Source organism: Zonotrichia leucophrys, chromosome 1A (assembly GCF_028769735.1).
Source record: "Zonotrichia leucophrys gambelii isolate GWCS_2022_RI chromosome 1A, RI_Zleu_2.0, whole genome shotgun sequence".
NCBI lineage: Eukaryota > Metazoa > Chordata > Aves > Passeriformes > Passerellidae > Zonotrichia > Zonotrichia leucophrys.
This window is the reverse complement of record NC_088170.1, coordinates 58,450,413-58,511,360: the sequence shown is the minus strand read 5'-3', so window position 1 is coordinate 58,511,360 and position 60,948 is coordinate 58,450,413. Positions and strand designations below refer to the sequence as shown.

At 41.7% G+C, this 60,948-nt stretch overlaps 1 protein-coding gene across 2 annotated transcripts; it reads right to left on the bottom strand.

Annotated features, from left to right (window-relative positions):
* Positions 1 to 426: 426 nt before the first annotated feature.
* NAMPT (nicotinamide phosphoribosyltransferase) lies at positions 427 to 31,245 on the bottom strand. 2 transcript variants are annotated; one of them, XM_064702859.1, is made up of 12 exons: positions 30,974 to 31,245; positions 17,663 to 17,819; positions 16,289 to 16,392; positions 13,372 to 13,500; positions 12,758 to 12,916; positions 12,291 to 12,427; positions 10,262 to 10,487; positions 8,970 to 9,089; positions 6,427 to 6,444; positions 3,598 to 3,738; positions 3,317 to 3,451; positions 1,380 to 1,629 (listed from the first exon to the last, which is right to left on the bottom strand). In XM_064702859.1, the coding sequence occupies exons 1-12, from the start codon at positions 31,031 to 31,033 to the stop codon at positions 1,516 to 1,518; spliced, it is 1,500 nt and encodes a 499-aa protein (XP_064558929.1). In that variant the 5' UTR covers positions 31,034 to 31,245; the 3' UTR covers positions 1,380 to 1,515. The 2 variants fall into 2 exon arrangements, with proteins under 2 accessions (XP_064558928.1, XP_064558929.1); XM_064702858.1 differs by lacking the exon at positions 6,427 to 6,444 and having other exon boundaries at positions 427 to 1,629; positions 30,974 to 31,148.
* Positions 31,246 to 60,948: the final 29,703 nt, after the last annotated feature.

Genomic DNA, 60,948 nt, shown 5'->3' with positions numbered 1-60,948 from the left:
TTTATAAAATTTTGTAGGCTTAAATTATCTTAGGCCTTAACATTTTCCAGTAACATCTACTAATTAGAAGCATTAATTACATCAGTATATTAAGCAATTGGCTGATAGCTGATCACCAGCAGAACAGGAACTGTTTGCTTTTGCTGTTGTATTTTTGTCTTTAAGGGAGGTACTTTTCTAGTGAGAGCCATCCTACAGTACTATCAAATATTTCAGAGGTTACTACATAGCTTCTCAAATAAAATCCTCAACAGTTTCATTTTCCAGCAGATACTTATATCAAGCATATGCAGAGAGCAAATACAATCAAGTGCAGACAGTTCAAAAGGATCTCTCAAACACATTGTTTTACAGTTACCCTCTGCAAAATAAAAGCCCCTCCTCACCCCAAACAGATGGGTGAGAAGGGGAAACAGGTCTGCCATTCATGTAGGAGTTTGGCTAGCATAGTTTTATTAAAGTTGTTAACAAAAATAGTTAAACATTTTTACAATTTAACATCCAGTCTGACAAAAGGCAAATCAATGAAAAAAATACAAAAAAGTAAAAAAGTGCACTACCCAGTCCAGTATTTTGCTTTAAATTCATGTCACTTACAGTATATGAAAAATAAACCCAGAAGTGTAATTACTTTAAAATACACCGCTTCCGTATCTCAGTATTTTACACATATATTCTATAATGGAAGAGGAGATCTCTTAAAAACTTTACTCTTAAAATATTGAGGTGCATATACCAAGTGGGATAGACTTGGCAAGTTAAGTTGCAGTAGAGAATCCTTTCAAATTTGGCATTTCACTTACACACCTTACTGTGCCAGCAAGGTCAGTAATACCTAAACCTTCTAGAAAGAACAGTAATTTTGTTTAATGCAGATTTACTAATACAGACAACTACAAGAAATGGTGAGGTCAGCAACTCTATGGGATCTTAAGGAGATACGAGTCCTGATTTAGTTGTCAAATGGAACAATGTCACAACAAACTTTTAAGGCCATGTTTTATTTGCTGATTAATGGACAAAAGGCAATGGATTCCCCCCCCACTGAATATTTTCTTGAAAGTCTGTGCTCATAAAAATTATGAAAAGTTGGAAAGACTTAATTATTGAAACTTTAAATATATTTTACACAATCTTGTTTGTACAAAAATACAAGTTAAATATAAACATAAAGCAATCATGATAATTTTATGTAAATCCATTTTGTGATATTCTGTTATATATAAAAAAGTTTCGCAGCTCTGTCTCATTTGTGAAAAGATCAATACCAGATTGAATCACTACTGGCAAAGGGCCCTAAAAAGCACACTTCAGCATTAAATATGTTTTACAAGGTAAGTACCATTTCCTGATTTCATCTTCTAAAGACTGGCAAAAGATAGGGCAGTATGTCCATAAACCAACAAATAATTTGGCTACAATGTCATAAAACACAAACACACAAATCTGTACAATAAACCAGTAGCTATGCAGTACGAACTAGTTACACACACATACACAGACATGGAATGGAACTCAGTGAGATGCTGATTGTAATTCACTGTTCTTCAGCCTGGCATTCTGTCTGACTTCATCAAATGAATATGACTTCGTTACCTTTCCATTCTTAAATACAGTGTGAAGCAGGTCCTGCAAGAAACACCGCTGTTTTAGCAAGAGGGATTTGGCAAACACAGGTTACACAAACTCCAAAGCAAGCACACAAACCCAGCCTGATAAGGCTGGAACTTTAGACTGTCAAGGTACTAAATCTTTACAGCTTTTTCTGACACCTTTCACTAATGGTTACACAGAAGAAAGGGCAAGGGCTGTTCACAGACAGCAGCTTTGTGCTCCTTGGTCCCTTGAGTGTGGTATCTGTACCTGGCCAAAGCAAAATACACCTTGCTAGGGCAGTTTGTAAGAAAGGTGACACACAACCAAATACAAGCCAATTATAGAGGTTTAAATGCAGTATTTTTTAACTCTAGGAAAAAATTAAATCTTTCTTCACGGTGCCTTTTATTCCTATATTTTGTAAAACAGCATATCAGGACAGGCTGGCACACAGCACACACTGGAAGGGCAACAAGCACAGCTGGCAACAAAAGTCAGCACAGCAGCAACACTGAGCAGTCCCTGCATTGGGTGACCTGTGCAAGGACCTGTGGCTTCAGAGAAATGGGCCCACAGAAGGGGACATTTCCCTGTCATTTCCAGGGAGCCCCAGAGCTGGCACCACACCAATGACCCTCTCTAATTTCCTGGGACCAAAACATTTTAATGAATCATTTCACCTGACAAAAATGAAGGGACAACATATTGCCTAATTTCAGAGACCAAGTCTTGCAGTTTGTGTTGAAGAGATTTCTCACCATTAGGTCCTTCCCTCTCTACATATACATCAATGTTCATAATTAACATATGTAAAGGAATATGTGCATAGAAAAAAGTTACAAATTTATATAAGATCTTTGTGACCAGAGCATATCTTCAGTGTGTGTAAGTCAGGTTTTCTTCATCTTGAGATTTTTCAGAGATCCAAGTTTTAGGCTTACAGTTATGTAAAGCAGTGTGCCTGGTAAGTACCCTCTGCCTAGCAGTACAAAAACAGCTTCTGTATACCAGAAAACTTTCAACTTCTAAAAGCAGAAGTGCAATTTGACAACTTATTTTCAGTCCTCTTAACTTGGGAAGAGACTCAACATGCAATTTAGTGATTCACTGTTGGACACTGAAACACAAGACATATCAAACTGAAAGCCTGAGATTGGCATAAAGTTTGTACTTATTTCATGGAAACAGCATTCCATTTTACAATTGTAAAGAATTCACAGGGAAACTGAATTCCTGAATCTTTAAAAACTGTGGAATTACTCTGCGTACAGAGCATTAATTCTTGAAGGAACTATTTTAAAAAAATCTCAGTGGGGAAGTAGAAACACATTTTAATTACAGCTGTAACTAAAGTTACACTCTTGCTAAAGCAGTTACAGCCGTTCCACCTTCACCAAGGGTCACTACTCAAATTGTGCAATATTGGCCAAACAAAACTACCTGGCCAGTATATATTAGGCAACACAGACTTTAGTTTTGAGGAGAAGTGGTAATGTTCTCGTGTTTCTGAAGACAAAAAAAAGCCAAAGATCTGTAATTATAAAGCCTGCATTCTACTGTCATTCTAACATTCTGCTGTTACCAAATTTGGTACTGAGGTCATTTTAAGGTAATAAAATGGGAATTGAACAAAATGACAGATCAGAAATAAATTCTGAAATTAAGTTATAACCTGCTTTATCTCAGTGTATTTTTGCATGAAGATGTTGAAAATTCCTACCTGTCCATACTCTTCAAGATCCCCCTTGCCTTCCTCCAGTGTCACATACTCCCCAGCTGGTGTCCTATGCAACGACAGCCGTCCTTTCTTTGACCTTTTGTTGGGATCGGCTACAGGATCTTTGAAGACATTTATCTAAAATGAAGAGGATTTTTTTAGGAGGAAAGGGCTTTGTGGGACCGAATGCAGATGCTGGTAATGTAACAGGAAATGTCAAACAGGTTTTCAAATGGGGAGGCCTCTCCAGAAAGCAGAGGGGTAGGAGCTGTGCACAGACATACCCCAAGGCCGTTGGTCACCACGTAACTACATTTGAAGGAACAGTTTAAGAGGTCTCTGGTTAGTTTCTGCAACAAAGCTCCACCAGATCCAAAGGCAATATTCTCAATACTCCATTTATTCTTCTTCATTCCCTCCACAATCTAATAAAAAAAAAAGAAAATTATGATGTAGTATACTTTTAGGCCATGCCATTTTCCCATAAAAATATACTACTTAAGCAAGATGCTTTTACAGACAATTAAGCCAACTAACATTCAGTTTCCAGAAGATGTATGCAATAATTTGGTCAATACTTGGGACACTGTCTGCATTTTTATTTACAGCTCCAGTGTGGAACTGGAAAGCTTTTGCTGTAGCACAATTACCAGGCCAGCACATATTCTTCCCAAACTAAGGTGGCACAGTGATGCAATGCCCAGGAAAACAGAGCTCTAAAGAAAATAAACTTCATGAGAGTATTTCAGAGCCTTCCAATTTCTCAGAATTATGGAAAGACCTGGAAGCAGAGCCTGTATCCTGAGAGAATGCAGGCATCCTGCTCTACTCCATAAAGTTATTCCCCTCTCTGAGCGATGACTTAAACAGGGCAATTCTCTGAAAATCTCATTGCACTTGCTGATTTTACTCTAGACAAAGATGGGAAATGAAAATACATGAAACTGCCCACAAGAGTTTGCTTTGCCACCTTCTCCAGCAGGTACAGATCAATGTGATCTGCACTCTATCAACAGTGGGGGTAAAAGTCACTGTACATTCCCCTCCACCCTGAATCTACCCTGACAAATGTGACATCATCTAGCCTGGAGTAATGGGCGCTCATTTAGTCATGCTCATAAAGGGCCAAGATTTGTTTCCCTGACCTGTTACTCTTATGACAGCCTGAAATGATGTTTATAGCCCCAGAACAGGAGTTCAAACTCTCTTCTTCTAACATTTTACTATCAAAAGCAGGTGAGAAAACCAGAGTGGGTGAGACAGCAAAGTACCATTCATCTAGGAACACAGGAAGGAGAGAAGCAGAATGGAAGAACAATCTATGGGGAAAATGCAGAGTTTCAAAATTCAGCATAGTCAGAAATCTGGTAATATTTTGGGCAATCTTAGAGTCCTGCATCAAGAAGAAATGCCAGAGTAACACTGAACAGGACTGCTTCAGGAGCTACTGATGTCAAGCTGCTTTTTTAAAAGACAGCAAAAGGCTCATCAGAGGGGAGAAAAAATGGAAAACACAATTCCAATATCAGACTGTAACAAACTGGTATTGTAAACAAAAGAGCACACCAGTATTTTGTTTATGCACTTAGTCACATGCAGACTCTTCACAGACACTCTCAGTATGAATGCCAACAGGACACGTGGACAGCAGAGCCATCACCTTCCCAGGACATGCTGGGAACACCTTCCCACTACACTCCTGTCACAGATTTCCCCAGGAGAAATCTTATCAGCGAGTTTCCACCATTCCAATGGTACCAACTCACTCAGCCTCACTGGGCAAGTCAAGCAAAATTCATCTCAAGCTCTACCTCCATGACTTCTAAGAGAAGTTCTCTTCTTAAGAGAGCCCTTTGAAAGCTTTGCATCCTGAACAAATGCCCTCTTAAATACATGACAGTCCTGTGGATTTTAGTAGTAGACATCATACACTCTCAGTGACCAAGAGCAAAAGGAATCTTTATTTTCAGGTAATTAGACTCTCCTGGAAACAGTTAAAAGAGGCACTCAGGGAACATAAACAATTGCAATTAATTAAATTCTCCTTTAAGTACCTCAAAGTAACTAAAGCTGACACAGGAAGGGTAAGAAATGATATTTTGTATACCTTCTACTTGAGAACAATGCCCAGTGGTGCCATAAGAAATGAGATTTAACTGGGCCTGGATATGGACTCTACTTATCTGTGCTGCCTTTTAAAGAGTAAATACAGGTGAACTCCCCATGGTTCTGCCCAGACCCTGAGCAAGCCTGAAGCCACGTGAGCTGCTGGCCAAGCCTGAGCCAGTGTGCCCTGGCCACCTCACTGTGCAGTTCCAAAGGCAGGAATGACACTGAGCTCACCTGAACACACCTGCAAGATAACAACTACCTGTACAAACAACATCCTACACCAAGGCCCGTGGTGCTGAGGCTCCATGCTAATTGATACCTGCAGGTTAACAGATGTTAGTGCAACAACAGCAGAGCTGGGCCGTGGCTGCTTAACCCTCGTGCCTGGGTGAGAAGAAATGTGAATCCCCTTGCAGCTCCTGTTCCTGCTCTCATTTACAGATGGTTTGTTCATCTCATGCTACCGGCACAACTCCTCACTTACTCTGGGTGAAGAACTGGCTTCGAGCTTTCTACTCCCTCCAGGGACTTCCTTAGTCTGGACTTCCCTTCCCCTCCTCACCAGACAAAGACCAATCTAAGCTGAAAGCCAGCTCTGACTGTACCAGTGACCCACAGCCAAGGCCCAAATATTATTATTACTTCCTTAGTTATGGAGAAGAGATGGCAAACAGCAGTGGTAGTAGGGAAGAAGAAAAGGGACAGATCTGAAAGAACTGAAGCCTCCCCCAAAGGAAAACACAAAAGAATTTTTTGCTTCACACTTTCAAACCTACACAGGGAGAACAATTCACGTGTCAAGGTTTTCACCAGCTTCCTCTGACCATTATGAGCATGACTAATACATGAACTGTGACTCCAGATTAGAGGATTAATTTTGTATAAAAATTTAAAGACATCTGGAAATTGAATGTTCAAAGAAAATCCTTTGAAAGTGTGGAGTTAGATTTGAATGATTTTAAAAAGTGAAAATGCAAAGAAAGCCAAAAAAGTTTCCTTACCTGTTCTACCAGCATCCCCTATTAAAACAAAGAATTTTAAAATCCAGTTTATACTCTGAGTTGTTTTCTATATTGTTGTTTCAGCTACTTTGGATAGCTAAATCAGACTATTGGTCATTACCCATTTTAGACTTCCCTACTGTACCCATTACCTTTCATCTGATCTGTAACAATAAATCATGCCTAGAATTGAAAGCTGATACAGAATACTTGGAATAAAAATCTTGCACGGGCTACAGGAGGGGGGGAAAAAAGATGGCCACAGTGATACATTTGTATTTGCTCATGTAAACTCCTTTTGGAAAAGAATCAATTATACTTCAGTGTTGGTTTGGTTTTGGTGGGTTGTTTTATTTTGGGTTTTGGTTGTTGTTTTAGAGATGTTTTAAAATGTTATGCTATTATACAATCTTCTAAAAGTCAGCATGGTAAAACCTGGGGTTTGCTGACATAAAAGGATGAAGACATTCACAATATTCAAATAGAACCAAAATTAGGTTGCAATATCATGGTCATTTTGCTCCAACCTAATTTGCTACTGTCAAATGAAAAAATGTCACTTTCCTTCCTGCCCACTTCTCCCAGCTCAAAACAAGGTTGTTTTCTTCTGTATAGTGCTGGCAAGTATTAGCCCCTTTCTGGGGTACAATTTAATTCACTCAACCACAAAAGTGATCCCCTTTTGGCTGAGCTGGTTTGCTGCTACACGTGGGGTCTAAATTGCTTTAATGACTAGTGGTTCAATGACACGAGGCACAGCAAGATTTGAGTCAGGAAGAAATGAGAAAATGCCACTGGGCAGCAGTGACCTGTGTGCTCTGTATGTCTTGGGGAACTGGATCTTCTGCTCTCTTATTGCATGTTACAGGTAGGTGTTTCATAATCAATTATAGCTTCATAAAGAAAATATATCAACAGGCAGATCACCTGAACAAAGGATTTCTTATTCTCCTCCCATTCTCTCCCATTAGCTGTTGCAATTGTTTTATTGCTGTATTTAGAACTTGGAGAGCAGAGCATTTTTCACTCTAGTGCAAACATTTAAAAATACTTGCTTTAATATTTAATTAGAATTGATGCCGTATGACATCCTTGAATTTGGTCCAGTATAACTTAGAAAAAGCAACCAGGGTTCCTTACAAAAAAGAACAGTCCAGTTTCTTTCCTCTCTCAACTCATGAAAATCTCAGCCATAACATACTTGCCTAACACAGCCATGAGCCCTGTTAGTTTGTTGTTCAGAACAAGCAGAAATGTTTTTCTTCTGTGTGGGTTTTGCTCTCTTTGACAGAGTGTCTTCCCCTGCTATCTAATGATTACACTCTGTTTCCAGCTATTAACCCCTCATGATTGTGTTATGTCAAGCATATTAGCATAGTTGTACATTCTCAAAAAGCCACATGGGACAAGAAAATAGAATAGAATTTACTTTAAAGGCCATTGGAGGGGGAAGAAAACCTGCAGAGCATGACTGCACTCCAGTTGGTCTATCAGATTACAATCTCAGTATTAACTGCTCTCTAGGGATCCGAGTGACAAATCTCAGTTCTGTCGTTGAGGTTCACATTATGTGCCCACATTAGACATGCAGATGGCTTCAGACTAACTAAAACCCAAAACTGAACTCTTGCTCATAATTTTGAGAAGCAGCAAAAGTCAGCTTTGTTGAGAAGAACCTAAAGATGTGTCAGTCTAGAAAGCTAAGACAAATGTCAATAAATTCAAGTAAAATTAATCTTAATTCCACTTATTTCTGGTTTTGAACTCTAATACAGCTGAAGATGAAAGACTCATGACAAACCAGACAAAGTCAAATCCTCTTCATCTTACATGCCCTTTGTCATCTGTAGTTACTGCAGTCTACACCTTTATAGCCATATTGTATTGCCTGGTATCTACCTCTAGTCAATAGTGGTGAATTTATTACTTATTTCAAGCATGCAGAATTTACTAAGTAACTTCTGTCTCAGTAAAATTGCAATTTTGACTCAGACTATAGCCTAACCTTTTACACATATTTCCAGGCTTCTCAACTCATCCTTAGTCCACTAGTTGCTCAATCAAGGAACTTGCTTTCCTTACCCTAGGTTTTAAAAAGTTTCCTTCAAAACTACACCTTCAATATGTGAGGACAAGCAGACTTCAGATACATAACTAACAAGCCAAAGCAGTTAATTACTGCTGCAGCACAGTGATCATGCAGTGTGCCTTAGACATCAATGAAATGACCAAACACTGCCACATTCTGATCTCAATGAGACTTGACAAGCATGATGAAAGCAAACAAAAGGAGAGACAGCGGAAAGGGAAGGCTTACAACAGGGGGATTAGAAAACGCCTTTTAGGTTTTTTTAATGCATCTTAATAATTTCCTGTGGAGTATTAATAAATTTGTTTTATGCATTATATCACTGCCAGTGTCTGGATGAAGGGCAGGGGTGGGGTCAGCAGTCTCTGCTGCAACCTCTGACTAGTTGTAACAGAGTCCAGATTAAATATCAACCTTATCAGTGTCACCCTGACACATGAATAGGATCTCCTACCTCTTGCAATGTGTTGATATCCACACCATCTCCTTGAATAACTCTGAGATATGGTGGCAACAACTTATAGCCTTTTGAATTCTCTGTAATGGGAAACCTCTTCCCCAAGATCTCCAACACCTATTGAAAAGTGGAAAGAAGATAGTTCAAAATGAAAATAAAAATCTGCCATTCCGATAAAGAAAGAAATTTCCACACTTGAGTAATGCTTTTTCTAAAAAATTAATATAAGTCCATCAATATACCCACATAAACATGCTCTAAATCTATCCACACACACAAAAAAAGCATGCCAGCCATTGTGGTGGATGCCCTTAAAGCAGTCACAGACAATATGGTCTTTAAGAAGTGGCACCCAAGAGCTAATCAGAACCATGCTTCCACCCTTTCTCCCTTTGCTTGTCGTGACTTTTTGTTATTAAATGTGTCAGCTGAAGATCCTGCTCTTCTTTTGCCCTCCTTTGAGATGGTGGATGAGCGTTTCAGTTTTTTATGATTTTGTAAGCCACAAATGGTTAAAATGAAACACTTCAGCTAGGAGATTTTCTTATCAGCTCTGATAAAGATCATTCAGAGTTCCTATTTGTGATACGCCACTTACCCCAAAGGGAAAAAAAAAAAGTGTTAAATCTGCATAGATCTAATTTGATAGAGTAACATTGCCTCAACCTTCTTACTTGGACAGTGGTGACAGTTACTCAAATTCAGAGGTATCAACAGCTTTTATTATGAAACTGAAACAATCATTATGCTTTCTAAAGAGCAATAAGGCAAGAAACATTTTTCTGTGTGGACTCTGCCACTGACTTAAATGCACATATTATTAAAGAGAGAAGAGGGCTATACATGTATTTATAGCACAAAAATAGTGAATTACATTAACATGGGATGCCAAGATACCTAAACTTAGCAGTAAGAATTGTTATTGGCCTGGCATTTACTAGCACTGAAGTGGTTTCCCATTGCATTTCAGTGATAAAAGTTTCTCTTTATAAAAGCATTCCAACATCACTACATCAGCAAAACTGGTAACTTGCAAAAAGCTTCAAGAACCATATGCAAGAATGGGATTGATGAAAAACAGGAAACTATTTGGACTGCAAAAGAGTTTCCATATATATACACTGAGGTGAAGTAAACATTTACATATTTCATAGGTCCCAATCAGCCAGCATCAAATACATGCAATGAATACCAAGTTAGAGCCTTATACATTTGCTAGCCAGTCATTACAAAAACCCAAACAATTGCCCTCCCAATCTTGTACAGAAATGGCTTCAAGAAAGGATTACCTTTAGAACAGTGTCAAGGGGATTCCCAGAATCTGGTCTAATAATAAGTGGTGCCTCTGGACTTCGGGCTTCAATTATATGCCTTAGGTCATCACCCCATATTTTTTCACAAGCATTGTAAATGTCATAGCTGTCACTAACCACAGATACAGGCACTGAAGAAAACTGTGTTACTATGTGTTCAAAAGCATCTTTTTCATGATCTTTTCCCCAAGCTGTTATGGTACTGCAAAGGTAATTGAAAAACTCACATTAGAATTGCATTTACATGTCATTCTGTATTTCCTACCAGCAACAGCTCAGGGCAATGATAAGCAGTATGATTACATGACAGCAGAAACTATGTGCTTATCAGCTCTGTGTTGCATGGATTATAAATACACCATATACTAAATCAACAGACTTCATTCAGACAGTTAGGGAACTACAGAGGCAAGAACAGAACATCTGCTCTGACAACTTCATGCTACAAAATGGAAAGTCGAGAACGAAGCACCTCACCATGTGTTAGAAAAATCTAAAGAAGGAAACAGAATTTATTGTCTTTTTTAACAATGATATAAAACAAATATTCTCACTTATACAAACAGTCCTCCAGAGGAATCTGAGAGCATTACCCTTGGTACAAGGCCACAGGAGAGCACATAAACCAGAGCTGCTGAGAGGAGTAGTAAATTACTGAATGCAGTTGATCTGCAGTAGCTGCTCAGACCAGCTGACATAATTGACTTTAGTAACTTGTGCGCAAAGACCTAAAAATGCTCTCATGCACAACATAAGAGTCAGTGGGCATTGAATTTTTACCTTAAAATTCCAGCATTATCTGCTGTGTGGCCAAGTCTCAGATCATGACAGCAGGGAGACAAACAAACTTTATTTCACAGAGGTTGGTGCAGTCTCAGAAGAGCCCTATGACATGCCAGGGCAAGCACCATGCTCACAACACCACCCTGTATTGGAGGTTGTGGAACAGTAAAACAATTCTGTAAAAATTTGGGCCTCTTGCATGAGACCCTTTTTGTATTAACATGGAGAGGGTGACTGCAGTCACATTTGGTGGTGCAAACTTTAGGCAGGGCAGTTTAAGCTCTCTGCTCTAATGCCACCACTTTAATATCCTGGGCAAAAGACACTTGATCTTGACTCCACGTGTCTCTTGTTTCATTACACAAAATGTTATAGTAGTTCTGCTCTTCAGAAATTTTAGACAAAAACTGTCACATCAATTGGTCAGGCAGGAGTTCTAGAGCAGCACTACAACAACGGTATAAAAATTTCTATGTAGAAGTGCTGCTTTAAAGGTGATCACTACCCTACAAGGGCTATTCATGTAAGCCTTTCTTGCAACCCTAAGTGAATAACAACTATTTAAAAGCAACAGTAAATATTTAACTGGGTTTTGTGCTCACTGTGAAACACACTAACAACCTTGTTTTATATTCTCATTTCAGTGCGTAGACATGCAACTGAAATTCAAGGATTTGCATTCACTGCCAACCTTGTACAGGACATGGATTTGAAAAAAAGTAAGAGCTCTCTCTCTCAAATGTTTGAGATCAGTTTCCTTACACTTGAAAACTCATTCACCATTCTTAGTGATACAGCAAGGATTTACCATTACAGGTTACACTGATGGGAAGCTTGAGAGCAACTGCCTCTTCTGGAGGGAGAACATGGACAGTGAGAGTCCAGAACTGCAACTCAGAGTTTGTCAATTTATGATTTTATATTTACAATAAAATTTGAAGTTCATAACTTGAATCCTCAATATCTATAGACTATAAACCTTCAAGCTTATTCTAAAAAGACATTGATAAGAAAGAGTTAAAAACATTTAAAATATATTTATAGCTAAGAGCAACCATGCTACTTATGTGCCCCTAGAACATAGAGAGGCACCAGTACAGAACTGCAGCTTCAACAGCTGGATCAGTCATGGCTAATACTGTATGTCAGGATACACAGAGGGGTAAGAAAATAATTACATTTTGTTAAGCTATTCTTAGAAAGGCTTAGACTAGTATCTTACCTGTGTTCAGCAGCTGGAACAGAATATCCTGGAACTGGATCTTTTGTACCATAGTACTTTTTAATTAATGCAATTCCTGCTACAGTGTCTGTTCCTTTGAAGTTCACCAAGTGAGCTGAAGCTCCTATTCCTGCAGTCTGAAGAGGATGCAACTGTCAGTTTCCATGCCAGATACAGAAGCCTCCAGTCACCACCCAGCACTAGTTTGTAACAGCAAGACTGACTCAATTCCCACTTCACCAATATTCCCTTCATTCACTTACACTGGGAAGACAGAGAAAACCTCTCCCAGTCCAGTGCTCAGAGTTCAGACATTGTATCCAAGCCCTCCACACTTAGCCCAAACGCAGTGCTCTGTGCATTCACAACTTCAGGGCAGAACAGGGCCACAGAGGTTAACAGGCATCTACAACTCCTCATAGCTAGGAACAATCAGACTTTTCCAATTGTCAGACAAGCAGTTTTACCTCTTGTGAAGAAACTCCTCTGTAGCCAAAGTCATGCAGTTTATATTCCAGTCCTTCCAAGCTGCCTGAAGTCTCCAGCAAATATTTGGCCAAAATCTTTTTCTGCTCTCTAGAGTTTGTAGCCACTGTGATTGGGTACCATGACTGCACAAGAATTGTCTAAAACAAAATCCATCATATTAGTTGCATATTTGTTTAGAGCATGACGATGCCCAGCTGGCGTTTATTCAGACACAAAAAGGTCTATTTATTTTCATTCCCTGTTCAGAAAGTACTGATGCCTCTAACAGTTTGCTTTAGGGCTTAAGTAATTAGCCTTTATAAGGTAGGCAAGGCATTGACCTTCTCAGGAGTTATCACTAGCAAGCCACAGACACACAGTTCCCCCATCCTCCTTTTTTATGGATAAAAGTACTGCTGTGAACTTCCTGTACAATTATTATGATCCCTTGCCAGGTGGGGGAAAAAGGTCTATGTAAGATGACTACAGAAAAGAATTAAAATAGAAAATGAAAGTTGCCAGAGATTTCCCATAAAGCAATACAGGATTCAACATTGAATTTAAGTGCATTAATATTTACTTAGAAAAAAGGTGTTAAATTTCCAAAACTTACCTCAATCCAATTTGTGAGCCAGTAGCACTCTGGATCTGTGTTTTCTACTGTGAAAAGAACATTTCCTCTGGGAATTACAGAGCCTTCAGGAACAGCCTTTATTTCTATGGGAAGATGGCCATCATATTTCTGTGTAAGGAACAGTAATGTTGTTAGACAACAGGAAAGATTAGGGCTTACAGCTCTTTTATTTAACTGCAATGGGTAAAAGGCTATGAATGAATAAAAGCTTTCTTCTTAATTTCTTTCAACTCTAAAAATAAACCCACCACTCCAAATAAATTTAAAAATCTATATTTATGAAAAAAGGACAAAAATACTATAACTTAAAAACCAGTCTCTATCAAAACAAATGATGGTTATCAGTTGTATTCCTTGAGCAAATTGTGCCAGAAAAGCCTAAGCATTCTTTAAAAATACCTAAGTTCTACCCACAGATTGAGAAATAGTTACTACTCATTTTCTTCAATGCTTTGACATGTAGTAAGCTAAAAAGAGTTTAGCTACTATTAGTACTTTTTTAAAATTCACTAGTTTTGCTTAGTATGAATGTGTGCTTTGTTCATTTATTACAGCAGGATCCATTTAATAACTATTTTAGAGAATATTTTCATCTTAATTACTTAAACTTCTTAAACATGAAGTCTTACACTGGAGTGTCACTCCTTTGTCAGTCTTTTATCCCCAAAGGACTAAACATTGTGTAAAATATGTCTTTTGAAAAAGAGTAACCCGCAAATAGCAACTCTAGAAGACTAATTGTAACTTTCTGAAAGAGCTCTGCAAGCTGTACTGGCAATACTGAAAATGTTTTGGATGGTAATATATTTTGACAGAAAGCTTCCCATGAGATATCCTGTTAAAGGCAACAAAAATTGCACCAGTTCAGAGAAATTACAGATTCATAAGTAGCACCAAAACATATTCTCCAGTACTCAACAGACATCAGAAATCTCTTCTATCTTACAGTTAAAAAGTTTATTCAAAAATGTGATAACCTGAAGCAAACTGTGTTTATATACCACACAGGGTCTAGTACCCAGATTTGAAGATAATAGATTAATGAAAGATAACAAAGCCTTCAAAAAGGTTCAAAATAATTTATTCATGATTCAGTAAAGGCAAAAGTATAGTTTAACGAAAAAAAAGAATGAAAAGATTTCAAGGTTGCTGTAGCTGTTGATTTTGCCCATGGAAAAAAACTATATGATCATACCATAGCTCTGTATTATTGCTCTTTGCAAAAACTTCGGATTGACTTGACTTGTACAACTCAGGACTTCCATCTCTATCACTCATCACTGATTCCTGCCAACTTCCAGCCTTCACACCTGCCCATTATTCTCCAGGAAATCCTTTTCTTTCTTCCAGCCCTTCACCCTATCAGTATTTACCCATTCATTTACTCCCAAGTACAAACCGATAGGTGAACATTTCAAACCCATCCTGGCACTTCACTCCCACAGCCACTGCACCCTCCACTTTCCCCACCTCACCTGAGGCACTGAGCTAGGAAGGAACAGTGGCACTGTGTGAACAAACACTGGAGCTCAGGGAGCAGGAATTCTGTGCACAAAGGGCACACCACACAGACTCAAAGAGTACCTACACTTCCACTTTGAGAGCCACCAGCACATGAGATCCAGACAAGAAAATCATGTTTGGGTTTTTATATATATAAATACAAACACACACACTTTTAATAAGAAAACCTGACAAAGGAATAAACATACACAGAAGGTATGCAAGAATGTTTGTTTTGACTAGAACAAAAGTTGAATGGACTCAGTCAAGCCACATTACAACTCAGTGAGGACAGACATGCAAAATTAAAAGGGTATTAATTCTGTTTATCCAAAGAGGGATCAAGCTTACTTTAACACAGATGAAAGCAGTTCACAACGTACAATGTAGCTTAAACACGAATATGGATTGAATTGAAATTTGTAGTTATTTGAACTGGATGCAAGTCCTCTACAAACTTCTCCATAACCCTCTCTTAGAAAACTTAGGCTTATTTGCCTTGTTGCCATTTGCAACACTTAGTTGAAAGTCACTCTTCTCTTGCACACCTATGGTCCACCCCAGTGGCAGGATGACATCAGATACATTAACAAAGAGATGCCACCATAAAAGTACATACAATTAGGGTATCCAGGGAAATATAAATGCAGAAGACTAAAAAAGGGGCTTTCAAATGCCAAAAATATGCACTCACCAAAACCCACAATGAAACTAAGCATTTAATTACTCTGCAGAGATTAGTACAGCTCTGATGAATGCTATTAGTCTGAATTTGCTGCTTTTACAGAGAATAGATGTTTGCGATTACTCGAAGTCTAACACTTTTTAAACAAAAGGGGAAAAGGATAATTGTGAAAAGACTAAAGTTGAAAGGTTTTGTGTGTCAGAAATGCTCAAGCCTTGTATTTTATAATAAAATTCAATATTCATATCTCTGAAAAATTTACAAAACAACTGAACAAAACGTGTATTTTCTTGAACTATTTATACACCCAAGAAGTGGCAATGCTTTCTGCATTAGAGCAAACACTGTAATGACTAGTTAGAGAGAGAAATGTAAATGATGCAGGCAAGCACTGAGTGCTGTATCACTCATGGAGAGCTGCCAACAAGCCCCCACTCACTCACAGGAGCTGGCTGGCAGCAGCCACAAATCCTTATTACCTGCAAAGCTGTATTTGGCATCTGAAAGCATGGAAATTACTTTTCTCTAAGGAATTACAATTATATGATTATTCTTTGACAGCTGCTACTCCCTGTACACTAAACATGAAAAGCTAAATTTATCCAGTCTTCACTATTAAGATTAAAAGGAGAGACTGCCATATTTATTCTACTGTTGATTCAGAAATCCTTCACAATGATCTCCAACTATTTTTGCGATTTTTTTTACCTCTAGAATATAGTTCCATCCCTTTTCATTGAAGACATCATCTTGAAAATGCTCCCTATATACTTCTTTGGCTTCCTTGATTTTCTCTTTGGTCACCACTTTACCTGGAGTTTCAGAAAGAGATTAAAGCTTAGAAACTTGAAATATTCATCAACTGATAAAATAAATAACAAAAGGTTCAGGCACAGCAAAGTTACTTTGCCTTCAACAGAGATATGAAGGAAACGTCAAATGCAGAATGCTTACATCATATTTTAATTTATTATACAGATTAGAAAGCTCAAGAAACCATGAGGGTAAAATACACTTGTGGTTTGCAGCTGACTCAGGAAAATTTTGAGATTGTTACTCTTTTATGACGGTCAAAAACCAGTCAAGAAGTTGAACAGCAGTGCTTTTCACAGAGGAATGTGTTGATTGTGCAAGCTGGTACATGCAGCAAGGACATATCCAGCACAAGGGTTAAGCTGTGCCATTGCAGAGGGAATCCCCATGGAGGGACTTTGCAACCAACCTTTGACTGACCACTTGTGCTTGGAACCAGCAGAATAACCACATTACATGAATAAGCATGCTGCTGGTGTAGGGCCAGTCATCTACCTTAGAGAACAACCCTCAGATTGCTAAGGACAAAAGAAATAAAAATATCCAGTGTTTTGATTATAATGACATTTCAGTCTTTGGTGGAATTGGCAGAGATGTTTATTAGATCAAGACAAAACCACACGATGTATGACTAAAGTTTTCCTTTACAGCTTGGCAGAAGGCAACAAGCACTCAGGTCAGAACAGGTGATATTTGTACATAAGGCAAAAAAAATCTTGAACAGCACCAAGGAATTTTCAGCTGTTACTCCTAAAATTATCAGTATAAAAATCACTTTCATATGTCGCTGCCATACTCAACGATCTAAGCTGAGGGCCATTCAAAATTTAAGGAAAATTAAAATTTAAGGAATTTTGAAACCATTATTGGTTTACACAGTAAACAAACCAGCAAATACAAAACTGAAGTTAATGCTCAAAATGCAAAATGTATTTTCCATCAAATCTTCTCTCTGCTTGTGACTATGCACAGCTTTGGTCTCTCCATTCATTCCAATTTTGCCCACTGTTGCAAAATGAATACCTTCTCATTTTTAATACACCACTGGCATAAATAAAGGCAGTAGAGAGATGTCTGAATTAAGAAGTTAATACCAATTTATGAGGGTGGATAACTTTTTTCACAATCACGTAAATAAGGTATTATGCATGTCACTACTTATGGTGTATCAGGATAACCTGGAACTGTTTCAACTGTAAGGTTACAAGCTTGAGAAGAAGTTAGACATTTAATTAGAGAAAAAGTTTTACTGGAATTTAAGACAGTTACCTTTTAAATATTTATTCAGAATGTACTGTAAGCCATAAAAAACTGTTTCTTCATATTTCAGTTTCTTTAATTTGGAATTTTCAGTCTTCTTTTCACGACATTCAAAGTAGGAATATACCTTGCTTGTGTTAGGTGGATATTGCTTGTAGTGTGTAACCTACATCAAGAAAAAATTCAGTAAGAACTCAAAACATCACTACAAAGCACAAGAGAAATCATATTTGTACATTAAAGCTTAAAAGTAACTCGCAGCTCTTCTGAACTGTGGTTATTTATCCATTCACATTCTACACAAGTATTTACAGAATTTCCAGGTTTTTAAACACACTCAATTTTCAGTTCCAAGGACTGTCTTCCCTCTGTTATTCCTTGCTTCTTTATCAAGTCTTCTTTTCCTGAGGTTAACCTCCCCCTCCCCTGGTGACCTGGCTTTGATTGACTGGGAAAGGCACTGGCTGGGATTTTAGGAGCAGCACAGAACACCAATGTGCCAGGGCAGGTTTTGATCCACCACACCATGTCTAATAGCTACAGGAAGCACAAAATTCCATGCCACTACCAACACCTGCTTGAATCTGACTTCAGTTTTGCAGGCCACCGTCCCACAGCTCAGATAAACCCACCCAGAATGAAGAAGGCAGTGGCAATGGCCTTTACCCAAATGTGCCATTCCCCATGAGCAGAGTGGGTCTCTCAAACTCTGGTTACACCAAAGCCAGTTCACAAACCTGTTGCTGTCAGTAAAGCTGCTAAAATCTACCTGAGGTTTGTGCTTCCCTACAAAGTTTGCTAAATGGGCTTTTTTTCAAAATTTGAAAAAGTTCACATAAAGGAAGCATGAGAAGTTGCTGCCTGTGTGTATTACATGAAAACTGGCCACAAAACACACAATGTTATGCTGAATTCAACTATTACAGCTTTTCAGAGCTCCTGATAATAAATTTAGCCAGAAATTTACTTTGATTAATAACAGCATTTGAAACAAGTACGCTCTAAACACCTAAAACCTTAAGCCTGCAAAATTTCATCTCCTAATGTGTAAAAAGCAAAGTCCATGCAAAATCCTTAATTCCATACTGAACAAAAAGAATACACAATGACAGAAACTTGGCACTATCAATGTTTAAATTACAGAATACACAAATCAAGGTAAAGTACCCCCAAAGTTGAAGGTATCAAGAGTTTTCTTAAATTATGATGGGAAGTCTGTGAACAAGTCTATACATTCCATAAGGAAAAACCGTTCCTACAACTGAGAAAGCAGCACTGTACATCAGAACAAAATTCAAACGGTTGGGAAATCCTGTGTGAATTTTTTTCAAACTCCATATTTACAAGTTAGAGTGTCAATCCATGATATGTTTCCTGCTGTTACTTACTCAAAATGACCTTAAAAATTTGTTTCTAATACCACAAGGAATTGGAAAAGTGATAGTTTTACTGTTTCTTCCTTCTCGTCCTGATATTTTTTAAACATATCCCTGACATTCTCAAATAAAAATATTTGAAGGATGCTTTACCTGTATTCCTCAAACTGTACATTAAAGGATTTTAAAATTACAGTTTCCCTTCTCCTCTCAAATGTCATTTAAATTGAGTATTTGACTCAGATTGGACAATGAACTACTCAACTGAATTTCTGGTTCTCCTATACCAGCACAAGGCTGTTATCGTTGTGTTTCCAATGCTGCAAGGAAACATTCAAGGAAGGTCAATTTAAAGATCATTCCATTGTCTTTGCTTGTATGAGGTTTACAAGGCCAATCAAATAAAACCCAAGCTTGTCATTGCACGTTTTATGCCCGGCCTTCAAACAAAGCATGGCACCACAGGCATTTAATGGAGCACAAACCTCTTCTGTTACAATTCCACAGCCACTCAAAAGCAGAATGCCTAAGAGTAGCAATGCTAGACCCAAAGACAAAACCTGGCTTTTAGATTTAGTTCTAGCTATTAATAAATGTCTCGCTTCACAAATTATAACATGCCCTTTCTAGCTCTGTGCAGAACTTCCAAGAAGTAATCACACTGCCAGCTCAAAGAAAACTCTCTGCATATCATCACATTTAAAGGAAAATAAAATCCCTGCACAAAACAAAACACACACACCCACCATCCTTTCTTCTTTACTATGGAGCAGACAAAAATAGGCTCCATTTCACTCCATGTCTTTCTATTGAGTGGGTATATGAACACACACATATTGTGTATGAAATTGTATTGAATGCACTCTAAGAAAAAGATCCTGTAACAAATCCTTAGAATGTTCATGCACTGTAAAGACGCAGTGTGGAAACTCCTCCCCTCCCACTGGTGCCACCAAGATAAGTTACAGCAACCTCATGAAAAATTCTGCTCAATTTTACAACTGGTACTGGACTTTTGAGTTTGTGATTTCAGAGCAAAGGCTCAACACAGAGCTCAGCAGCTGCAAGTGTGCACAGCAAATGTCCCAGGACCAATTCTCCACATGAATATCTCAGTTCCTTGTGGCAAGCTCCAGAGCAAAGCAAAGCAATGCTGCTGTACTCATCATAACAGTTCGAACAATGAAAACTATACCTGCATGAGATGGGATACTCAGGTTTCCTTAAAAAGTTTATACAACTTACCAATATGGGGAAGTTACTGAAGCCAACACCTACATTGTAATGAAAATCTGAATAAAACTCACATCTTTAAAATATATTAGACTTTGACAGTGTCATGGTTTGAGCCTGGCACAGAGCCAGTGCCCCCCCATGAAAATGCCTCACCCTGGTGTCTGCTGTGAGATGTGACCAGGAATAAGCAAAACAGGCTCTAACTTAAACATAAAGAACACTTTATTACTTAAACTACAGGAAAATAGGGAAAGACTATAAGGAAAAGAAAAAAAAAGAAATTGAAAACCTTACAAAAAAAAACTTTCCTCCTCCCCACTCCCTGACTTTCCCAATCCGATACATTCTCCCAAATCAACTGCCCAGCCTTGGCCCCACACTTTAGTATACTCAAACTGCAGTTCATGAAGAGGAAAGGAGTCCTTCTTGTTCCATAGGCTTCTCCTGGAAACACACTGAAACCTCGTGTGCTTCCTTGTCACTTCGGCACCGCCCGGAAAAAAAGTCCTTTGCCGCTTGTGACATCTTCCTTCCATGCCCAGTGCTCTCACCACTGACGGCATGGACCAGAGCTGCTTTTAGGGTTGTCTTTCAAGGATGCCTTGTCTCACTCCAAAAAGGCACAGTCTCTGCTTTGGGACATCTGTCCCCCCCATATTTTTCCAACCCCCTGGGGCCGGGGGGTCCTCACGAATGAACCCTCCTGGTTTTGAGGCACTGCCTCCCCCTAAATGCAGTCTGTGTCACAGGAACAACTGAGTCCATGGCCACAAGAAAAGTCCAGCCAAAAGGCCACTCCAAATCATCTCTCCCCATCCAATCATCTCCACGTTCTTCGGGCCAGGTCCTTGTCTCATCTCATCTCTTATCTCCCTTCTTATTCAGCTTCGAGGAGGATTAGCATTTTTGCAAGGCCCCAATCATGAAAGAAAGGGTTAAAAGTTTTCAGTCTCTGTCTATCTCAGAATGCTGGTAGAATGCTGGTACTCCACAGGTGCTGCTGCTCCACCGGCCAGGCTGCCCTCTTCCCTCCCCTTTCTCCTCCTGGGCGGCTGCTATCACATTCAGACGCCGGCTCTCCTCTCTCTCCCTCCTGGGGGGGGGGAATGGCTGCCCGATGTCTCTTGGGGCTCCCCCACCCTTCCATCCTTGAGAGCTTTCTCACCCCCATCTCTGTCCAGGCCCCGGGCCTACCGCATGGCTGCCCTCCCCCGCCCAGCAGCAGCGGCTGGGCTGGACGGGGGAGAGATCTGACCTCTTCGCCGCGACGTCCCAAGAGACCGTGCCAAGGGCAGTGCCCTGCTTTTAACCCCTGTGTATTCTCGGAGGTGTGTCCAAACCCCACTGGCTACACCGGGTGCCAGTCTCAAACCCAAAACCTTCATTGGTTTGACCACAGCTTCCCAGAATTCCCACTCCTTCCTGGTCAAACCACCACAGACAGTTCAAAGGCATCTCCTCCTGCTATATGTTTCTCTCTGTCACAATGGTTACAGGCCCAAATTAACTTAGGGTGCACAGTGCACCCACTGAGCTGGTGCCACCTTTTCTCATTGCATTTAAGTACATTCTTTTAGGGACTTTATTCTAGCTCTGCTTTAAAGCATGATCACAAAACACTGTGCTCTGGCTGCAAAGCAGAACTTGAGAGCTGCAATCAGGATGAAATGCCAACAGATTTATCCTCTATATTGCATACCTGGGGACACAGCTCCTCCTGACTACCTTGCTGACAGCTTCAACCTAAAAAAAAACTCCACTCAAGTTTCTCAAGCATTGCATCACAGGTTTAGCTATCTTTTCTGACATAAGATTAGATCCTAACCTGAAAATACATACTAGCTAGTGTCCAGAAGATAGTTACTCCTAGGGATTAAAACATATATGAAAGTTTAGTGTTTGACAGAAATATAATTTTATTGATTAAGTTGCTGTAAGTACTTGAAGGAGATAAGGAACTAATTTTGCAAGTCACATGTGTAGTATTCAATTATATTCTTCACACATTAAAATCTATTTAAACAGTGAAAATACACATCCCTAGCAATTAAAATATTTACATCTGAGCAAACCTAACAGCTATAATTTTAAAGATGCTTCTTTTGACATTCCACAAAGTTGTTACTTTTACCCACAAATCTGAGACACCCTTTTAAATATTACTCAATATTTAAAGGCACAATCACAATCTTAAAAGTACCACACTTCCCAACCACTGGCTACTTGAAGGGGGCTTATAAAAAAGATGTGGACACACTTTTTAGCAAGGCCTGCAGCAACAGGGCAAGGACTGATGGTTTTAAACTAAAGGAGGGTAGATTCAGACTATATATAATAATTGTTTTGCGATGGAGTTAGTGAAACACTGGAGCAGGTTGCCCAGAGAGCTGACAGATGACCCATCCCTGGAAACACTCAAGGTCAGGCTGGATGAGGCTTTGAGCAAACTGGTCTAGTTGGAGATGTCCCTGCTCACTGCAAAGGGGCTCGACTAGATGCCTTTGAAGGTCCCTTTCAACCCAAAGCATTCTTTGATTTTGTTATATAGGTGTGTAAGAAGTTAAGCACAAGACCCACAACCCCTGCTGAGTTATCTGGCCATCTTTTTGCTCCCAAGCCCTCAGACAGGGCACCATACTGATCAGGAATATCTGCCCACAAGATGTCACAGCAGCTGACTGTATTAGCTGTCATTTCTAGGCTTCTACATGGGGGAATAATGCCCATCTGCCACAGTGGTGGCCAGGAGGCTTGGCATGTAGTGAAATGCCTGGTGGTGCAAAAAGAAGTGTGGAAAAAAGGTCAAGGTCCAGGAGTGGGAATAGTTCACAGAAGACACAAAGAATGCAATTGAAAACAAAACAAATCAACAAGAAAAAACCTGACACAACACTAAAAGGCACTTGGACAATGAAAACTATGCTTCAAAAAATGCCTGATCTTTGCTGTCTGATGAAGACTTGCATCTTTCTGTATCCTACAGGAGAGTAGAAAGAACAACCAGAGGCAATGTACAATATTTGATATTAAATTTTATGTGACTTGAGAGATTAAGGCAGTATTGATAACTCTATGCTTTCAGTTAGGGGATGACAGAAACAGGACTTGTACAGATAAGTAGCAGTGACTATAAAGTCAGTAGGAAATCCCTTCTCTTCAGGAAGAAAAAAATCCCTAACCAACAAACAGAAAAGCAAACAAAAGCCTCTACTGTGATTAAGAGACCCTTACAAGAAAACAACTCTCCAAAGTATCTTCAAAGGCCTTTTGATGTTTAGTTCAAAGGCTGTGGTTTAGGTTTTGTCTATAAAACATATGACAAACAGCTTTGGCACTACTACCTACAAGATTATGTACTATGACTGAAATAGAGCACTTTTATTCCAGTTGTGATAGCTCCTTGTTTAATTTAATGCAAATAAAGGTATATTCTGCACAAAGAATATTTTCAACAAGGACTACATCTATTTAATTAAATCAAGGGTTTTTTTGAGGAAAAAAAGCATGAACCACAAATTGCATTTAGATCATAAAAAAACTACCCCAAACATTAAGAGTTAAATTTTAAGAAAAGGGAGTTAATGGGTATTCAACATAAAATAGAGATGACTGAAGTAAACACTGCATTTTTCTAAGCCAGATAAAAAGATATTTGGCATAAAAATATAAATATTCTTACAATCTACAAGCTTTGTTGTACAGGATATTGTGACAAATTTACTTTAAAAGGTTATTTAAGCCCATGTAATTCAACCATTTGAAAATATGGGAAAAACAGATAAGACATGAGAAGTCAGGTGTGGCAAAAATCTCCACTGGTGGTAATTCCTGATGCTCCCCTAGGCCAGATGCCAACATGAACCATCAGAAAGATGCTTCCAAGCCCTGTCTACAGTGGAGAAAGCAAACCCCCAAACATTTACCCAGCATCATCTTGCCTGCACTGTAACTCTCATGTGACAAGATGATACCAGTTCAAGTGAGACAGTATTTGAACTTTCTGGAGCTATTTTGGAAAATCCTTAGTGCTGAATGAGTACAGAACAACCTGGCCACTGCACCCATGGTGCCACAGAGCCACAATGAAGACTCAGAGGGACAGGAGGCAGGTTAAGCAGGAGTAGCATGGCCTGGGCTCGAGGCCACTTGGCCAGGACACTGCAGGCTCCCTGTCACAGGGGCCAAAGCACAGGCTGGGCACTGCACTGCAAGAGACATCTGGGGGGTCCTCACCCCCAGGATGCCTTACTCACTCCCAATGCCTTACCCAGCTTCTGTGCAGTGGTACTGCTGGTATTCACACCAGGGAGACTTCTGCAAAGACCCCAAGACTTCCATGAGTTGTGGTATTACATGTTATTTACAAACATCATGGAAAAAGGCCATGGATGCAATACTGTTTTACCTACACCTTTAGGAGATTTAGCCAACAGAGCAGCTAAAAGCAAAGTCTGCCAACAACCTACAGGGAAAACAGCATTATTAGCAACAATAAGGAGATGAAACAGGACTTAGAGCAGTCTCTTTCCCCCTATGAGATATACCTCACTGAGATGAGGTAATTAACAGCAGTGATAAGGCATTGTGACCCTCTTCAGGAAAAAACCCAACACAACTGTGACTAACAGTTACATTCAACAGGGATGCTTTGGCAGCATTCAAGCAATCATAGAAGGAATCCACACCACGACAGTGGAAATGAAAACCAAACCAAAAGCCAGTATGGTTAAATGATAAATTTATTTGAACAAGAGAGGAAATGCCAGAAGAATCAATCTTTAATAATTCAAGAGAAAGGGCATCCAACAGCAGCAAGTAAAGTGCAAGGCATTCTTAAGTGAGTTAAAAAAAAAAAATCTAAGTCAAGTAGAATCTTACTATTTTGATTACACAAGCTTCAGATTACCATACGGGGGAAAAAAAAGCTTTAGAGAGACTCCAGGCCCTTTATTAGAATGCACAGGATTGAGACAATGTGCAAGAACCAAAGTGAGAACATTGGGAGATATCAGCTCTTCGGAGATGAGAGATAAGCTAACAGAGGTTATGGCTGAATGATGACCTTCTACCACTTCTAATGTCTCCATATTTGAGTTCATCCATCATTTCTTATGTGCGTATTGAAAAATAAGAGGACAAGAGGTGAGGAAAAAAGTTAAGAGACCAGTCAGTACTATGAAAAATAAGGAAAGCACATGCAAGCAACTGAATTCCTATGGAAGCTGCACATTACAGCAGAGATGCTGTACATGACCAGGTCCACATTCATTTAAAGCACAAGGTTAATTGTAAGCACTAGAACTAAATGTGTTCTAAATTTCTCAGACAAAACACAGAGCTTAAAACCAGCCACACTTTGCAGCTGATTGCTTTACCACTAAAGACTTTCATGGTTTTTGCTGTGGTTTAACCCCAACTGGCAACCAAGCCCCAAATGCCACTCATTCACTCCTCCTAGTGAGACGGGGAGAGAATCCAAAGGGTAGAAGTGGAAAACTCATGGGTTGGGATAAAGACAGTTTAACAGGGAAAGCAAAACTTCTCTGCATGTAGGCAAAGCAGAACAGGGAATTCACTCATCACTTCCCACGGGCAGGCAGGTGTTCAGGCATTCCCAGAAAAGCCGGGCTCCAGCCTGTGTAGCATTTAGTGGGGAAGACAAATGCCACTACTCCAAACGTTCCCCCCTTTACTCCTTCTTCCCCCAGCTTTATTCACTAAGCCTGATGTCATGTGGTATGGAATATCCCTTGGGTCAGCTGGGGTCAGCTGTCCTGGGGTCCCCTCCCAGCTTCCTCCTTGCTGGTGGGATGGTGTATGGGGCAGAAAAGGCCTTGACTCTGTGCAGGCACTACTCAGCAAAATCAGAAATATCCCTGAATTATCAGCATTGTTTTCAGCACAAAACCAAACCATAGCCTCATACCAGCTACTAGGAAGAAAATTAACTCTATCTCAGTCAAGCCAGCAGTTTTACATCCAAGACTATCACAAAAGAGATGACAAAATGTATTATGTTTACTGTCTACATCTGTCACTAGTCTGCTGTACTACTGCACACGCTGTGGTAAGTTTCCCGCTCCTTAATGAAAAAGGAAAAACATTTACTTTTCAACAATGAAAGTTGCAGTGGTTCTAGAAGGGCTGCTTCCCACTAATTTAAAAATTATCTGAATACTGTACAGTTGCAGTGCTCCTTTTGAGCAATGGTGTCTTGGGGTTTGTAACAGGACCATGTGACTGCAAATGAAAACTTGGAAAATTACGAAGCTAGACAGTGTGAAGACTGTGTCTTACAAGAGTGCTGAGCCAGATGCTTCCGATGCTTTGCACTGGCAGAATTACAGGAGATAACACTCACACTCCCACCACAAGATTTTAATTAAGAAAAAAACAGATATATGGGCTGTTGCACAGAGTATTTTGCAGTCATTACGTACTAGTCAAATCCAGTAGGCTAAAGAGTACTCATGTTTCTTCCTCACATACCTCTAGTCTTCTAAATAAAGAATACACAGGCTGTCAGAGCCTAGAATAAACACACACTCACGTGAAGGGCTTCAGAACTCAGTGCTCTCCTACATCCACACAGAGTAAAAAGTCATCTGAAGTGACAAATACTTAAAATTCAACATGTAAGGCATACAGAATTAAAACATACATTTTGGGTTTCCTTGAAGCATCCAGAAAGAAATTAATTCTGAAACAGATCTCATTTACAGTCCAGATAGCAAGTCAGCTCCTCCTAAGAGGTAACTGCATGGCAGCTTATTATAACTATCAGCTTAATTATGAAACATGCCAAGCAACAGTAACAGATCTAATTGGCAAAAGCAAAATAAGCTATTATTACTGCAGCAAACAAGGGTCAGTCAATAGCAGCTCATGGCCCATCCAACCCAGGCCTGGTCCGTGCCAGTCACGGCTGTCCTCCCACTGAACAGCACGGCTCTGCCAAGCTGATCCTCTCAACACAGTTTCAGACTACCTATACTCTGCAATATTTCTTGCCTGTGCAGAAATAAACAAATATAGGCTAAACAGAGCACTGGGAATCACAGAGAAAGAAAATGCAGAGGAGGTGTGTCAGCAATGTCAGACGAATGAGGCACTGAGGGCAAGGACCCTTTCACTGGGGAAGGGCAGAGAGTGAACAGAACCCCACTGTCTCAGAGGGACAAGACTGCTACAGAATACTGTATAATGTATATACAGCTAGCTGTATAGATGGAGCTGTATAAATTGTACCTTGCTGCAGACACAAGACTAAGACATCAGGCAACAGAAACAGCGATTTTCAAGGAGCCAGGTGATAGCCCCTCACTTGCAGTTTTCTATCAACAAGGATTTTAACTTCAAATAATTCCCCTTTTCAGTAATACCAAATCACCAGTAGAAAACTTCACTAATAGAAATGCCATTGCTCTAGTGCACATAAAGACATTGAGGTTCCCCAGATAACACTGCACTGATGAATCTCTTGAGAGTCTCATGATCAGAAGAATTAAAAGGACTGCTGTTACTTATCAGCATGTTGCACACACACTATACCAAATGCCCATGCCCAGACTCTGAGGGGATGGCATATAATTCCCAGCATACAGGAGGAATTATACTTTTGGGGTATTTGTAAAAGCTTAAAAATACAGAATAAAGTACACAGGAAGAAGAATCTAAGTGATGTAAAAAGATTTATCCTGTTATTGGGCTTAGAGATAAACTGTATAATTTGAAGCCCAGCCTCAAAATCCTGGAGCACTTGTACAATTGAGTAAGCTCCAGTCTATAAGAGAAGCTCAGTTCTGGAACCAGTGGATATTCACCTACTGGGAACTACTCCTGTCTAGGAATTCACTTTACTACTAGCAATCAGCATGATACTCAGCATTTTTCAAAAACACTTGAAAGATTTTGAAACTGAGTATTTAATAATCTCCATTGTTTAAGAGGAAATGTCCTATGATGCACATGCAGACAGGAAAATAGTGCAGGAGGAGGGGAGGCTGGATAGGCTCTCAACAGACAAATCTCTGCCTACTGAATTACTTTGTTTCTGAAACTGTATAGGCACTAAATCAGTAATGAGTTGTTTTTTTCATCCCAAATTTCCAAATGCAGCAACACAGCACTGGGACACTGGAGCTAGTAATCAAACTAACAAGTTGTGACAGACACGACCCTGAGACGCCACAACTTTTTTATTGATGGACAACTGCCTAAGCTGGGGTTGTACCACTCACTATGGTCTGCATACCATATGGTGTTTATGGCATTTAAACCTGTATGGCTTAAGTACCATACAGGTGTTTATTTCTACGTGATTTTTGTCATCAACATTAGCTTGTATGGACTGGCATCTACAGCTATTAGATCACCATGTAAACTTGTGATCCATGTTTTTTATCAGTCTAAATGTTATGTACAGACAGTTCTGCATACACAAACAGATGCTACAGCTGTGGATACAGCAGAACTATCTAAACAAAATAAAAAGAAAAGCAAAAATTCCCCAATCAACCATCACTGTTGTTTAATCGCTAATAGGAGTGTTTGGTAACTCCTGTAAAAAGCTTGACATTGCAAACTACGAGATATTTTAGTGCAGTTTTACTGAAAGTGCTCTCACTAAGTGAGTTTCATTGATTGGGAAACGCCAGTATCATCCAGGGAGCAGATAAGTGATGTTTGCTCATATTACCTAACAAGATAAAAGCAGCTACTTGTTTAAGCATTGTTCAGAGACACTGCATTTCCTAAGATTTGGAAAAAAGCATATGGAAAGACAGACAATTTGAATAGCCCTAACAAAGCAACTGAGGGGGGCAACTGTTCTAAATATAATATAAAATGCTCCTAAGCTGCCACAGAAAACCTCATCCAAATTCGGTTTTAAACTGGGAAAAAAACCCTAAAAAACACCTCAGGCCTTTATTTGACCTCTTTAAGACGTCTACCACTCCTAGAATGTTACCATGTCATACTATGAAACAGCAAACAAAACAGAAGCAAACTGGTTTTATGTCAATCCAGTGTGCTGAACTGCCACCAATCCTTGAGCACACCCAGAGAAATTAGAAAAAGTAGTGTAGATACTCTTTTAACCCAGGCCTGCAGTGTTTAATGTGATTAGTCTCAGACATGGAAAAAAAGTGCATCTTCCATATTTGAATAAGTTAGACAACAAACACTTAAACCTGGTTCATAAAGAGCACTGTAGTCAGATTACACCCGGAATGGAAGCAGCTTTGCAAGCCCTCAGTTGCAGCGACAGGATGCCCTGACTGAGCTGCTCCAAGATTTATCAGCATCTCCCAAAACACCTTCCCACAAACACCAACAACAGCTGTTAACTTTCTTTATGTCTTGATGCAACTTATAGTATTGATAATAATAACGAAAATAATAGTAATAGCAATAATAATATCACAAGTCAGCAACTACTGAGGTTTGTACCTTAGTAGTTACTCAGTAACAAGACCTGGTCACAACATAGCTTGTTGTGATCTTGTTGTTTGCTTTCTCAATTCCTCCATCCAGAAGTACCCTCATGCCTGAAAACTCATCCCAGCATCCCAACGCTTAAAGAGCTAAAACACAATAAATGCTTTACAACGACAACCAGGACTGTTACTTGTAGATTTGTTTACAACAACCTCGTGGACACTGCAACGCAGCTGCTGAAGGAAATAAGCGATCCCTGCAGCCTCGGAGAGGACGGCCACACGTGTCCAGCCCGGCGGGGGAGTCACAGGGGGGCTGTGCCCAGAGCCTGGATGCTGAGCGCTCCCATGAGCGCGGCACAGGGGCAGCTCCGGCCCGGGCACACGGGCTGCGAGGCACGGCCGGGGCAGGGAGCTCCGGCCCGGGCACACGGGCTGCGAGGCACGGCCGGGGCAGGGAGCTCCGGCCCGGGCACATGGGCTGCGAGGCACGGCAGGCGCTGCCGGGGCACAGAGCACCGGCGCGGGGCGCGGACAGGGCGCCTGCACTTTGTCACCGCTGTCAGCCCCGCTATTTCCAGGAAACGAAGGGAGGGCCGTGCGTGCGCCTCTCCGCTCTAACCTCCACCTTGCCGAGCCAATGTGACACCGCAGTGCCCAGAGCTAAGCACGGGGCTGGCGAACACGGATTTTGCGCCAGCCGGCTCCCGGGGCGCGCTGCATCGCCGCCAGGCGCACGGCCGCGGGCAGGAGCGGAGCACAGCGGGAGGGACGCGGCGCGGGAGAGGGAAGGAGCGGCTGCCCCGCGGCAGCGCCGTGCGTGCCCTCCGCGACCCCGGCCGGGGTGGGGGCGGGCAGCCCGGCGGGGCCGGACGATGCTCGGGGCCGGGCGGCCCCCGCCTCCCGCGTGCCCGCCATGGCCGCCCCCCGCGCCCAGAGGCGGCGGGATGGCGGCGCTTTCACTTTCTTTTCTGGCCCCGCCGCCGCCCCCAGGCTGCGCGGACCCCGGCACCCCGCGGGCAGCGACTCGGGGCTGCCGGAGGCGAGAGGGGCACCCCCGGCCGGGCCTGCGCCGTCCCCCCCGCACCGCCCGGGTGAGGCCGGGCACCCTCACCGGCGCCCTGGGGGATCTCCCGGCCTCGGCCAGGCAGGCAGAGGCCGGTGGCGGCGGGACCGGCCTGGCTCGGCGCCTCGCGGACGGCGCGCACCGGCGGGTCCGGTGTCCGCAGAGGTGACCCCCTCTCTCCCGCCCGGCTGTCCGTGCCCACCTTGTAGGAGTCGGTGGCGAGGAGGATGTTGAACTCGGCTCCCGCCGCAGCGCACTCCATGTCGCCGAGCCCCGGGAGGCGCCGCCGCCCGCACGGACAGAACCGGGCTCCGCCGCCACCGCTGGCGTTTTGAGCGGGGGGAGCACGGGGAGAGGGGGCGGGGCGGAAACAGGGGATCGCGGCCTGGGCGGGCGCGCGCGGGGACGCTGATTGGTTGGACCGCTCGGCCACCGAGGGCGGTTCCCAGACGTCACGGCGAGGGGGGCGGGGCCGGGGCGCCGCGGGGGCTCCTATTGGTCCTGCCGCTGGCCGGTGCAGGGGGAGGGGCGGGCGGGGAGCGTCCCGCGCCGCACGTTCTCTTTCATTGGGTTTGGGCGGGGCCGGCCCGGTGACGTCACCGCGCGGCCGGCGGGCGCCCTCTGGCTGTAGCAAGCGGCGCGCGCTCGGCTGAACGGGCGGTGGGGCTGAGGCGGGCGGGGGCGGTGCGCATGCGCAGTGGGGTCCCGGTTTCGGTTCTCGGCAGCCGCGGTTTCGGGGAAGGGGAGGCGGCACCGGCACCGGCACCAGCCCGGGCTCGGGGGGAGCCCCGCCCGCACCAGCACCCGCACCCGCTCCCGGCCGGGCCGAGTTCCTGGGCAGCCGCTGCGCTCTGCGGTCCCTTTTACCAGCGCCTGGGGCTGGTGCCGTGTGGGGAAGGACCTGCCGGCCTTCCCGAGCACCCCCATCTCCATCCACCCCCACTGCCCACGCTCTGCACCGGCTGCCTCCGTGGAAGAACGTGACACTTTTTGACAGAAATACTTCCGAGCATTCTTTACAGTTGCTGTCGATCGGGGATTACATATAAAATTACACCTGCTTTCCAAACAACTTACGTTGTTGTTCAATCATAAACAAATCCAAAAATTGTATGTTGTATCCATAACATCCCTGTGAGCTACATTAATTTGATTACCCTTGTGAGTCCCGGTTGACCTCAGCATGCTCTTGTTCTATGTCATTCCATGAGAGAAAAGCAGTTTTATAAACCAGTTTTATATATATAAATACATAAAAATACATATACCTTGCCCAGAGAGGCTGTGGGGTTGCCCTTGCAGGAGATGTCCAGGAACCATCCAGTCACAATCCTGTGCCATGTGCCAGCTCCAGGCTGACCCTGCCTCTCAGGGAGCTTGGACCAGACACCCACTGTGCTCCCTTCCTGCTGTACCCATTCTGTGATCCTGGAAACTACTTTGCCTTCTCTGGAGGGAAAGGGTTTCCCTACAACAGGGAAAGGTCTGTGAAGAAGTTAGAAACATTAAGAGACTCCATATATCAGGAGTTTCATGTACACTTCCCTCTGCCATCTTGTTTGAGTGCTGTTTTTCACCAAAATATAAAATTAGCAGTGGTAATTGCTGTTATTGCTATTAGCACCATGAACTTGCAACTAATTCTTGTCTTGGATGTTCCACTTGCTTTTGTTCAGTCTCATGGACACAGAACTATCTTCTTACCATAACTTCCCCATCAGAGCAAAAAAAATTGAAATGTCCATTTTCTTTCTAAGGTTTCTCTGTGGCTCTTCCCCTTTTATCTCTGCTTGTTTGTTGCTGCATAGACAACCCAGTCTGCTCTCTTCCACTGGCAAGACTGATCTAAAAGTGCTAGCTAGTTTAGAAAGCTGCTGTACCTTTTCCACATCCTCCTTAAATAAAAAAAATATTTTTCTGAAATTGTCCAGACTTAACCCTTCCTTAGTTCCTTCTGACGATTCCTTTTGTGGAGTGTCCCATCAATGTGGCAACACAGTCATGTGATAATTTGAAATTATCTTTATATGCAAATCTCCCATGTTTTGTCACAAAATTTTCTTCTGTGGTGTCACATCAGGACTTTGTCTGTGTTATTGGTCCATATAATTTTTAAGGTGAAATCTCTCTGCATGCAAGGGACAAAGCCTATTTTTTTTAAATTCTGCTTTAATATAAAGCTGATTAGTAAAAAGCAAAAGTTATTTTATCAGATCAATCTTTTATCTAAACCTTAGCAAGAAATTGGAAAAGTCAGAAAAATACTGCAGGTTTTTTGTTTTGTTTTTAATTGGCATTTCTCACTACAGAATTCTGCTGATATATCTTCAAGCCTTCAATAGAATAATTAATGATGATTTGCTCAGACAGAATTTTTGTCAGCATCTTGTTCTCCCTCCTGCTGGCTCTTTCTGGTGCCTTACGTTGTGCCAGATCTTGAATAATGGTTTAATTTAGCTCATATGAGCACATCTTAAGCTGTATCTATAATGAAATTTTGTAAAGTTAGAGCATTTCAGAATATTAATAGAAAATGGTACTATGCTAAACAGAACTATGTTAAATCACTATTGGCTGGTGAGGAGAACATATTTTAAGTTTGGAAAAAAATAAATAAAACTCTTGCGGCTGTAGATGGTGGGAGTACTGTCACAATGCTGAAAGGGAAATAATCCTGGAAAACTCAAATACTTGATTTCTGTGCTGTATCTGTCCTGTATTATCTGTAAAACTGGCTTTGGAGTGTTCAACTGGCTTGTTGAAATCAGGATTTGCAACATATATGGGGCTTAACTTCTCCCTCCAGAAGGAACCACACCAAGAAATAATGTTCTTCAATTTAAGTGTGAGCTCAGCTAAATTGTTTCTGATACCATTTGCCTACAGACAGAGGTGAGGTTGTTCAACAGTTATCCTCCAACATTTTCCTTTGGCATGTGAGAGATTTTTAGAGGCACTTGTTGAGATATTTTTAATAAATGGTCGCTTTAATAAAGTCATATTAATCCAGGGATGTATTTTGTTCCTCAGGGATTTCTGATAATAAATGATGCTCTGTGTAGCAGAATTGTGCACTCAGCATTTTATGTATATAAAGTCCATAATGTGGTGCTGTATCTGGAGGAGAGCTATCCTGTAAATGTGTCCTCAGGCTGATGTCTTAGGAAGTATGCAAGGACAGTCAGATTAAGATGGATATGACACCATATCCTTTCTTCACTCACTACTGCAAAACTTGATATTTGTTTAATCTATCAGTGAGAGTCCTGTCACCACTGCATAGAGGATTGCTGTGACTGGAATTTCTGCACACACCATGATTATGTTCAGGGCATGAATTTTCCTCTCTAGTGTTTCTGGTTTTTTTTCGTTGTTACTTCTGAGCCTGAGCAAATCCCCTGTGCTCCCTTTATTTGGGTGATAATTCCAAGGCATATTGACAGATTGAATGTCAACATTGTTTCTTAATGCTGTTGTTTTTCTTTTCAGATATGCTGGCAAAAGGGCAGAATTTTAAATGTGCTTCTTTGTGCTTTATTTACTTGTGGTAGTGTTTAGACTTACAATTTTTGCAGCAGGTCCCTTGGTGCCTGATGGCCAGGTGCTGCCTGGTGCAGCTGGAGTTTATCAGGTATCTGTCACTTGCCACCTTGCTGCATTCATTCTTTGCTGTGAAGCTGTAAGGAAAACAGAGTGGAACCTGTGGACTCTTTCTTCCTCCAAGGCTATACTCCTTTTATCCTTTCTAAAGCTTCCCATCCTACACCATTCTGCAACATCTAGTTGTGTTCTTGTAGTGTTCTTTCACCTTGGATACTTGGCTGAGACTCCAGAATAAATCAGTGCAAAATTGGTTAAAATCATTTAAGCAGATTTTAATGTGCTCGAGAATTTAATTCTCTTTGCTAAACCATGTCCATCAATAGCCCTGTTAAACAGTATCCCAATCACAAGGAATCACAGAGAAGTATTTTATTTTCCATAGAAGTGAATAAATATTTCTGGCCTTCACATATTTGTCCATTTTTTGTGCTTCTGAGCGTGACTCACTGCAAGTCAGCTTTTCTCTTTTCTTTATAACTTCTTAAGAACTACATCTGGCCCCCAGGTCAGTTCTCTGGAAGCCAATGCCAGTGTTTCTGCTGGCACTTGGATTGGTAGACTTCCAGACATGCTGTGAGCCTTCTTGCCTTGACTTTTGGAAGAGGCAGATTTTAGATTATGGGGATGGCTTTGTATCACACCACATAAATTGTTATTTCTTATGCATTGCATAACCAGTACTGGGGTGTTTGTATGTTCTGCAAAGAGTAACTGAAGTTCAGTCCCTTCTTTGCTCAGAGTATTGTAAAGTTGAGATAGCTTGAAATTGCTGTCACACAGGTGGGTGAAATGCCACAGGACATGCTGAAAATGATTGTTACAAATATGCATTACTGGTTCTGAATTGGCACTGTGAATCCAGCACAATTTACCAGTTTTGGGTGTACTGAGGTGCCCTCTACCAGGAGACACTCAGGTGGACCTGCTATTTCTTTAGTCCATGCTGGGGTCTCCTCAGGAGCTGGGTGTCACAGAGATATTTTTCACTAAAAATCCTTTCTTTAGGATTTTCCCTTCTGGGAAGCTGAGGCCCCAGAAAAAGAATGTAAACAATGGTTATCTGCTGCTGTGGAATGCAACAGGTGGATTTTTCATTGGGCCATCTTGAACCTTTATAATTATTGGCCAATCAAGGACCAAGCTATCTCAGACAGAGTCCGAGAGAGCTGGCTTTGTTATCATTCTTTTCTATTCTATTCTTAGCTTAGCTAGCTTCTGAGGAAACCTTTCCCTTCTATTTATGTTTAGTATAGTTATAATGTAATATATATATATATCATAAAATAATAAATCAAGCCTTCTGAACATGGAGTCAACATTCTCGTCTCTTCCCTTCACCTGAAAACCCCTGTGACCATGGTCACACTGGGTGACAGGTGAATGTTGCTCATGGGTGTTTGAGTGCATCTGTCCAGCATCAGCTTGCATCAAGAAGCATCCTCCTGAGCAGGAGCTTGCTGATTCCAATGGGGATTTATAAAGTTAACAGTGCGAGTCTTGCATTTCTGGATTTTCTTGGTTTTGTGCTGTGGCTCAGATATCCAGTTGCATGGAGCTGGCTTGGGTTAATAAAGCTGGTTCTTTATGTCCCAGGACATATAAAAGTGGCAAAACCACTTCCTGAACTGATACCAAGCACTGTGTAATGTGGTTAGTGCAGTGCTGTACCTGAGCCAATAAACTTTGTAATTGAAACCTCTGAGCTGGACTGAGTGTGTCCCTGACACAATGTGCAACTAAAATAAGCCTCTGCAGCTGGTCAAATGATGGCTGTGGAGTGTGGGATGCAGTGCAGGAAGGGAGCTGACAGGAATATTAGATTCAATCACCTGTACTTTGTCCACACACCGACATTCCCAAACATCCAAACAGCTGAGTTTCTTTTCATTTTGACGTTTCTTTTCCTTTTGAATCAAATCAGCACAAAGTATTTTCTCTGCCTCCCAAACCAACTACCCTCCACTTCATAAGAGTGTTGAGTATCAGCTTGGTCAAATAAAGTAGAGTTCATAAGAATGAATGCCTTTAGCTTTTACAGGAAAAATAATGAAATATTTCCAATACATTTATTTCTGAATTCAGATATACTTCTAAATTGTTTCTTCAGCAGTGTTTGGCCAATGCAGAATTTGTGATGTTCTGTCACAGTGTGAAGATTTTATTGCTGTTTATCTAGAGTTAAGTTTATAATTTAATCAATGTTTACTGCTCTGGAGTAAATACTGAATCCTCTGGAGCTGAGACCATTTCTAGTTATGTATCTGTTTATCACCTGATGTGTGAGAGCCCCTGCACTAACACAGCTACAGCAGCAACCACAGTGTCTGCAGGGCATAATTGAGCTTTATGTGATGGAGGGATCAGAGGCCTGGAGCTAAACTGATTGACTTTTGTTTTGTATTTCACAATACACAGTGTGTATTGGACTGTGGGACAGACACACACTTGTGTGTCCAGGTGAAAATACAAGGTTTCAACACTTCTGCAGCACATGTGAAGTTCAACCGAGCTGCCGCAGTTATGTCTGAGGATCAAATGCCACCTGTCCAGTTTATAAATACAGAAGATGACTTTCTAATGATTCAGGTCTCCATTTTCATTCTAGCAAGCTGAAGGATCGATTTTCTTCATTTGATTCATGCCTTCTGTGAAGGAGAAAAAAAACCAAAACCAAAACCAAAAACCAAAAAACGGAGCTCCCAGAAACACCAATTTTCCAAAGTTTCTTTTTCTGAGGAGTAGACAGCATGGAAGATTATACATATTTACTGATTGCCCAGTTTTGTAATATTCATGCTGGCTTTGTAGAAGAACACCTGAAGCAAAACAAGATAAATCAACACATTTGTAAAAAGCAGTAGAGGGACAGACAGTGGGCATTTTGCTACAACCCATCAGTTAGAGGAGTTACGGTTTCACAGTTTGTGACATCAGCCACTGTCCTCACATGAACTTCTGCCTTGAACTGTGTTTTTCTCTGCTCAAACACTTTCTAGTTCACCCTGATCCTGTAAAATGCAGTGGCATTCTAGTGAGCTGCTACTGACTTTAGTATACTCAGGATCTTGTGCACTGTGTCTTTAAAAAGAAGGGGAGAAAGAAATTGAATAATTTATTTATGCTCACTAAAAGAATTTTATGGAGGGCAAGCTGTACTATACAGACAGTGTTCTGACCAAAAAAATATCACAAGGTTACAAAATTTGTTGCACTACAGTTTTAAAGAAATGTGATTTTTTCCCCCCTGGTGTCCTTTTTCAAAAGGAACTGTGAGGTTTATCAGGGAAATACCTTGCTCCTGTTGTTCCTGGGGAGAGTGAATATAAAATGATAGGGATTGGACAGAGCCCCAGGCATTGTCCATTCTCATAACAGTGCATGACAGATTACAGTTTGACTGGGAGACAAATCAAGACCATTTCAGTGAGCAAGGGTGTTTGTAGCGTGGCTGGGGCTGTGGTGCTGCATAAGGATGCAGTGCTGTTCTGCTAAGTCATCCCAGCTGCAGGTGAGGAATCCCAGCACACAGATGCAGGATCATTTCTGCTCCTTCAGAGCTGCTGCACGGAAATTGCTGCTGGACTGAGCCATTCCTTGGGCTCCTTCTGTGCAGAGGGGGAAATACAATTGTCTAGGAGAATACCTTTAAAAACAGGGACATCCTCCTGGAAATTTATAGGTTTGTATTTTATTGCTTCTTAAAGTAAAAATGAAGGGAAAAGATTTGTCTTTAGAATATTAGCCTGAGCTGATAACAGGCAAAACCTGCCTTGGGTGCTTAAATTTAGGATGTTAGCAATCTGTTGAATTGAGCAGGATTAAAATTGGTGTGTTTGGTGAGTAAGTGCAAAAATGATGAAGTTATGTCTAAGTAATTTTCAGAGCTGGAGGTCTTTCTCTTTGATGTCTCAAATATAAATAATCTCTGAAAACAAGTTGCTGGGCTTTTGTGAAGTGGTCTTACACAATATTTGCACTGCGCAGGTCACTGTGGCTCCCAAGATCTCAGTGGGCTGATTTACAGGAAATGCAGAGTCACTGGAGCAGTGGACACTCTCCTAGAGCACCGCCCTGCAGTCCTTACAATGTAGATGAGGTGTAGGTTTATTCTTGGCCTTTTTGCAGAGCCAGTGCACCTTTAATGTTCCCCACAGAGCCCAGCCTGGCTGGCAGCAGGCACAGGGGCTGGGGCGCAGAGTGGGAGCCCTTGCACCGCCCTCTGCTCTGGGGCTGCTGCTTGAACACGTGGGCAATCTTCTGCTCCTGCTGTCCACATGGGGAAAGATTGCAGCTGCATTTTGTGAAGAGCTTAATCCCATTAGTGTGCAAGGAGCATGGCCTAGAAATGTGCTGAGGATGTAAGCAGAGGAAGGAAGGGGCTGAGGAGAGGCAGGCGCTGGAGCAGTCGAGCACACACAGAGGCACCAACAGGCGTCGAGGGCTCCCTGGGCTAAACAAGGCACCTGCTCTGCTGCACAGTTTTCTGTGAATGCTGCATTTGGATTTAGCTCTTTTTCTTTCTATTAAATTCTACTCTGTGTTGGAATGCATGAAATAGAAACCTCTCCAAGTCCCTCAGAGAGAGAAGGGAATGCAGGGCTTGAATTAGAACCTCTAGAGAAGCTGAAATATATAAAGCTACACAGATATGAAATAGAAATGTAAGTTTTAGTTTCAAGTAAAGAGAACTATATCTTAAATGCCTTAAGAGACTCTGTTAGCTAGTAAAAGGCCCTAAAGGTCAGTAGTGTTATAGATACAGATTATAACACTGGCTTTTTGCAAATATTAAAATGGATTTTATATGTGTAATGTAAAGTAACTTGATTGTAAAGATATTGTTTTTATTTCTCTTGTTAATTAAGCTTAGACATAGTAGTGAAATAGCTGATATAAGTATGCTTGTGCTAAATGCCCGCTTGGATGGGATAACATCCAATGAACATGTGAAGAGGATATCTGCTGATATGTGAACTATCAGCACTCACTGTCTGAAGACCAAGGCCCAAAAATTGGAGGTGATAAGAATGGACTAAAACCACAACCAAAGAATACACATGCTCTAAAAAGGCAGATCCAAGGAGGAGCCATGCTAAACAATTCTAGGAACATGTAAACTAGTTTGGGAAGGAAGTTTACTATGCATGAGGATCTATGAATGTGCAATAGGCTGATGTAATGAAAAGGTATTTAAGGGGTATCCCCAAAGATAACAGTGTGCTCTTGGCTGAGTGCCCAGATGCACCCAGCTGTAATAACCTTTGCTCTATGCTCTTTGTTTCCTACTGTCATTTATTAAACATTTTACATTTTCACAGGAGAGTGAATGTGTTTTTCACAGTAGAGTTACCTTTCACAAAATTAGTTCCAGACATAATGAAATCTAGCAGAACATTTGCATTTCTAGATAGAGCAGCTAGAACTATTTGTGTAAATAGATAAAATTATATGTGTAGATCTTGTGTAAGAACTGACACTACTTTCACACATTAGAACCAAGCCAGGGTAGGTTTAGGAAGAATGTTTTAGAATCTTGCTTTTAGCTGATTGGATAATTTAGGAATAAAATCCCTGTATTTTTCTAGGGCAGTGCTCTAGGAGAGTGTCCACTGCTCCAGAGACTCTGCATTTCCTGTAGATCAATCCACAGAGATCTTGGGAAAAGAAGAAGTGGAAGGAAGAAGAAAAAGGTGTGGGAGCTCAGGACTTTGTGCCCGAAAGCTTTTGGCATGGACTTTAATACTCTGAACTCCTTGCCTTCAAGACTGATGTATGCATGCAATAAACAACTTTACTACAACCAACAGCTGCTCTTGTCTCTATGAAGACCCAAGGCCCATGAAAAACTCTACAACTTTACTCACAGTTGTCCTAATTTTTATTTAGTTCTTTGTAATTAAACATGAAATGGAAACTGTAGATTGGAGTCTACTACAGTCTACAATCTGTAGATTGGAGTGGCAGGATGAGACAGGAAAGAACTTTATACTTCAATTTCAGTACAGATCAGAATGATGCATAAATTTTAAAAAAAACCACATTATCTTAAATTATGAGGCTGAGGAGTAGAAGGAAGAGCTGCCTGTGCCCATTAGGGAGAGAGAGGGCAGGCATTCTGTGTGACAGCTTGTGCTGCATCAGGAATCAACGTGGGCTCCCAGTTTGAGCTATTTGATTTGGATTGCACCTACCTAACAGATATCTGTAGGGTCTGGTTTTGCCCTTTCCCTGGGGTGACATTTGGAGAGTTTGCCAGTGTGATAAGTTGCAATGAACTGAATTGCAGCATGGCCCCTGCACACAGTGTTTCATCTTTTCCCCCAAGATTTGCCAAGTTCTCTGACTTCAGTTCCTGACTGTAGTCTAATTTCTTTCTCAGATTTCTCAAGAAATGAACCAAGTATTGGAACACACCCATGAAATTCACAGTTGTTTTTAGATTGTCATTTCTCTGGACTGTTAGCAAGGTATCTTTTATATTTCTCTCTCTGAAATCTGATCCTGAAATCTCAAATATAGTGGAAACAGAAGTGAGATTTTAGATGGCTTATTTTTAGAGGTATGATTTTTGTGTCAAAACTGTACTGAAATTGGGATAAAACAATAGTCATATCTAAGTATTACTTCTTAAACAAGAATATGAGATAATCTTCAAGGGAAAAAAAAAAGCTGGCATTTATCTTATCACATAGCAGTTAATAATCATTCCACAAATATTTGAGGAAATATGTGGGCCAGTGAACTCACTGAGATAGGTAGGTTGTGTCAAATCCTTGGTGTCAGATAAAATGTGAACTTTTCCACAGCCCTTGTTAATTTTACAATATTGAACCACTGCCTTCCTTATGTTTTCATTTTCCATTCAGTTTGTCTTTCTGTTTACTGGATCTATTTTACTGCTGCTGGCAGGAGTTTCTTTCTTCTTGCAGGGGAAACAGAAGTTATCTGATTTATTTTTCCTGTACAGATACCTCCTCCAATGTTTTACATAGTAATGTGTCCTCTCTCTATAAACTGATCATAGTAGTGAAAATTAATGCATATTTCTGTTAAGAGGATTTATTTGTGTCCCTTTATTAGTGTCTATGTATTATTCAGTCACCTAAACTATGTTGTTACGAAGATCTGCTCTTTTATTCCAATTAAAAGATTTAACTTTAGAAGAATTTTGAGATTTAAAGAACAACTAACTGATAAATGTTGTGCAATATTTACTAATCCCAAAGGTCTTCTTTACAGAGAGAATGGAAATCCAACACTGGAAATTTGAGGAGGAAATGTCTGACTGTGTAGTTAAAGCAACAGTGTTCTGTTTGATGCTGAAATACTAAAGAGCCAAAACTTTTCCTCACAAAGGGAAATATTCAGAGGACAGTGAGGGTCAACTAACTAGTGTCATTGCCACTGTCATATTTTATGAAAAATCCCTTTGCCAGGATTTTTCTCCTGAGAAGCCTCAGAAAAGAAATGCAAACAATAATTATCTGATTGCCTGGAATGTGCTTTGGATGTTGCTTACCAACATGAGCATCTTTGATTGGTTCCATGTGATTTGTTTTTACTTAATGACCAATCCCAGTGCAGCTGTGTTGGACTTTCTGAGTCTGTCACAGGTTTTTTTATAATCATTCTTGTCTAACCTTCTGATGTATTCTTTCTCTTTCTTTAGTATAGTTTTAGAATATGATTATAATATAATATAAAATAACATAATATCAGCCTTCTGAGAACTTGGAGTCAATTCTCATCTCTGACCTCATCTTGGGGATCCTCACAACTCTGCAACAATTGGTGACCACAAACCAGCATGAAGCAATGAAGAAGAGTGGAAGTGAAATTAAAGACTGAAAATGTCCAGAAGACAACAGCAGGGAATGTACATGTAGAAGAAATAGTCAGACATCCTTCTTTGTGCAAATGGTGCTGGAATCATCTTCTGTACTTCCTGTGAGTCATGGCTACAGACAGGTTTTATGGGTTTCCACTAGATCAGGAAATCCACAGAGGAATTGTGTCCCAATTCTTGTGTTAAGTCACACCATGGCCCAGTGGTGTTCTGGCTGTGTAACCCATTCAGCATTTCTTCTGTCACATCAGCTTCCCTGGAGCTGGGGTTATTTAATGTGACATGCAAGGCACGGTTAGGGCAAGGAGGGCAGCTGTGAACTTCCATACATCCACATATCTCTGAGAGCTCCAGATCAGTCTGGAGGTGGTATGGCTCCAGATTCAGACCTGGAGTCAGAGGGTATTCCTTGATAGAATGGTAGTCTCTAAAAACATAATGTTATTTTTAGCTAGTAAGAGAAGAGATGCACCAAGGGAAAAAGGTGAGCTGAAATCTTGGCAAATCCTGATTTGATTTCTTTTTCAACCATTTCCTGTTGAATCTTAAGCTACTTAAACCATGTGATAATTCATAGAGCAGTCCAGGTTGGAACAGCCCTTGAAAGAGCTCTAGCTTGAGTCTGGCCTGCTGCTCAAAGCAGGTCAGTGAAGATTTCAGACAGTATTTTTCAGGACTTTGTTGTGTCAGGTCTTGAAAATTTCCAAGAACACAGGTTCTCCAGTGTCTCTAGAGAATTTGTTCCTGTGATTAGTTATCCTCCTAGTGGTTTCTCCCCACGCTTATATTCAGCTGCATCCTTCCTCAGACACTGGATGGCTGCTATGAGGTGCTCCCTAAACTCTTCAGGTACACAGGGCATGTGTGATCTGATCATACTGGATGAGTCCAGATTTGTCAGGAGACACTTGCCTCAATCCTCTTCCAAGGAGAAGACAGTTCTCCTTTGCTCCCTCTCGAGGCACAGCAGCCCAGGGAACCTCGCTGGTAAAGAATGAGGCAGAGGAGTGTGTTTGAAAAGCCATGGTGGTCAGCCAAACTCCCTGGTGACTGGGAAAAGGGGAACATTGCTCTTGATTTTTAAAAAGGGAAGAAAACAAGACCCAGGAGCTACAGTGAGCTCATCTTTGTGCCCGGGAAGGTCCTGGAGCAGATCCTCAGGGAAGCAATATTCAGGCACACACCAGGCAAGGAGGTGATCTGAGACAGCCAGCACAGCTTCACTAAGGGCAAATCCTGCCTGAGCCATCTGGTGAATCTGGAATCTTTGGAGACAATGGTTGCAGGGCTTTAGTGCCAGAGCACTAAATAAAGCTGGGTCATCCATACTTTTGGGGTTATCTGGAATCCTGAGCATGCAATTTCAGAATCAAAAAAAAAAAAAAAGAGTTGGAAACAATCAAGTTGAGGTTTTATTTTAGCTTCTCTTTCCAATAAGAAACTCTTTATAGTCTGTATGTATTCATGAGATGTGTTATTTTTAGCTTCTCACTCTTTCCTACTTGCTAAGTCAGAAAATTCCCCAAACACTTGCTCAGATGATGCAGCATTTTTGCTCAGACTATGCAGGTGTTGGGAAGCCAGGCACCAATGGTCCCTGCCATCACAAATGAGATTGTGGAAGATCCTGCGGGCAATGCCAACAGTGAAGAAAGGTATCTAGAGTGTGGTACATGAATCCCTTGTTCCCCTTTTACTGTGCACAGGCAGAACCTCTTCATGGCTCTTATTTATGACTCTCCAAGTGAGCTGATTGAAGGACCCATCAGAGGAGCAAATGCAGATTGCAACTGCAGGTGTCCCCCTTGAAGGACACTGCAAGCCAGGTAAATTCCTTTCAGCAATTTCTGCAGTCACTATTTCCTCTCATTGTTGAGTTCAGGTAAAAGCAATTCAGAGCAGTTCTGGTTCATGGGGTGAGCTCCTGATGGTGGGACAAGTCTGAACAAGCAACACATGGTGAAGCCCCTCTCTACACAGATATTCCTGTGCACTTTTTGAGTCTGTACATTTGTCATAAGGAGGCAAGATGTACCAATACTCTTGTGAATATTTCTGCAAATGCTGCTGTGATTTATTAATGTATAGAAGACTTTTGAGAAATTTCTGGTCTTCAGCTGAGTTATTTAGAAAAACACAGTGAATTGCTGCTTAGATTTAATACGTTTAATTATGAGTGCCTAGGGGAAACCTGGACTTCATTTAGCATTTTCTATCAGTTAACCTGATAGAAAATTATCAGTTAACACAGAAGCAGCACAATTGAAGTGCTTTAATCTTCTGCTGCTCCAGTCTGCATGGCTCTGCCTGGCAGTCAGTGGCAATGATGTAAGTAAAGATGCCCTAATTTTTATGCTGGAGTATAAGCTTTTACCCACGTCATACATGTTGAATATTTACAACTTAGCTCTGTGAATTAAGAAGAGTCAAATCACGTGGGCCTTGTTTCACTCCCTGTTATGTTGATATAAAATGGACATACACACACCAAAATCAACAGTGGCTACTGTAATGTAAAACAGGTGTAATGCTTACAGAAATGGGCAAATTTAAGCTGAAATGTTCTTCTCTTCTGGTTTAAGTAAAATAGATAATCAGGTGTGAGCTCTGATTCAGCAGAAGCAAGAGACTTCATTAGCACAACTTCCAAATGCCTTTTTTTTCTGATCCTTGTCCAGTTTAGTTAAAACATAACAATTAAATCCTTCAAAGACCAATAAAGATCTGTATCATTAATAAAATTATTTTAAAACATTTGATAAAATCAGATTTTCGAATAATGAATAAAATTGCTGTATGTTATATTATTGTGACTGAATATCAAACCAATATCAAGGCTGTCATATTTAATCTGATAAAACTCACCAGGACTGGGTCTCTCAGTATTAAAACCGCTATCAGAAGGTGCAGTATAATCTTATCTTCTATGGACTAGACAGTGGACAAGATGAAATGTATTTGTTGAAATGTTGTGGGGGCCTGAATATATGTTGTATTGTAAGACCTGTGTGGGTCTGAGTTGCTCCAAACGAGCTGCAGCGTTGTTCTCGCCTCTCTGCTGGGGCTCTTCTCCATTCTCTGCCACACACTCCTTCCTTTCTTCTCAGGGGCTCCTCCTGGGTTCTTGACCCACCCCTATTTATTTCAGTTACCTTCACGAGCTACAGCTGCTGCCCAACTAAGGACCCTGCAGCTGCAGCTCGTTTGGAGCAACTCAGACCCACACAGGTCTTACAATACAACATATATTCAGGCCCCCACAAAATGTTATTCAGTTGATTGTATTTTTACTTTACAAGTATCGATCACTGATTATTTATGTCATTATCAGAAGGTCTTGCATTACAAAATGAAAAGCACCATGTTACTGTCAGTGTTATTGCCACTGCATTTATTCTCTGTGCATGGGGAAAACAATACAGCACTGTCTTCCACATGCCCCCCTTCTTCATTTTCCAGAACCTTCTGGGGTATAGTGTCCCTCCTCTGTCCTCCACTAACCTTGCCAGGCCACACTGGCATGCTCAAGAGTCCAAGCAATCAGCAGCAGCACCTTTCTAATGCTATGCTGAAAGAAGGGAGAAAGGCTGAAGGAATAGGTAAAACAAAGCAAGACAGAAGCCTCTTAATTCTCCACATGAATGAGTTATGGCATGCACAGACAATTGTGAGTCAGCATGACAACAGTGTATGCTGGAGATAACTTCCACTAAAAGCCATGAGAACTTACCCTTCCTGTCCCTACCTAAACACAGAATCCATGCTGTGGCACCAGGCCCACTGGGAATGGGGCACAAACTGCAACAGCAATGAGAACTCCACAACACTTTTGTAATTATAGCATAATTCAGGTTAGAAGGGACCTCAGGGGGCCTCAGAGTCATCTATGGGATCAGACTGTGTCCCTCAGGGCTGTATCCAGTTGAGTCTTGAAATCCTCAGAGGATGGAGGCTCCACAACTTCTCTGGACAATCTGCTCTAATGCGTGATTGTTGGGAATTTCTTCATCGTGAAGAAACTTTTATCAATGTCCAGACTGGTACACCTTTTTAAATTTCTATTTGAGCCCATTATCTTTTGCTCTTCTGCCATGGCTCATTTAGACCCTTCTCTCCTCCAGGGTATAGAATCCCAGCCTCTCTAAATGGACCATGTGCAGCAGATCCTTGATCCTCCTGAACCTCTTCCTTATTAGACATTAAGTAAAATCTGCACCAGACCTTGTTCAGCACCTGCCTTGTAACAGGAGTGCAATCAATCTGGACTCCTATACTCCTCAGGTACTAAACAGAGAAGTATTTACATAAGGTTGGGCACTCAGTCTCTTACAGATTTGTTGGAGATGATGGAGATAAGGACTCCATCTGCATTAGTGTTAATTATTCTTTTATAGCAGGATATTTCTTGAAAATGCTTTGTTTCCTCTGTGAATGCAGAGGTTCAGACCCCTTGAAGCTGTGGTGTGACAGCCTTGTCAGCTGGCAGCCCACAGCTCACAGCTGCTTAACTCACTCTGGAAAAGTGCAGTCTCAGACTAATTAAACAGACAGCTGCAGCCCCTCACAGGCTGCACTCACACATTGCCCTTTGCTGCTTCCGAGGCTGTCCAGAGGAATACAGTAACTCACATGGACTTTAGCCTAGTCTGTAGGCTTACACTGAAATTAAACAACCCTTCAGTTTCCAGGTTTTACACACATAATGATGTGCAATGAAAATGTGATTGGGGACTTTAATGCCAAAAGAAGGTTTAAGGAAAATAGGAGAAAAAAGGGAGTGCACAGGAAATGAAGAAGACACTCTCTATTTAAAATTATCTTATGCCATTTTATCTATCAACATTTGCACAGGAATGCTGAATCAGATTAGATTTTATACAACTACTCCCAAAATAGTTGGATATATTCCAGGTATTTATTATGTGCTGAAACTCCTGCCAGCCAAGAATGTGTTGTCAGAGATCACCTTCATACATCCTCAAGGAATCTCCATTACCCTGGCCTTGGGACAAGTCGTGCAGCAAAACTTAGTTTGTTAAATGTCTGAGTGCTGCTTTCATCTGGTGTCTGAGAGGGACAGTTAAAAGCTGAGCATCTTTAAAGGAATTTGAGAAAACAGCCATTCCTCACTTGGCAGAGTGTATCTCAATTTAATGTATCTAACAGACAAAAGGTACATATGGTGTGACAGTAGTTACTCTGGGGTAAACATCAGAAATCTGTGAGTCCCTCTGAGAAATCTTTGTGGTGTGATTGTAGAAGTTTGTAACTATCTGGAGTAGTGGGATCCATATACTATATGTATAAAATATATTTTAAATGCAGACATTTAAAAATAAACATATATTGATTCACCTATCTGTACCTGAAATAAATTACACATGGGAATTCAGTGGAGCTACTACTGCCATAATAGTAAAAAAGAGTGCAGCAAGTGGCAGGTTAACTGACCTCTGTGTTTTATTTCTGCCTGATAAGGGGGCACAACTTGTGCTAATGATGACATTTTCACAGTCTGCAGCATCTGATATTACAGTGAAATCTATCTATGACTCAAACCCTCTGGCACAGTACATCACTTCAGCTTTACATGTAATGTTTCCAATGTTTCACTTTCACATTGATATTTATTCTTTTGTCCAGGATGTATCACTCAGACATCCTGTGTGTGTGATTAAGGGGATCTTTGGCCGTCACATCTGCTGATAGCAGAACTGACTGCCTTAGCAATTGTGTAATACTACAATTTTATTTCCACTTTTGATTTACTCAAAGTAGGATTAGGGATCAGCATTAAAACTAAGTGCCTGGCTACTGCAAACAGTATTCCCTGAGAAGCTGCCATGGTTTTCTTCATTTAAAAGCATATTCTGAAAAAAATGTTTAGATTGCACAGTGCACTTATTCTGGACAGCAATATCTGAGGGTATTTGAGGGCTTTATAACTGCTACCACACTTGTCATCATTCTTTATAAATTTAGATAAATACAAAAATAGCTGTAAGAAATTATTTAGATCAATGAAATGATTTAATTATAGCAATCATTGTACCTTCATATGCAACAGCATTGGTTTGAAAAATGATCAGGTGTGAGAACTCCAAATCAGCCAGCAGAAGGAAAAAGGATGGAATCCCCTCAAATGTCCCAGCTTTGCAGGCTGCCCCTACTCACTTAAACCTCTCTTAATCCTTACCCAAAATGGACACAGCTGGAGCAGGCCCCAACAGCTCTTACATGACACAAGGAGACTGTTTTCCCAGCTCAGACTGTAACTACACAGAGAAGTTGCTTGAGACACTTTATGTACGCTTCAGTGGTCCCAGATTTCTGTTTAAAGAGGGTGGCAGCTACATCAGTCTGACTGTGGGCAGGGCTTTGATATCCATTCTGAAATTTTGGCAGATTCCCTGTTATACACACACAGGCACACATGGCAACACCAGCACTGAAACTCATCCTGAAGTGAGAATGCTCCTCCACAGGCATCAGGATGGCAGGTTTTCTCTCTTACAGTGCTCTCTGAGACATGGACAGACACACAGCCTCTTTTCAGATCCCCTTCATTTTTCAGCATAAACAAGAAAATTATCTGTGATAATATTTGCCTCTACTTCTAAGATGGTTACTGTGGTTTTTAATTGAAATGAGTCTGCTGCTGCTAGGCAGGTAGCCCTCATGTCCATGCTCTTAGGGATGTTCTGGGCTGCTGAGCTGCTGCACTAAAATGCATCTTTCCCATGGAGTGCTAGAGAGGCATTACAGTAACCTTTCCTCACACAGGCCAATGTTGCAGCGATACTCACTGAGAGAATGTTTGTTCAAAGTAAATTTTGCTGTCCTGTGCCAACAGGAGTCTCCCCACTGAAGTGGCTGTACGAGTGCTTGGCTGCAAGCCATGGTGACCGTCCTGGTGACCATCCATCCTTGTCACCATATTGCTGCACTGGGCAGGTGTTACCAGGCTTCATGTGTCACTGGTTTGCAGTGCTGGCCTCTCTGGGGTGAGCCCATGCCTTGCTGCCTGCCAAAAATTATTCCAGCCTGCCCTGAAATGAGTGGAAACCATCTGGTGAAAAAACACATCCATGAGAGAGCTGTGCCAGAGCAGGGACAGCAACAGGGACAGGGGGAGAGCAGCACAGGCCATGGTGTGCAGGGTGGTGGAAGCCACTGCTCAGGGTGTCACAAAGGGCAGCACAGCAGAAACAGCTGCAGGGGCAGCAGAAGCGTCACATGCTCTGCTTCCACCCATCCCATTGCCAGGGAGCTGTGATGGAACAATTGTGACTGCAGAAAAAATAAAGAAGTTGAAACTGGGAAGGAGGAAGGGTGGAGTTTCATATTAAGTGTCTAGCTGTTTATGCTCCTTTTTCTCTTAATATCCAAATTGGGTATCAGAAGCTTGTGTGGTCTGGGAATAAATGAAGCAAAAAAACCTAATTCTGAACTGTTTTGTCTGTGACAACTACATACAAAACTGGTTTAAATATCCTAACTGTGTACAAAACACTGTCCTACATGAGTATTTTTTTGCATCTGCAGGAACAGTTTGTACTGACAATTTGCAAATGTCATATCTGTGTACAACTTGATCGCTTCTGCAACTGCTACAGCAACAGAATCTCATGAGAATGCCAGGGACAATGCACCCACAATGTTAATCAGCACATAAACATTTAGGTGGAAACCCAGGGTACTGGGAATATTTCTGTCTGCTCTGGGGTGCCCTGACCCCCAGGGGAGCACTGACTTTGACCCTCAACCATGGAGAAAGTTTCCTAAACTTCAATATAGACTAGAATCCATTAAAGTGTGAAGTAGATTATAGAGAGTAGTCTAGGTCTATCACTTAGGTAAGAAATTTAGGTTTTGGGATTTTTTGTATGTTGTGGAAGGAAGCAAGATAGAAGGCACAAGGTGTCATCCTGAGTTTCTTCTTCATGCTTCTTCTTCCTCCTTCTTCATGAGTTTGAGTAGCACTTTGTAATTGGGTGGGAAAATCTGCATTGTGGGCTCTTTGGGATCAGTTATTAAGTTAAAAGGGGAAATAATCTAGGTGTCAGTTCTTAATGGATATTTAGCTTTAAAAGACCTTGTAACAACAAATTGTTAGCCATTTTTGAGGTGCTCTTCCGCTGCACTGAGCCTAGTGTGAACAATGTACAAAACTTTCTTTAAATAAAATAGTAATAAACAAAAACCTAAAGACCAAAACAATCAATGCATCTCTCTTTCCTAACACAAAACCGCTCCAAGAGGGTCTCCCCTGACAGGGAGCCCCCTAAAAAAGCCCAGCCTAAGTCCCAGAAGTTGAGGAATCAGCAAGTACCCCAAGACATTTAGATATACAAAGGAGATGAGCTGCAGCAGGAGCTACCTGGGAGAATATGTTGAACTGTCAAAAACTCCCACCTCGAGAAGTCCTAAGAGTCAATTATTTAATCATGGATGTTCAGACCTATTTCAGAGGAGTTCAGACCTATTTCCAAGGCAATCTCTTGTCTCAAAGCAGCTTTGCTATCTCATCTATGCTGATGACAAGCTGGGATGCTCCTGGAGCACCCAGGGAATTCACTGATTCAGTGCACAGGGTGTGCAGAGGGGCACAGCCCTGATAGCCACCTTGCCACACATATAGCTATGGGACAGACTTGAGTTTCATACTGAGAACTTACTCTGACAGCTCCTGCCATTGCAAGATGTTGTCCTGGTTCTGGGATTTGGAAATCTCTTTTCTTGAATTACTAATCTAAAGAATTTATTCAAATTGAACACATTTCCAATTCATTCTGTATCATACAACTTCCCCTGAAAAATTGTAATATTTTCCCAAGCAATAAATCAGTGTTTGCTGTTAAGCTTTTATTTAGCCAAACCTATGAATCAGTTATACTATTTTAAGGGAATCACTGGCCTCTGTCACATTTGTAGCAAGACAGCCTTGATGAGTTGTAATTAGGTGTGCATTATTATGGCAATCATTACATCAACTTTAGGCTTTTCTTCATCTAAGAATTAGTAGATTTCACTGTTTGTATGTTTTTGTGCATTGGAGCAAAATCAGCCAAAGCTGAAAGGGAAAACAAAGTGGCCTTACAAAGCCTCTGGATATCACAATCTGTTGAATTCTTTTGCAGAGGTAAATGGGTATTGCCTCATGGCTCTGTTTGTTCTGCTCTCCATGTTCCTAGAGACACTTTGTCTTTCCAAATGCTGTTTTGCCCCAATCCCAAGAATTGTGCAGGCCTGGCCCAGACCTGCCACATGGGACACTGAGCTGCTGAGGTCCTCCAAGCTCTGCTAGACTGTGGTGTCCAGAATCAGTAGTTTTAATACAGGCTTTGAGAAAGACAATGAATTTGTCAATAGTTGCTTCAGGGAAACATTTCTGTTATCACAGTACCTTGTGCAATCTCCCTTTCCCATGATAAGGAGGAAAAGGCTGCCCAAGGGAAGCATCTCTGTGATGGTGTCCACAGCAGGTTTAGCCTATGTTTTACCAAATAAACAGCTCTCAAATAGATGCAGGAGTGCTGAATTGGATGATAATGTGACAGGGCATGTTTCAATACAGAAAAGAGAAACACAGCCACTCCCAGCAACCCCAACATTAGAGCTGCAGCAGCTCAGAGGTGCCTTGAAGGGGTGTCCTGCTAGCCAGCGGGTCAGCAGCTGCTGCAACACCACATCTGGTCTCCTCAAGCTAGGGAGGGAGAAAGAGGAAACAATATTACTGAGAAAAGAGGTTTGAAACAGTAAGAGAAGTGTTTGGTAATAGCCTGAGGTCAGGGCATCTGGGGTTTTCACTTCTGGTTTGGGTTTTTAGGAATGAAGAACTGTAACACCCTCTATGTGTGAGTGAATAGTGCCCAGCTGAGTGTGGCTTCACTCCCAGCTGAACTCCTGTGAAATTCTGATGGATAAATGATATCCAATTTAATAGCTCATTGGGAGAATGGAGTGCTGCACTGTTTAGTTTAGACCAGCAATAACCCTGAGCAAATCAGTACCATCTGCTCTCAGCTCAGAGATCTCCTGATCAGCATAAAATAAAATAAATGCTAAAGTTTTCAGAAAATAACAGCTACCCCCAGAGTTGTCAGGCTAGCACCATATGTCAGTCTTCCCTTCTTGCAATGGCCCCAGAGCTGTGCCCATCATTACTCAGAAGTGACAAGGTCTGGGTCTCAGGCCTGAAATGTTCTCACCCACAGCTTTGGTGTTCCAGCAAAAACAGAACAAGAATTTTGCCATGCTATTAAATTATGTTCGGCCTTGCTAACCCCTGGTGACAAATGGCTCCATCTGAATATAATGCTGCCAGCCTCTTTGCATCTATATGAAAAATAGTTATAACATGTGTTAAGGACCTGTCAGGAAAAGAGCTACAGCATTTTTATGCAGGATAACTCCCTGAGGAAGCAGGGTGAAATGGAACCACCTCAAAGCTTAGAGCAGGAAAAAGCATTAGAGACAGTCCAGTGGGAGATGGGCCCCAGAAGGGCCCAGGGACCACAGCAAACAAAGAGACTTTGTTTCTGTCACACAGCCATGCCTGCTGATGGGTGACAAGCCTGTGGAACTGAATCAGGAGCAGGAACAATGAAATGGCATGGAAGAAACTAATTTCTTATTTTTCGAATGTAGTTACACCCTCTCACTTACAAGTAAACAGGAGCTGGAGCCAGCCCATGCTGCAGGACACAGAAACTGTGGTGGCAGTGCTGTGTTGAGATGTGGGCTGGTGGTCAGTGGGAATGGGCAGCCTGGAGCTCAGTATGGGCTGACCTGCCCTGACAGGAGGCAGGAACATGGAAGCAGCTGGGCACCACAGGAACTGAGAGGTATTTTCATTAACTCAGTGGTATTTTGTGTCTGCAGGTTACACTGACCATGAGCTGTGTCCTCTCCTAGAGCCCTGGGAAATCACAGTCAGGGTTAGGAGTCTATAAGGGTTACATGCAAGTTTTTGGGCCTTTGGGCCCAAAGATAGAAATAAATTTAATATTGTTTTAATTCATCAAGCTAGAGACACTTCATACTTTTCCTTTACAACAACTCATAGTTTCTCAACACCCTGTTGAGGTTCATGCTCCACCTGCTCACTTAGGTAGCTTGAACATAAAATGAGGCATCTCTACTAAATACACGTCCTTGCACAAAAGCAAGCTCAAGGCTTGTTCCCTGACTCTCCCAGAATCTGCCTGCAGGCTGACACTGCTCCTGGCACCAGCTGGGAAACAGAGGGATGTGAGCTGCCATCTCCAGATGTGCTTCTGGCTGGCTGGAGCCTGCCCTGGCTGCGTGGACCACGTGCCCACAGATCTCCCAGCCAGCACAGCCTTTCTCACATTGTCATTCCTGGTATCCTTCACCAAGCCAAGATGAAATGGTGAGGATGATGCATGTTCCAACTGGAAAGGGAGGAGGAATCTGGAAATAAAAGGATGTTTTTTAATGTGCAATCCTGCTCAGACACAGCAAGCTGTGTTCAAAGAGGGTATGACATGCTTGTTATTTCAGAATAAATATAATGCAAAGAGGGGTTTTCCCACCAGTAGTCCAATTTTAGATTTTTTTCCTGCACTGTAGGCAGACAGCTTTTAAGTGAGAATGAATATTTGTCTCCATGTGATATGGGAAAAAAAGTTGATTTAATCTTAATATAATCCCAGTTCCTTGTCAGGGATCAGTTTCAAGCACAGGCACTGGGTTTAGCTGCATGGAGTTCCTGAGTGCCTCCTGATAGTCAATAAATCCCTCCATACTGAGCTCAGCACATCAGCAGGGATCCAGTTGGGTTTTACTTCACATCCCAAGAGATGCCCTTTCAAAGTACACCTTCCTAAAGATTAACTTCTCATTCAGCATTCTGCTGTTTCGGTGATCTGAACCCTAAAGTTCCACGCAACCTTGACATGTCTGACACTCAGAATCTATCACAATCTGCCAGAGTCTGCCAGTCAGATCTGGGGTTGTGTGATGGATGGGAAAGGTGCAGAGGCAGAGATGGTGGAGGGAGGAGCAGCAGCAGTGGTTTGACAGATGATGTGAGGAAAATCACTGCCCTGCAGTTATGCAGGATTCTCTTCTGTGGGAATGAAGGTGCTTATCCCAAAGCAATCCTGACTGTAAAACCTGGGTATGGAACATTACTCATTGAGTTTTTGGGAGAGTACTTTGACTCAATCCCACAATTAAGTTAAAAAGAATAAAGTCATACAATATCCACTGCACTTTACTGAAGATACTCTTGTTTCTTGTTTCTGAGAGTTTGTAGACAACACTTAACACTTCCCTGAAGTTAAGGCTACATTTATACAAGTAGAAAACCCCCTCTTCTCTGGCCTGGATCCCTCCTGGCATGGTTCTGCCTGTCCATACAGCCAAACTCTCCTCTTGCCAAATCACATCCAAACAGCCTGCAAGGACCCAGGCTCCTGCCAGCCCATGCTTTACAGCCTGCCCAGACCTCACCCATGCAGGGATCTTCCTGATGATTTAGTTACTGATCATGAGCTGATGCTCAGGCCTCTGTTCTGGCTCCATTTTGCTCTGGGCTCCAGACTAAAGCCCCAGGTGTTTCATGGATAAGGCTGCTCTGGTTTGAAAGGAGGTGGTGTGAGTGTTGGGATGCTCTGGGGTGGGCTGCCCCCTCTGTGCTCTGCTGTGCTGGCTGCAGCATGGCATCTGACAGGCAGGGAAAGCTGCCTTTGGAGCACCATCACTGCCCCTACAGCACAGCAGGGTGGCAGAGGTTTCCTGGCAGAAATGTGGGCACTGGGAAAATTATTTATGTCAGGAAGGGTTTTCCAGGGAGGAAGAGGAAGGATGTGCTGGAGCTGAGAGCTTTCTCAATAAAAGCAGAATTGCCCTGAGCTGGACTTCTGGATTTTTACAGGAATTTAGGAAATCATAAGAGAAGATGTGTGCATGATGGTGGCAGTACCCCAGCTCAAGTGACTGCACAGACATGCTCCTTCAGCTGGGCAGAGCAGGCACAAGGGAGCAGCCACAGACTCCAGTGCCTGGGAGGGAGGAAGGAGAAAGCCCTTGCAAGGCACTGGATTGTGCAAGGTATTGAAGGTATCTGTAAATGAGTCTGGAGCACGACAGGATGGTATGAGGCAGTGTCAGATTTCAGGAAAGGCAAAAGAAAAGGGTAGATCAAGGGTAATTACTATTTCATCCCCCAACAAAGCTGTATGATGCTTCTGCTCCTTACCTCTGAGTCAAGACATACTTCTCCCCTCCCTGTCCTGCCCCACTGCTGTCTGCCATTTTTGACTCTTCCTCATCTTCCTCCCCCCCTCACCCAGTCCCTGTGCACTGCCTCTGTATGTGTTGAGCATTAACTGATTGTGTGTGAGGGCACATTGCCAAGAGTGGGGTCTGTAGCCTCCACTAGAACCCACCCAAGCCTTATTTCACTGTTGGTCAGTGTGTGTGCCATGGATGACAGCAGGGCCCTGCAAGAGGAGGACGCACAGAACTGGAAGGTCACTGTGCCTGAGCAATGGCCCCAGCTGGGATCCCCCAGAGTGCCTTCACGTTTGCAGAGACAGGAGTTTGGCAACTTGTGCTGAGAGTGAAAAGGAGCAGGCAGGGGTCAGTTGCAAGGTCTTGGCACTTTGGATGTCCTGTGGTGTCATTTGTGAGAGAAGTGGTGGGAATCCTTGTACAACCACGTGCTTCAGACCTCCACTGGGTTTGAGCAAAGCAGATTTTTTGAAATGACATAAGATAAAGAGCAATGTTAAAACAAATGGGAAGTGTTGAGCATTTTGCAAAGCACTCCCACCAGTGTCATCACCCTTGCTGAGTTCCTTTAGCAGCTGCATGCACCCAGTCCCTGCTCTCCCAGCTTCTCAGAAAGACCTTACTGATTTTAGAGGTACATGGACAGAAGCCTGCCAAGAGAGTCTTTTTGCCTCATTTTGCAAACCCAGCTTTCAAAATAATTTGTAACCACCTTTTAGAGTGTGCAGGAGCTGTGATTAGCACTCCTGCCAGGCAGGCTCAGATGAGGGAAGGAAAGCCTTGGGGCCAAGGGGAGCCTATGAATGAACATATTTCCCAAACACCAAGATTTGTTTTATCACAGCAAGGTTGTGAATTGACATAATTCCCCTCCCAGCACAGAGATGTCTCAAAGGCACGCACAGGGTTTGTGGCAGAAAGTGTTTCTGCTTGGCCATCTGGGCTCCAGTGCCTGAGAGGGGATTTGGCTAACCCTGAGCATGATGCCATCTGCCAGAGCCATCCATTTCTCCTTTGCTATCTGTGTAATACTCTTTTTATGGACCCACAGCAAATGGCAGACCACCTGCATGTTTTATCTTTTAAAAAGCACCCCCAACTTGTCTGGCTCTGAATTGCAGGATTAGTTGAGAAAAGTTTTCTTCTGGGCACAGTGTTATTTTTTTAATGATCGAAGCTGAAGTCATACACAGACCCACACCTGTACTTAAATTATGCTGAGGGTAGGGATAGCTCATGCAAGAGCACATGTGACTGATTGTATAATTTTTAAAAGCTCAAAGTTTGTTTTATTGCAGTGCCAGAAACCCACAGTGGAGTTTAGGATGCCATTGTGCTAGGTGCTGTATGGATATGATGAGGGAAAGCCATTTTACGTTGAAATACAGCTTGAAATCCAAGGACTGCCTGTAGCTAGGAGTGCCTGTGATTATTTCCACTTGGTTCAAATGATTTTGCTTCTCTTTTGAGAGTATCTCTCTTCATATTGCAATGCCAGTCTCATCTCAGATTTTCCAGGCTCCAGAGGGAGATGAAGTGCTGAAGGAAACATGAACTGCGTTTCACCCAAAAGGGCTATTTGAAGGAAATGACACCACCAATACACTCTTTGCTGCAGAACAGGCAAACTCACATTGCTGCTTGAAATTAAGAGTGAAGCATCTTAAATCACCCACATTCCTAAGATGGGAGAAACAGCCAAGTCCTGGTTTCTTGCACGTTTTGCTTGGATCTGTGAGTGAGGACTGTTTTTTAGAGTGTTTCCTCTAGAGTTAGACAGAGTTTTGTTTGAAAAAAATTATCAGTGCTTTCAGTTATAAATCTTACATTCATCACAGCTATTTACTGATTCCCTTGCTATGATCAATGGGATAGCAAATGATGCATGTTTAATGGAGAGCACTCCACAATTGGTCAAGGTGACTGCAAAATATTTAATGTTCTGTTGCAATCAAAGTGTTTGGGAACATCCCTTCCTTTGCCCTTGTATTTGTTTTTTCTCCCATCCCTTGTGGTGCACGTCATGGGAGTCTCTGTCTGGGCCTTGACCATGGCTTTGGCAGCTCTGATTGTGGTACAGCTTCTCCAGTTATGGGCTTGAATGCCAGCAGAATATATATAAATTTTGGATTTCTTCGAAGGGAAGGAGGGAAACTAATGATAGCTGCAAAACCATTTTATTGTATGTCTTTTTAAATGGTAGTAATTGTACCTGTACACATGGACTATTTGTGTTTATTAAAATGACCTTATCAGAAGAGCAGCTTAAGCAAAGTTCAGCCATGTTAGCAGAACCATCAGGGTCCTGATGAGGCTGTATTTGGGGAATACTTCAACCATTCAGAGAGGCCTGCCAAGGAAATTTCACAGCTCTGGAATTGTTTGCTAGCAGCTCATCTGCCTACTCATGTTATTTTTCTCTCCACACTCCATTCCTCTGTACTTCCACTTTGTGTCCCTGCCTGCCCAGTGCTTTCCAGAAGTCAGACAGTTCATGGTGAGGGAAGGAAGACTCTGTGCCTGCAAGGGAATGGCTCCACTAAGCAAGCCCCAGTGAGTAGTGAGGATATTGTGCAGCCAAGGAGCTGAGCTGCCTCTGCCTGCTGAGCAGATGTTATGATATGATATAACTCCCCTTGCCTTGCTACTTACTTATTAAGCTGTGTTTTGAATCCTGTGGCTTAGACCAGAGACAATATTTTCTGGAGTCTGTTGACTTAGCAAGTAACAAGAAGGTTGGCAAGCTACCAGGAGCAGTTGAACAAAAAGGTGATTTTCATTCTCCAAAGGCTGCTGAGCTCCCTGCTGATAAGGTGCCAAGTGCTTCCTAGCTCATAGATCTGAACTCCAAATTCACAGGCCTCCTGAGGAATTTAGGAGACACTGTTAAGCCTATTAAATCCCCCTGATGTTTCTAACAACAGCTTAGATTTTATCACTAATAAAAGAAAACTCACAGTTTCTCTGGATTTAGTCCATCTTATCTCAATGGCTGAAAGAGAGCTTGGCTAAAAGGATAAAGATTTTTTTTTTTTTAATCTATCAATGTATTAAGCTATTCTCCTTGCTTCAGTCCAAAATCAGAGAGTGCTCTGAGGTATTCCTGAGTGCCTGTTCTGGAGTGATTCAGAGTCACTGCTCTGGTACTGTGGATCTCCTGTCCCAGAGCAGAGGCAGCAGTTGGTGTGTTACAAACTCATCTCCACCAGCTGGTTTAACCTGCATCAGGAAAGTGCCCTGCTCACGGGGCAAAGAGAAAGTTGTGGGCAAGATTGTCTCAGGCAAACTTTCCCCAAACCTACTGTAAAATTAATTTGAAAGGGGTTTGTACATGGCATTCTGAGCAGGATTTGACCAATATAAAAAGCAGCCATAACTGATCATGATGAATCTCAAGAATGGTTTTTCAAACAACACACTGTGATCAGATCAATTCATACAAATGAAAGCAGAATCTTGGGGGCTATAGGAGAGTTTTAATCTTGGGATTTACGGATATCTCCTAGTATTTCTTCCCTAGTTAGAAGGGGAAGAAAAAACATAGTCATAAAGGACAACAGAAAACCACACTTCCATTTGGGATTTTGTTTTGCTTTTATTTTTAGAAGTCTGACTGACCTCAAATGTTTTAAGCAAAATGTTTCCATGAATATTTTAGGAGCACTGCTTTTTGCTACTGTCAAATCCAGCTGTGCATCAGGAACAGCAGAGTCATAGGCACCTCTTGCTCTAAAGGAATAGAGCAGGATTTCATTCCTAGTCCGAGGAACTGAGCAAACAGGCTGGATAACTTATTCTAGCAGCAGTTGGGTAGACAATTTAGGTGATACATAAAGATTACCACATGCAGGAATGGCACATGGTAAGGCTCTACTAGAGCGCTTGCTGGATTCCAGTGTTTCCAAGTCTGTTACATTTACACATGGATTATACACTTTTGTGTCCTTGCTATGTATTCACATGCACACATGTGAATTTAGAGACACACACACTGCTGCCTGCTGTGTTTCTTCTATGTAATAAGGATATTTACTTTCTTTGTCTTTGTGCTGGTGTTGTTACAGGTTGAATACATGAATTTTTTGTTGATGCCAAGGCAGTAGGGAACTTTTTCCAAATTTCCTTTCTTCTGCTGACCTGTCAGCTGGATACCTATTGCAACCATAATACCTTCCTCAGATACCATCCTTGAAAGCTGTGCTGTAGCAATTTTACCATCAAGTTATTTACACACAATTGCTAGTATTGAACAGATGAGCTTTAAAGGACTATCAGGATGCCTATAAAAGCATATGCACTGAAATTCAGTTGATTTTGCAAGCTCTCTTGGGAAATCTTTTATGATTAGTATAAACCCAACTCACTTGGTCCTAAGGATATCACCCAGACCTTCAATGCTGCAGAAAGGGTACAGTCAGTGCTACTTGTAGTTTGAGCTGCTGGATGTGGCTGTTTGAGCCTGCAAAATCTAATTGTGAGACCAAAAGAGTAGGGTGGCAATTACACGGTTCATGGCAGTCTGGGTTGACCACTGGATGCTGTAGTTGTACAAAATACAGTTTTGCACAGTTTTCAACAGCAAACTCACTCAGAAAATGCTTCATTTTCAACTGATGTTACTTTGAAGATGGTTATGAACACTTTCTTCAATCCCTGCCTCTGCCCCAGGTGGAATCTGTCCCCCAGCATGAACAGAGCTTTTACCTACAGCAGTAGCAAAAGTTGGATGAAGATGTGTACATGCAGAAGCAGTTCCAGATCCAATTTCCATGAGGGCTCAAGGACTCACTTGCACTAAGCCAGTTTTGGAACAAAGGCCCTGCCAAACTCCCATGAAGACTACAAACACAGGATTGTTTTACTTCATGCACCTAAGTAGCCTCTTCAAGCCAAAAGAATTGCACAGGCTTAAGATCACCATATACACTCATGGTCTGCTGGTCTAGGGCCATACAGGGGCTGGTAACTTGATTATGTATTTATACTTGATATAAACTTTCAGGAAATCAGACACCTTCTGATCAAGGTCATTTTTCCTGGAGTAGAAGTGTGTCATACAATCTCTTTCCTGACCTTACAAAGCTCAGTATAGCTCAGTACCAAAGGAGTCTGGCTTCTCACCCTGGTCTTGAGGGCTTCTTGAAGCAGGGGCCTGAGTGCGGCCCCTGATTTCTAATTCTCAGAAGAGAAATATTTCAGAGTGCTTTTAAATCAAATTTTGCAATTTTTCTGTTCATGCACTGAAATGGCTGAGTCCAAAGCCATATACTACAGACATGCACATATCCCTCATTATATTTTCAAATAAATGTCATTCAAAAGTATGCATATGGCAAAACTGGAGAATAATGCATAAGTAACAATCATTACATAATGATTTAATCCAGTGATCCATCATCGATTGTAGCACATGTAGCAAAGTGCTTGGGTTTTCAATTAATATAACTGAGATAAAACACCTCAGA

Excerpts from the sequence above, each read along its gene's own strand:
- NAMPT (XM_064702859.1), bottom strand. The coding sequence starts at position 31,033 with ATGGAGTGCGCTGCGGCGGGAGCCGAGTTCAACATCCTCCTCGCCACC. Across the intron at positions 13,501-16,288 it reads GATGGAACTATATTCTAGAG|AAATATGATGGCCATCTTCC; the intron begins GTAAAAAAAATC and ends TTCCTTACACAG. Across the intron at positions 12,428-12,757 it reads GAGGAGTTTCTTCACAAGAG|ACTGCAGGAATAGGAGCTTC; the intron begins GTAAAACTGCTT and ends CATCCTCTTCAG.